We start from the raw sequence: 72,089 nt of genomic DNA, 5'->3' as shown, positions 1-72,089 counted from the left end.
CATCACATAATACTATATTACCTTTTACCAGCTACATCAGGGACATATATATGTTTATTTAAATCAAGCCAAATACTCAAGTATGTGGGAGATTTCTATGACAGTGTCTCTATTTTTTGTTTTGGCCTATATTGATAATTTACTGATGAGCTTCTTTACTGATGTTTATTCAAAGATACTATCGTCCTTCTTTTCATTCTGAAGGAGTTTGGAGACTATTATTTTTTAACAGTGTAGGTGAAAAGAGTGACAAACCTTCTCAAAGAAATGAGGTAATGAAATAGAGACACAGATATAGAGAACAAACATATGGTCACCAAGGGGGGAAAGCAGGGGGTGGGATGAAATGGGAGATCGGGATTGACATATATACACTAATACATATAAAATGGATAACTAATAAGAACCTGCTGTATAGCACAGGGAACTCTAAAAAAGCAAAGCAAAACAAAACAAAACCAAAAAACTCCTGGGGATTAGGGTGTGAATATCTTTAAGGACCATTATTCTGCCTATCACAGGTTCTGACCTTAGGTTCTCAGGCAAAGCAGAGATGCAGACCTAGTTCCAGGTTAAAAAAAAAAAGAAAGAAAGAAAAAAAAAAAAGAAAGAAATGAGGTAATGAAGCCATGAACACACAGAGCCATGGGAGAAATGAGGCGCGTTTTCCTAGGGTCAAAGTTGTGGGGGTGAAATTTAAACATATATTTTTTATGGATTTTTTCAAAGTAAAAATCTAAAACATAAGAAAAATCTACTCACATAGAAAAGGAGCAGGCCAATAGGGTAGGTCGAAATATATAACATGGTTATATATTTATTTATGTATTCAACAAATTTATTGAGTACTTAGCATGTGACAGGCAATGTTCTTAGTGCTGGGAATATAGTGGTAAGGGCCCCAATTTGTGGGGCTGGTACCCTAATAGAAGACATACCAAATGACAAAACTATGAATAAGATCAACACAGACAGTGAAAAGTACAGTCAAGAGAATACAGTAGGATACTAACTGGGTAGAGGTGCTAATTCTCTACAGAATTCTCTACAGAAGTACAGTCAAGAGAATACAGTAGGATACTGACTGGATGGTTGGGAAAGGTTTCACTGATGAAGGGACACTTGTGCTGAGACCTGAATGACAGGAGTTAGTCATTCCAGGCAGAGAAAGACCCCAAAGGAGGACTACACTTCGTCCTTTTGAGTAAGACCGTTCAGCAGTGGGATTGCAGTGGGTGAGACTGGGTGCTGGGTGGTAGGAAATGTCAAAAGGTAGGCAAGAGCCAGATTAGGAAGGAGGCTAAAGAATAGTTAAGAGTCTATCATAATAATTCAGATAAGAACTGACGTAAGATAATGGAAGCTTAGACACAAGTGAAATCAATGGATACAGAGAGAAATGTACTGAGCATGTATTCTCAAGGTAGAGTACGGGGAGTATGGGAAATGGAGGGAGAAGGACAATTGCTGGGTTCTTGTCTTGAATATCTGAGTGAAAGGAGGTGCCATATACTGAGGTTAGGAAGAATGAAAAAAGAAGTTTTGCGGGGCTTCCCTGGTGGCGCAGTGGTTGAGGATCTGCCTGCCAATGCAGGGGACACGGGCTCGAGCCCTGGTCTGGGAAGATCCCACATGCCGCGGAGCAGCTGGGCCCGTGAGCCACAACTACTGAGTCTGCGCGTCTGGAGCCTGTGCTCCGCCAACAAGAGAGGCCTGCGATAATGAGAGGCCCGCGCACCGCGATGAAGAGTGGCCCCCGCTCGCCGCAAATAGAGAAAGCCCTCGCACAGAAACGAAGGCCCAACACAGCCATAAATAAATAAATAAATAAATAAATGTTTAAAAAAAAAAGAAGTTTTCACAGGGAGAAAACCAAGAAAACCAAGAAGTGTGAAATGCCTATTTGTTATTCAAGGAGAGAAGTGTAAAGTCGGCATCTAGATATCTAAATTTATAGCTCAGTGGAAAGGTCAGAGCTGGCAATATAAATTTGCATACAGAGGGTATCTAAAGAATGGGATCAGATGAGACTGGGTAGAAAAAGAGAAGAGCTGAAGTTAAGTCCTAGACCTGAGCCCTGGAGCACTCCAACATTTAAAGGTGAAGAGGAGCTGGAGTCAATGGATGGAACAAGGAGCAAAAAACTGGAGAGCATGCTGTCAGGGAAGACAAGAGGAGGTGTATGAAGAGGATGCAGTGGTCAACTGAGTAAATGCTTTTGCATAGAGGAGTGACTACTGACTTGGCAAAGTGGAAGTGTTTGGTAATCTTGACAAGAGCAGCTTCAGGGGAGTGGGTAACCAAAACCTAGTAAGGGTCAGTAGAGGTAAGCTGAAATGTGAGGAAGATTTGAGAAGCTTTCTGTGAGGTGTGAGAGACATGGCAGAAGGAAATATGAGGTCCAGGGAGGGTTTTATTTGTTTAAAGATAGGAGGTAAAAGAGAATGTTCGTATGCTGATGGAAAGATCCAGTAGTAAGAGAAGGTTGGTGTTGAACATTTGAGGTGGGAAGTGAAGGTATGACAAAGTAATTTTGGAGAGTAAGAGAACAAACATATTTGTGAAGTATGGTAAGATATTTGGGTGGTGACTATTTGACATTTGTGATAATGAACTGAAAATGAAATGAGCACTGGTTGTAGGTTTTTCTCCAGCCCCATTCAGCTGTTAGGTGCCAGCACAGAGTAGGGGGACAGCTGTGTTTAGAACAAGTTGAGACTCCCAGCTGACTGTGACAGAGGGAGAGTAGCTGAAGGAGTTGATGTAATTACAAAGCAGCAATCGCTAATGATAGGCTTTGATAAATTCAATTCCCAGTGCAATACAAGATGAGTGTTTATTAAGTGTTTGATGCATGACACAGGTCTGGAATCAAGCTTTATTTATCACTTTCTAGAAGAACAAGTTACTTATCTTCAGCTTAAGTCAAAGTTTCCTTTGCAGAATAGACATACTAACCTTTATATCCAGAATTCCCTTATAGCTTTTGCAACCTGCCTAAAATAGGACCTGGCATTGAGTAACCACTCAAAATATTTTAGTTTCAGTTCTGCTTCCCAAACACAATTTCTTTTCTCCTCCTCCTTCAGTTATTCAACAACCATTTCTTCAACACTTACTGTGTGCCAGGCATTGCACTTAGTGCTAGAGATAAGACAACACAAGACTAACAGGTTTCATGGTATATAATGGAACACAGATATTATACAAATAACTACACTTGGTAAATAAAGTTCAGTCATGAGAAACACTATAAAGGTTGACCAGTGTTATATTTACATAAAATGGAGATGTTGGAATGGTTATATTTTGAAATTTTTAAACCTTTATAAAAATGTTCAGAGAATCTGTTGTTAGAAGTTTAACATTCTGGGCACTTCCCTAGTGGTGCAGTAGTTAAGAATCCGCCTGCCAATGCAGGGGACAAAGGTTCGATCCCTGGTCTGGGGAGATCCCACATGCCACGGAGCAACGAAGCCCATGCGCCACAACTACTGAGCCTGCACTCTAGAGCCCGTGAGCTACAACTACTGAGCCCGCGTGCCACAACTACTGAAGCCCACGCACCTAGAGCCCGTGCTCCGCAAGAGAAGCCACCACAGTAAGAAGCCCGCGCACCACATCGAAGAGTAGCCCCTCTCGCCGCAACTAGAGAAAGCCCGTGCGCAGCAACGAAGGCCCAACGCAGCCAAAAATAAATAAATTAATTTTTTAAAAAAGTTTAACATTCTGATCTATACTTTTTGAGTATGAAAAATACTAACTCAAAGTAAAAATCTAAAACATAAGAAAAATCTACTCACATAGAAAAGGAGCAGGCCAATAGGGTAGGTCGAAAATGGACCAAACTAAACTAAACTAGGGTCCACTAAATGCTTCAGAGTAACATAAAGGAGTGACTACTGGGTCAGAATGCATTTGAGAGTTAGGTTCAATATTACAATTCCTTAGGAAATAGTTTTTAAGCTTTAAGTTTATGATAGGCATTATGCTGAGTGATGAGAAGAGGAAAGCAGCCCCCTGGCATCTGGGAACTGGCTTGTTACTATCAGCTAGGTCTTGGTATTCTCTTGTTGAACATAAGTTTAATCTCACAGAACATCAATATCAGGCAAGGTCACTCTGTGACCCTGATGAAAGAAGACAAACAGGCAAGACCTCTTCATAATTTTGTCTAAGCACAGATAAAAAGCCAAGTCACAGTGCGAAGCACAAAATACCAAATATCCCCCCTTCCACCTAAAACTAGGTGACTGCTGCTTCTTTACCAATTACAGCTTTAACTTCCCTTCATTCTTCCCACCATCTAAACAAGATGCATTAAGATACCCAATCCTAAAATGATCCCACTTCCTGAGAGGATGCAATCCAGACCAAACTCTTGCTTCCTTGAACTCTTCCAAATCACCAAACACGAGCCCAAATCTTATAAGGCCTTTTCAGCACCCTCTGATTGTAACAGCTCCACCGATACCCCATTGTGTGTGCTCTAGTTTCAACAATTAACCCAATTTTGTTCAACTCCTCATGTGTTCCTGGTAATCTTAGGTTGGGTGGCATTGTCAATAGAATATATGCATTACATTATTTAATCCTCACAGCCATTTCTTGAAACAGGTGCTATTATAAATCTATTTTACAAATAAGAAAACAGAGGCACAAATCTGTTGAGTAATATTTCCAAGGTCAAATAGCCAGAAAGTGGCAGAGCCAGAATTAGAGTCCAGGTTTGACTCCAGAGATTCCTTGATAATGTCCCAGGTAATTATCCAGAATTGTCAGAAGGTTAGTCTCTCTGTTAAACAAAAGTCAGATCTGTTTTTCTACACCTTTATTCCTTCCATCTTACCTATTATTTGCTCTTATTGTTAAAATAGTGAGTTCTTCAGTGAGAGATCTGATCGGGTCCAATCACCTTCTAAAAATCCTTCAATAGCTTCAGGTTAGAGTAAAAATTTCAGCATGGTACACATGCCCTTTCTCCCTTTTCTGGCCTTATCTCTTGATGTTTTCCCATAATTCATTAACTTGAGATAATTACTACATACCAGATAGTCTTTCCCTATTTTCCAGTCATGCAGAACCCATTTTTTAATGCAACTTATTTATATCCCTCTCTGCCTTTGCACCTGTCCATTTTCAACTGATCCTTCAAAATCATCATGACTATCTCCTCTGAGGACTTCACTGACCTTCTCACCCAATACAAAATTTATTGCTTCTTTGTAGCCCCACCGTACCACGTAATTCCCTTGATTACTGGCACGTATTATACCACATTACATGTTTATTCCTCCAGCCTAAACTCTTCAGTAGTAGAGTGATATTATTTCCCTTGATAGCCTTTGCACTTGGCATAATGCCGGGGAATAGGTCCAGCTTAACACATATTCTTTACACTCTTCCCTAACCAAACCAATTTAGAGTATGGCACTATTAAGGAGAACAAGTCAAACGTCTCCAATTTCATTAGTAACATATGTTTAGCTCTGTTACCTGGTACTAAAGAAATCTACATTAATGATTTAGTAATCTGCACATTACCCATGATGGTGGACAACTGGTATTCAGACTATTTTCCTAGATCTACTGTGGACTGGAAGATATTAACTGGATTATTTTTCTCACCCAGGAACAGAAGTTCAACAGGTCTTTACATTACAGCAGTGTCATATCTTGGAACTAAACATATATTTTTTATGGAAGTTTTCATCTGCTATTCCAGGATCAGCAGTTAACATGATTTGGGAACATAGTACAGAAATAAATCTCTTTGATAACTAAAAGGAAAATAAATACTAACAAAAATAAAACCAAAAAGACTCACCATAGAACGGTCACGTTGTGGAAGCAAACTGAAGAGAATAGAAACTAGCTACCACTGTCTTTTGTACCTTCTGAATTTTGAATTGATGCAAAAAAATTGATAAAAGTATTCTTTAAAGCTAAAGTTGTAATTGTTGAAAGTAATGAAAATAAAGTCACATAGTTAGTATAAAATAATTAAGAGGCAACTTATTTACCTACTTAAACGTGATGGACAATCCTATGAAGAAAAGTGTATTAACAGGGCAGCTTTTAAAAGTAGATTTTAAAAGTTGAGCTGGATTCCTTTTTGTTGAAGGAAAAAGGATTACCATCATCTATTTTAAAATTGTAAAGAATAAAATTGGGGTCAAAACATATGCTTAACGTGGCACTAAAATGACAATAAATTTTAAAAATTTGTTTTCCCCTTTTGTTTTTAAGAGGTATCTTTGAAATGCCATTTTGTGAGTAAACAGATTTGCTATAACAGTAAATTCTATCTTGTTTGAAATATATTTGACATTCTCTTTATTTCTACAGTGTTTGTTTTAAAAACTTATTACATCTAGCAGTTTCAAAAAGTTCAAAGTCTTAAACACTCTCTTGTGAAGAAAGCAAGATAATCTTTTTGTAAAAAATAAAAACATAAAAACTCAAATTTTGAAATCTAAGCATTATTTCAAGGCAGAACTCCCACTGACTTTCTATCTCTGGCCAATACTTTGAATTATTTAAAAGCAAACATTATTTTTCTTTTATTCCTTTTGTTTTAAGCTATTTAAATATTACCCCAAAAGCATACTTAAAACAAATTTTAACATACTATTTAAGAATCTAGGTTTCAACATTGCTAACTCCTGTACTTCATCTTCTTAATTAAAAACATTCTCCAGTTGATTTTGAATGGTTTAATAAATTTCATTTGTGACCTTGATACAAATTCATTTCAAGAATGCAATTTTGATGAGTAAATCAGGGTAGTTCAATGGGGAAACAAAGGAGATAACCAAGAAATTGTTCATAGTTACACTTTCATGTTTGAAAATGTGGCATTTAAGAATCATAGATCATTTGAAAAAAAAAAATCATAGCACATTTGAAGCATAGTTATAGGGACTCCATACTGCTAGAAGAAGACAGTGTAAGAAAGGTAACTGTCAAGAGTTCAGTAATCCTGTAGTACCAATATTCTTCACTAATGGCTGCTTCCTTGAGAACTCCAAAACTATGTAATTTCTGAGAGTGCTCCAAACATTCAATAAATGAAAAAACACATTTATAAAAGTAGTAAACATTTTGTGATTTTTAAAGTATATTTTACAGTTTTCCTTTATCAAAAATATATCTAAAGCTAATTTTTTTTTTAAGCTGCTAAAATTTCAAACTGCGCAAGAACAAGTTCTTAAATGAGAGATTCTGGTCGAAGGGCTTTCAGTCATTAAAAAATTTTAGACATTGTAACTTCCTGCAGTTGAACAGTTAACACACTTTAAATTCATGATACACTACTTTACTCTCAGAAAATATCTTCTTCAATCATGGCCTAAAGCCATAATGTCATTATTATTGATGCCAATAAATAAAAATAGGCCTTTCCTGTCGTTTTTTCAGGCACCTGCTTGTCAATTACTCTCAACTGGCAGCCTGCTGGACAGACAGCTCCCTTGAGCACAATTCCTAGTTCCAACATTTCAATTCATTACATAGTTAGCCACCATTTCCTCTGTAACCCTTTCAGATTCTTTGTAATTTCACAGACTTTCCCAAAGCATAAATTTCCCAAAAACATATTTGAAAGAATGGCAACTGGAGTTGAACTCTATCCTATCTAGTGAAAGTTCATCATCAAATATTACATTTTCATATTGTCATTCACTATCAAGAGAGTTGATTTCTATTCATGTGGATGCAGAACTAGAATGGCAAGTCTGTGGAGAACTGGTTTACTACATAGCTGAGCAATGATGCTCAGAGTACCCTTCATTATCCCGAAGAAGCATTTATTACATAAGGGAACGTTACACAGAGCTTACGTGCATAGATCCATAGATAACGTAAAGTACGGCTCACTGAAATTAATGTTACTACACATTACAGTTAGCTTACACTTTAAAATAAAAAGGGAAATTAATGGTAAGGAAACAGAATATAGTTAGCATTACATTATTCACCATTTGCTTGGAAAATGCAATGAGAACAAACATGCACACAAATCGGTATTTGTAGACCTGCCTTTGTAATTTAAAATGTTAATGAAATGTAAATTTTTTCTGTGCAAAATTCATGAATGTTCACCTCTAGGCTGCATTGTGTCCAACCTTGCTGGAGTCCTTTTTAAATTTTATTAGTACCAAAAGTCCCTCATTGTCCATTTCTCTTCTATCTCACCACCACCAAGGAAAATACTTCTGACAATCACAAATAGAACGGTGGCAGTAAAACATAAAATAATTTTAACTTAGAAAACAACACACCCCTTGCATTTTTTTGTAAGGAAATCAAGTTTTTGGGTTCCAAGCTATTCATCATGAAGAGAATGTGTTTAATCTGATGTGAAGTTGGCTACCCAGCAGTCTAGTCAGGCTGTAGAATGTTTAACTCAGGGTCTGGTAGGCTGCCAGCCAGCCATTCTAAATGTTTTCACACGGACCAGCTATAAATAATTAAATGTTTAAGTCACAGTTCTCAGGTTGGACAGTAGATAGAGCTAGAATTTCACCACTTAAGAGAGATAAGCAATTTTGGGTTGTTTCTCTTCAACAATTTGCCTTTAGGTGCTCTAGGCATAGGTGATAGTCTTTCAGTTGCAAAGAATCAATTTTGATAACGCTTTCTGGATTTCAAATGACAGCTTTTAGGATTTTTTTTAAATTGCTAAGTTTGCAAAAAGGAAGATTCTGTTTATATTATTTATTGCAGGAAAGTCTCCCCCCCCCCCCCCATAAGCTCTGTCACTAAGAATCTGTGAGCACAGATAAAAGACAAACTCCTTAGGTCATTATAAGGTTAGAATGGGGAAGAACGATGTCATCATAATTGAGAAAAATCTTTCAAAATATACATGTTCTACTTTCCTCCCAATTCTAATGGGGGTGGTAGGGGGTGGGACGGTACAGACAAGTGTATCTGAAAAAAATAAAAACAAAAAACTCCCCAGTTGATTCCAAGGCACATCCCCATTGGGTACCACTGGGGTTTCTTCCAGCTCTGAGATTCTATCTTTTTAAAAATGGATGTGGTCTATATGGCTAAAGAGCAAGACCCTGTGCTGACAGAATTGGAAAAGAAGACAGTGCTTTCCTACACACATACTTTCTGCAAGGCTCTCCTAGTGCAGATTAATTGTCGATGGGTTTGATAGTATTTAAACACACACCATGTATTTATAGATCATCTAACTCATCTTTGCTCTAAACAGTAGATAGAAGAAATATTGGTCAATCTGGGAAGAATGGTTGACTTCTTACACTTACATTCTTTTACAAAAATACCTTCCAGCAGGTATAGAATGTTACAAACAGAAAACTATGAAGAGCTGGTTTTTCAGAATTCATAAATCTTAGAATGCCTCTGGTAAACTTTACCTATCTTTGGAAAATAGCTTCATTAGTTTTTGTTACATGTTTGATGCTCAGAGTAAAACTATATTGCTTATGCTTTACGTACACAAACAGGTTTGCCTACCTCTTCAGGTCAGTCTTTTCAAGCATAAGTTTGAAGTAATTTAAGTCAGTTTCAATAGATTAAATTCCAACTTGGAAAAAAAAAAAAAGCTCTCAATATATAGTACAGAAATATTTGTGTTACTTGTCTCATTATCTTTTACCTATAATACAATTCTTAAATTTAAGATTATACCATGGAAGAATGGTATCATTAATACAGAAATTGACAAATACCGCCAAAAATACCAGGTTGAAAATATAAATTCATCCCTGTATTTTTCAACTTTAGTCTTTAAGCTGTAGTTAATGTTAAAAGCTTTAAAAAAATTACAGGGGAAAAAAACGCAGAAGTACAGTACACGAAGATTTTGGGATATATGACAAAAATTCTTACCACATTTAGTCTGAAAACTGGTATTTTAACCATGAAGCACAGTAGCTGACAAGTATCTTTTGGAGAAAAAAACCTACTGAGGAGACACTATAAATACAGGAATTAAAGATTTCCTTTCCAGATGTTTTTATAAATTTCTTATTTCCCACTGGTAGCAGAATGCCTCTGCAATTTATGCTTTTTGACCAGATCATACAACATTAAAGGACTGATAATTTAGACTTTTATTTTGCTGAAGTAATTAATAAATTATTTTGACAGAAACAAGTCATTCTTCACCTCTAAATAATGCAGGCTTGTTCTTTTAACACTTGAGATGCTTTCCTTGTGATCAATTCTTAATTTATTCAGACTTGTGTAGCAATTTTTTTCATAGTTTCTAATATATCGACATTTCTAATTTAAAATGTCTAAAAATTCTTCAGGTTATAGCCGTACGGTATTTGTGCTTTGATTAAAAGACCAACAGAACAAAACCATATGGGTTAACACCAGACTGTGTGAACAATGTAAACCACTAAAAGGTATGACTGTGCCACAAAGGTATTCTTTGGCACCTTCAGATACTACACTGTAAGTAAATCACTGATTTACTTGTCAAGTAAAACATGTCAAGTTGGATTCTCCTTCCATTCACCGCAGAACATTTGAGTTTTTTAAAAAGACGGTCTTTGGAGTCTAGAATATGATACAAAGTAAGAAGCATATAACTAAAACCTTAAATTTAATCTAGTTAACATCCTTCTCGCCTACAGACACACCAGCAATACTTGAATATGCTAGTCCTCACAATCATCCATAAGGCTTCCTTTAAAGGATAATTTAAAGTCATAATGCATACGAAGTCTAGCCTCAGCCATGCTCTAGGAAGGACTCAAGAAGCGATTTGGGGGTGAGACAGAATAATCTCTTTGCCACTTCAGAAGAGTTTCTCACTTTTTAAATGGCCCTATATTAGTCAATGAGGTAATCTATGGTATGCCAGCTTGGGCTCCAAAAAGTGGGTGGTCTTTGCAGAGGGAGGTGCTCACTCACTCTACCTATGGCCCGAGCCAGTTCCTGCAGCTGGACCAAAGGCAGCCCACAGACTACACTCAGCACATTTCTTCATTTCTCACTTGAGTGCCCTTCTTTAGTTCCCTTTCAACTGCCCACTTTATATCGGCTTCATTACACCACCGCTCCATTTGTAATGTAAATTGGGAAACTCGGGGAAGTTTTTCTTTTGGCCTTGTCTATGGAAGAATACGGAGAGGTATTCAAAACGTATTAACACAAATCAATGGCACCAATAAAAGCAAAATCTCCTTAGCAACATAATCTTGATTGCAAAAGGAGAACTGAGAGCATTTAGCAGAACAGTGGCCCACATGGAATACGCATTTGTCTGGAAGAATCCAGCACAAAGCCTAAAAGAGAGATTTTGAAAAAATCCAAAATTAACTCACAGGGAACAGTTACTCTTTTTTTCAAAAGTACACAATTGGCTACATTAAATCTATCATGTGCTTTTGGCTCAGCAACATTGTATCACACCACTTTGCAAACTGAAATTACAACACCATGCATGCTTCACATGAGTTACAGGGTGTTTTTTGTTTGTTTTGTTTTTTGGACTTTTTTTCCTTCGTTGATTTCTTTAGTAAAGCAAACAAAAAAGTCTCAAGAAATATTCATCTCACACACAATGTAAAGAAAACTGAATGGCTATCTAACAATATCTAAGACTGTAGGTACAAAAGGTTGGGCTATCTTTTGGGCTTTCTGTGATGGATTCTAAGATAGTAACTAATGCAAGCAGTAATGGCATTTTTGCTTAGGTCTCCACCTGTGAAAAGGGGAACTTCATTTACTTCTCAGAACTCTTGCATTTTTCTTGTCAGGATGAAAAAAAAAATAAGTAGAAGAAAAAAAAACTCAGAAAATATGAAATCAATTCTTTTAAAACTACAATATTGAGATGATTCAAGGAAACATGAAAATAATCCACAAACACAAAATTTCCCTTAGTTTTTAAATGTTTCAAATAGAATCAATTGTCATTTTAACTATAGCAATCCAGGTGATGGAGTTTTAAAAGCATCTCTACTGCCTACTGCAGAAATGTCTTAGTGAATTTCTTAGTTATAATGTCTTAGTTATAATTACTTTATCTTAGAATTGTGTGTGTATATATGCACACACATACACTTTTTTCCATATATATGGAACTGTTTTTTTTAAAGGTTTGCACTGGAACCTGGGTCAATCAAGTAAGATGAAAAAAATAAAAGTCTGTATGACAAACAGTCATTTGATACAATGCAACAGATAAACTTTAGCTAAATGCTAAATGTGTATATTTACAGGAATAGTGATTAGAATTATCTGCTTCCCCCTAAAAACTGAAAAACCAATGCTAAACCTTAATAGCTGTATTGGCTTTAAAAATTTAGGGACAACTTAAATAAGATCTTTGGAGGAAAAAAAAGGTAATATGTAAGTTGTATTTTTTCCTCTTCTTTTCCAACTCTAAAGCAAGTTCATGAACATAATAATATAAAATTTTCTTTAATAACTTTATTGCTCCTAGTTCCTAAACTCATATTCATAATGTCAGATATTTTATTCCCAGATACTTGTAAAGGTTGTGTCTACAGAAGAAATACGTGTATGTATATTCATTCACATGGTCATTTCAACAGACATTATTAAGTTTGGTCAACTTCTTTTAAAGTGATTTGATCTCTAAATTCCAGACTCCCTTTTCCAACTTCACCTAAATTGGCTTAAAATTTTATTTGACATATTATAGTCTTCAGAGACCAAATGCTGTGAATTAGCCCATATTTCAGTTTTGAGCATGTAATCATGTGTTGAAGTCATGTGTTACAACAGACGCACTTAAGAACAATAAAAACTCAACTAGGCAAAGCAAGCAAGCAAAGTAAAGTTAAAAACAAAACAAAACAAAAATCCCCTAGCTCAAATTAGGTCTCCATTTGTTTACTAGGAAAACCATGTCAGTGAAGGCTTAATTTTGCAAGACTAAATATACTGCAACCTACACTGGAACAAAAACTAAGCCACCTTAAATACAGATTTCCTCACAATTATAAAAGCCAACAAATTTTTATCTAACCAAAAGAAAAATCTCATCTTAACAAAAACAGATGATATTCGTTTGACAATGGCTTTAATTTCTCAATAATGAAAGAAAAATATAATACACACCTTTAAAATTCAACTGCATATTTTACCAAAATTGTATTCATTTTTTTTAATGTTACTAGACTTAGCTGAATGTAATTAGAATTACCTGAAAGCATAATTAATAGGGACCTCTTGGGTCTGCATAACTGCTCACCCATCAAAAATTTCTGATGAATTATTGATATTTTATTTGTAAACTATTCCATGCTCATCAAGGACATAGGAACAAATTCCTAAAATCCTTTATTTGGTACTTTTTAAAATTGTTTGTCACACTTAAATTATAAAAAATAAATAGAAGAATACTGTATTCAAGGTAGCCTCCTATCTTCTCAAAGGACATTATATAGCAGAGGAAAACTCTATCTAGAACAATATTTTTCTTTCAAAAAATAATTTCCATTGTAATACATAAAGCTGTGGGCAATTCTTGGCCATTGCATAACTTGCCCCTTTGTAAACCAAACTGTAGGATAACAATGCAGTTATTTCTCTCCAACAGTAGATTTCAGCATATTGCTTTCCAAATCTTGTCTACCTTGCTTTCCACTGCCAGTTTTACAATGCTTAACTCTTCTGAGAGGTCAAAATGTCACTAGCTCTAACAAATGTAAAAAGAAAGAGACTTTAAAGGGATTTGACAACTTCAGTTAAAACAAACTCCTGTTTATGAAGACTTCATGGTAATGCAATGAGATTGTAGTAATTACCTAGTTCAACAAGCTGCTATTGGAAGAAAAGGAAGAGGTGGTGGTCTTTTATTTAGTACAAAAGGTTTCTTGAGGAACTAGAATGTGCTTTTCTTCTAAAACATTTTAAATCGGTATAGCATTTATACTGAGAAGAACTGGAACCAGTTTTACTAAATTAAGAACCAGTAGGAAAAATAATAAGAGAGAAAAATCTGCAGTTTGAGGGTACATCATGGTCCAGTAGAGGAGAGCAGCCAAAACACCAACCTGTTACTTATCTTCTCTTGAAGGCTGGTCGACATTATGGTTCTTTAAAAAAAAAAAAAAAAGGAATAGATAGCTTATCTGCCAAAACTAAGTATTACCTGGTATAGTTAGTTCACTGAAATATTTCTGAGATAAAGAGCTAAGAAAGCAATATACTATCTATTTTTCATGAGGAGAAAAAAGCAGTCAATTCTCAAATTCAGAGCACCATTTTTATGAAGTAAAGGAAATGTTAAAAAACAAACCAAAAGAAAGGTGTAATTTTACTTTAATATTGTAGGTGTAACTATATTTTAAAAGGTCTTATTAGAAACTTTTCTCAAATATTATATTTAATGTTTACCTGACTTTTAAACAAGCAAAGCATTACTATAAGTATATATAGGGAGTACTCACTCTCTTTAATTTTAAAAGCAAAATTTGATAATAACTCAAGTTTCTGCTGATATTGTAAATAACTCAGAAAAGCTACTCAGTCATTACTATTAAACATCTAGCTACTTACTTCTATATAGGACTTAATAACAGCAAAATAAATGATTAAAAAATATGAGGTAGTCATAGTATCCTCCTTTTGTGGAAATGAAAAGCAAAGATGCCAAGTAACTTGATGATCTTGCAGAACATCAGAAATCAATTCAAAATCAGGATCAGCAATCTGAATTTCTGTTTTCATTACTGTCTATTAAGGCTACAAACAACCTCTGCTGTTTTAATTTACCATGGGGAGGTGGCAGGGGTAGGGGCTATTGCTCCCTCTAACAGAAACAAGTACACAAAATTATGACTAATAATGTAAACAATATTTAAGTTTCTCCTAAATTACTATCTAAAAATCTTTGTAAAAGTACAGAACAAGGTAACTCAAGATTTAAAGACAAATCTCCTTCAAATCTCAACTTATATAAAAGGTATGATCCTAAAAACATAAAGTTGGCTATTATATCCATGGAAAATTAAGAGTTGCTTTATTTATTTAAACACAAACTATTATGGGATAACCAATAGTTTGGTTTGGGATTGGTCTTGAGCCTATTCTTTCCACCCTAATACTAACATAAATCAGCTTTCTTCAGAAATAGTGGTTTGAGAAGCCCCAACCATTCTATTACTCCCTTCCTGGGAAGTCCAGACTGATAGGGTCTATTGAAAAGAAAAACACCAATTGTACCACTGCACCAATTGGAAATTTAAGTTAAAAAATTCCCTTTTAAAAATGCAAGTACCACTTTAGCAGAATTCAGTGTGTCAGCCATTCATCACTTAATGTGGCTGACTCACTTTAACTGGCTTTCTAAACACCTAGCTAAGAGTGCCAAAAAATTAACATTCTTACTGGCAGCTTTGGGGAAGGAAGATAGAAAGGCAATTTTGAAGTATATCCACACCTGAGTGAAGACTCTGGACATCAGGAGGGCAGCAAAAGGACCCACAGTACTTCAGTGGGATAGGAGAAGGAAATAGAGTCCAGGACTAGATGCTGGAATTCAGTCAAAGACAGTTTCAAACACAAGGTACTTTTGATTTAGTACTACTGACCAAGAGCTGAGCCAAAGCAAATATTTACAGTGAAACATCAGGGAAGCAGCTAATGGTTATAACTGTGAAGCAAATACCATAAAAGTTGAAACACTCTATATACAAAATATTAAACCAGTGTAGTTTGAACTCATGCAACTATGGATCCAACTGTACATGTTACTATTTAATATCATTTTTTATAACCAAGATTGATATGGAATGCTGTCAAGATTTTATATACGGTTAGCCTGTGTCTATTAACATAAAGAAGCAATCAGAAGCTCTCTACATACAACACTGAAAATACAACCATGGAGAAAGTTGTTACAAAACTAGTTTCTCTAGTAAGAAAAGGATATCATTGTTTACTAGTATTCAAGGTTGAACACTTGTTGATTTTAGGCCAAAATTACATGTTTATATTTTAAGTGGATGAAACCTAGTCATTAAAAAGTCTTAAAAAAGCATCTGATGACCATTTGATATAGGTGAAGTTGTGAGAGATGGGCATATCTACCTTTATTAAAAGCTAAATGTGTCACTTCAGTTTTACTGTAGTCATTGGGTTTTGGAGTATATATTTTAACTCAGGTATATAAAAGTCATGTACTAAAGTATAATAAAGTTTGCAAAGTACATTATTTGATAAAGGAATGTTTCTACGAAGGAATACTGGACTAATTGTAAAATGCCAGTAATATATGAACAAAGATCATAAGTAAAATCTAAACATTAGATTTTCTGCTAATACCTTTCCTTGGCCAGTTTTACAAGTACTATGGTTCATGTCTCACAAACTTTAAGTCAGAAAACAGAAACTAAAGATCATCATTTAAAACACTTTCTTTGGACTAATGTTCACATAACACAGGCATCTCTGACATTCCTAATTTCCAGTAACATGGGCACTTAAATTCATGATTCAAGAAAGGGTAAACCAGAGGGCTTACACTGGGGGGTACTGATGAAAACCCAAGCGTGAAAATCTAACTCCTCACAGCATCACTGGCTTATGGTAATGCCACATATTAAGCATTCACAGCTCTTTTCTATATATTCATTAGAAATATAAGAGTGCCCATTTCTAGGGAATCTTTAAGCAACTGACATGTTGACACTTCTCAATAAAATTAGGAAAGTTTTAAAAAATCCTATACTTAACATTATCAAGTATGAAAACTATCTTACTGTTACAATATTCTTATGGGAATATAATAATGTCAAAATTACAATTTAAAGAAGAATAACAGGAGAAAAAAATTATGCCTAAATAGGTATAGTTCTTCCTATAAAGCTGATGAATATGGTGCTTTACAAATTTACAAAATTTTAGATTTGGAAAACTGTGTTGCATAGTCTACACAGTCATCATATTTTTCTGTTCTTTCGGAATCCTGAGGCAGAATTAGCGTTCTCCATACAATAATCTGTCACAGGGAAACCACAGAGGAATACTAGAGTTTCCGAACAGCATTACCTTTTAATTTGCACTACTTTAAGGTGATAGGACACACCCAAGACACAAGGTAAATAAAGTGAGAAGTGTATGAATCCTTTGTACTTTGAGCTTTTCATAGGAAAAGTGTTTTATAAATTCAAGTTAGTGTTTTGGGAGGCAAAGGAAACAAATAAATCTCAGACCAAAAAAAAAAAAAAAAAAGTCCTGGTTTTTAAGACAGTTCCTAATGTCCAATATAGGATATAAGATACTGGCATTCAACTATCCAAATTTACATAGAATTATAGTACTTTGGAGAAGTATAAATAAATACTTTTTTAAAATACAGGTATATAAATTAATGAAACTGGTATTTAAAAGATTTAATACAAGGAAAAAAAAGTATTATATAGTGGTACCAATTCTTAATACAAATTAAGCATAGTTTATATAATTTCAAAAGTTATTCACATTATTGCTCGATACCACAGTTGTACGGAACAAGTTCTTGACACACACAAAATTTGTATAATTTCAGGTTTATAAAAACAAAAATTTATACATAGGCCATTCAGAAATTTAGAAAGTTTTAAAATGCATGGAGATATGTACAACCAAAAGGAGAAAAAAGTGTATGTCTGTACATATTTGAAAGAAACGAACTGATCTGACTCAAACTTGTATGTCACACTCTCAATCAAAAAAGTATACATAACTGGACTGAAAGCAAACTAGTGGACTAAAACAGTACTAAATATGCCCTTCATTTCTTAGTAATAATCTGTTTTAAATATTAGTGGGGTATTAAACACCAGCTTACTTTATTTAATTCTACAACTTTTGCTTTCTTTCAAAAACTTTTCAGAAACACATATCCATTCTACAGTTGTGTTAGACTGGGACAAATATTTTCCTTAGAAATTTTTTAAAGGAGTATTTCTATACTTTTGTATACAAGATTTGATAAACAATAAAAAATAACCCAAATAAGGCCATTATTAATATCATCTTGATCAAAAATATACAGATTGTAATGCTACTATATTTTGTGATCCTGAGCTCTAGTAACCATTAGATGCATGCATACCATTCAGGGATTTGTCTATTCTAATGAAAATAATTTAATCCTGCCTTACTACTTTTGAAGACAGAAATACCTTCAAAACTTTTTGATACGTCTTCATAATGTTACAGATATTTCTGCTGTAAACAGAGCATTAGGAATTGTATGAGAAAGAATATGTTAGGGTTCAAAAAGCTATGAAAGAAAATTTACTATTTTAAAATAATGACAATAAATTTAAAAAGCAAGAAAAATAATACAAAGAGGGTGCTTGCTAGAATAGATAAGTAGAGCCTTACAAAGGTCTTTTTCTATATTAAGGAATTAATAAATAAAGGACTGTGTGTACCTTGGTGGTAAAATAAAAAAGGCTGGCCACTTTTTATGCTAAGTTCAAATGTATTTTTTTGATAATACAAAAAAGTAATCCTTGAAAATCAGAATATATAACATAAAAGAGCACAATAACTTAAGTATTAAACATCTGTATGAAATAACTGTTGCGAAGTCTGACAAAAATGCACACTTAGAACATGCGGTTATTTAAAAAAACAAAAACGGAAAAAAACACCACACGATTCTGTAGAACCAATGTTATGTCACCACCAGGAGAGCACCAAGCAAGGCACCATTGGAAAGACAACATACTTGGAAAGTCTCTATAAATAAAGTAAATGCTAATCTGGTCGAAAAATCGGTGTCTTTGGTAAAAATTCTATGAGGATGACCTGTAGAAGGAGAAAAAAAAGTTTTAAAAAAAATTTTATCTTAAAAAAACTTCAGTTATATTCCATCACTTAAAATGATTTTGCTAGTGCCTCTGACAGACAGGAGAATGCATGCATGAATGAAGAGAAAAGGAAGCTAGCATTTACTGAGAACTAACTACATACCAAGTGTTTCATACTATATGGATCTATTTAATCCTAACAATTTTCTGTGAGGCAAGTATTGTCACACTCATTTTATAGATGAGAAAACTGATGATCCGAGAAGTGTAACACCACGGATTGTGGAGTCAGTATTTGAACAAAGGACTGTCTTAATTCCAAAGCCTTGCCCTTTCTACTGCCCTATGGTGGCTGTAGCTGACCCAATACTCACTTCCTCAGGCTTCCTCCCTTTTACCTAGAGTTGGTCTCATTTTACTGTACCAGGATATGTGATCTCTAGAAAAAGAGTTGGTCCTCTTTCTCTTAATTTTTTTAAAAGTCTTTTCTTTTTAGGTTAGCAAAATTAAAGGTTAAAATTTGTTCCAAAAGACTTTTTACAAGAAAACTAAAGGAAAATCAAGAAATACTAAACACAGTAACACAGAAAGACACAAGTTAACCACAGCTGATTTTTATTCTAAACTTGGAACTGTCTTAAATTACAATCAATTCTTCCTCTTGTTCCAACTCTATATGGAATAGATGCTAAACAAAAAATTATTTGATTTGAACAGTTTCCAAGTTTGACGAACTCCTCATTCTTTTTCAGAAACTGTGTCTTGATATGACCTCCACGTTTGGATACTCTTCTACATTTAGCCATCTGGGCCAGAAACCTTCATTTTCACTCTTCAGTTCTGGCTTTTGATCTGTCTCAATAAAGAAGGTATTTCCATACGTGGCTCCAAATATTCCTCTCCTAGTTGACTTATCCTTTGGTGCCCCCTGGGCCACTCTCCTGACCTGTTATTTGCCTACAAAATATTTATTAGCTTCCTATCCAGCTTCTTTATTTGAGCTAGATTCCTCTGTTTCTCAGTTTCCTCATCTATAAAATAAAGGGATTGGAGAGATGACAAGATTCTTTGTAGCTCTAAAATCTGATGATTAAATTACATTTTACAGTATATACTACATAATGAATAATAAAAGCTATCTTTGACTATACTTGAATTATTACTAGTTTTTAAAGAATATATCTTACAAACTTTTCCCTTCAGAAGCCACACATAAAAATTAACCACTTGTCTCATTTCTTCTAGATCATACTGCTCTGCCATATCTGAATTAAAAAAAGTTGGTATCAAGTTGGTATTTTTCATAGATTTACTCCAAAATTCAAAATATAATCGAGGAGAATTACTTCCCTTTAACTAACAAATGAAATTTCTGTAAGTTAAATAAAATTTGAGGTCAAATAGATATACATGGTAGATTATTCACTATCTTAACTTTTCAAAACTATTTTTAGGGGGTTTTTAAAATTATGTTTTTCCCCCATTCAACTATCACAAACATATACATATACATACACATATACACACACACACACTCTCTCTCTCCAAGAAAACTTAGAAAAATACATTTTTTAAGCAATTCCTATTTTTTTTAAACTACTCTTTTACTAGAAGTGTTTATCTAAAAATTTATGATAATTAAAGGAAACTATTTTACAGAGCACATAAGTTCAGAATGTTTTGGAAGGTTAAATGAAATTATTTTATTTTAATTAATAATAGAACATCGTAAAAATAAACATGAACATAATATGCATATTTTATGAATGAATGACATTCTTATAGTTCTATCTGGAAATAATAGTATTGGGAATAACTTATGTTTTGCTTTCCAAAGTAAATGTAGAAATGTGCAAAATAAATAAATAAATAAAAAGCTCCATTTTAAGCTTAGTGTTTGGGTTTATAAATATAGCAAATATTTTTTTCACAAAATCCTTTAAATCTCTTACATATCCATCCCTCCTCACAAAATACATAAACTCTCTCACCATCTACGATGAAAATATAAGACTAGCATTTCCATAAGTCAATCTCAAAACAAGTTATTTGAGTGTGCTTTTATTATTATAAAGAAGTATCAAGTGCCTTTTTATCATCATAAATTAACATGCTTAATATAATAGATAATGATAAAATCTACATTATTTGGTTCACTGAATAGAGCCGTTCTATGAAAGAAGAGACATTTTAAAGATATCTTTTATGTTCAAGGCTAGAAATGGGATTTGATTGTGTGCTAATGAAAGAAAGAGAAAATGCTACAGAGAAAAAAATTTTATGATAATTTCCAACTATTTCCAGTATCTAAGCACTGTTTTCATCAATCTTTTATACATACACACACACACACACACACAAAACCTATGATGTCTATACTGTTTCAAAGAATAGATAAAATTTGTCAGAAATGATGTATCAGGTACTTAACTCTTCCTCAGATCTTTTTATTTTTGTTTATTACCTTTCCATATTTAAAATAAAACACCCAAGCTCGAGGGAGAATAAATAAAGATTCATAATTTTCTATAGTATGCTGAACTTTTCAAAAGGAGAAAAACTGTTCAAGTAAATCAAGCAGTCCGTAAATTAAATCCCATTCTAAGCTCTAAAATTCATTGTATATACATGCCCATTAGATATCTTTTAAAGAATAAACACAGGATAAGCAACATCTCATCTCTTGTTTACTTTTAAGATAATTTTTACAAAATAATATTCCAATAACACTTTAAAAGACTCTTTAAAGGCCACTGAGGTATGGGCAGTTAAAATCTATAAAGGCTAAAGTTTTCTTAAGCTCCAGCGGCTTGACTGAAAGGTTTTCTTCCATACTTGGAAACCTGATTAGCATTATATAAAAAAGCCATATCTGACTTGCTGCGTAACCAAAGTTGTGGTTATTCTTTATACAGCATCTAAAATTTCACACTCCATCAACACATGTTCAGCCTATTTTATCTTGGCAATTAATTTATTATTTTTCAGAACACAGTGAAGCCTTGTTTTCAAGTCATTCATAACTTTATAAATCAGTCTTGCACATGAAACCATGCATCTGTGAACCGTAGAAAATCCTTGCGCTCAGGAGATTAAGCTCCTGACACCTTTGCTGATTAATAATCATGGAAAGAATAAGATCAGAAGCAAAATAAATGATCATTTAATAGAGAAACTCACAAAACAGCCCTTTAACTTACATATTCCATCATGTTATTCGTTTCACATTTCCTTTTGCTCAGTCTCCAGTGCAAGCACAGCTAGACAAGAAGGAGAGTAAAAGAAGAAAAATGAGCTCTATTTTATTGCAGCACACAGACTAACCCATTTGTCCACCTTTCATATTTTTAGTTCAACAAAAGCATCTGTTTCCATACTGTGCAATTCAGACCCCAACGGTACGAAGCTGCTCCCTGTGGTACTCACCTTGTGGTATAACCTATTGTTTTCCCATTCTAATAACTTCTCAATCGATCTTCGTGTCTGGAAGACAAATGAGAAAAAAGTTTACTCTTGACTGGTTTTAGAAAAACTTTGTTTTGCAGCTGCTTTTTGTGTGAAAAGGAAAGAGGTATAAGACAGTGACTGAGTATAGGGTGGCCTATAACACTATCAATATTCAAGCACTAAATTGTAGCCTGAACAGAAATAGTACTCTATTTTGATAAAGATATGGTTTTGTTTTTTGGCATTGTATTTTTTAACTGTTTCGAACTTACCTTGCCTCTGATTAAAACTATCAAAGTCTAAACAGCTAATGTTATCTACCAAATGATACAAATTTAAATCCCCATTTCTTTCAAAAATATCGTTGTAATACTTAAGTAGTAAAACAAGAATACCTTAATATATATATTTTAAAACAAAGGTTATTTACACATTAGTTATCAAAATGAAAAGGGCCTTTATAGTAAATTTAAAAAGGAAATAATTAAAAGTTAATAAAAAAATCAATCTGCTAACAAATTAAACTAATTTTTACCTCATACTTAAAAATAATGTCCAAATTTAAAAGCTAGTTTATTATTCCACAGATAAAGATTTTCAAACAGAGGCAAAACTGCATTTAAACCAATCATTTTTGTTGGTTTTCAAACAAAATTGGTTTTATTTGAAAATCAAACTCTTTATTCAATACTACTGTTAAAGGAATCAACTAAGAAATTTATATTTAAGATCACTTGATTTTTGCAATATATACTATGCAGCATGAAATGTTTCTTGCTTGGGAGGAATAAAGGGGAGGATAATTCATGGTGCCAGGTGTTAGGATGAGACTGACACGCTGCAGGTGCAAACAGGACAGTGTTGCCACAAGAAGCAACTGCAACTTGCTGCAGCTGCAGCTTCCTTGCAAGGAAAGGAAAAAAGCATACAGCTCCATTAATGTGGCACAACTAAATAAGTACTAATCATCAAATATGAAAATCTTCATGTCAAACAAGGATGAGCTAGGTGAAAAACTGTTAGGATCAAGCTGGTTTTGAATACCTGAATGTTACATAATAAAATGTTTAATATTTATTTAAAGTACCTACTATAATCTAGTTACCATATTACCTCTTAGCATGTTAAACATGCTAAAGACACACCACAGTCAGAGGTGCCAATTATAATTCATAACTACTACTTACTGCCTTACATTTTCTAAGCTTATGTCATAAAAATCAGAAAATCAACTAACTCCCTGGATAATAATATGCCAATGACTAATTTATTACATTACTTTTTTTGAACAGTTTTTTGGCAAGAATTTTAAAGGAAAAAAGTGCCCTTGTTAACAATGATCAGCAAACCTCACTTGTTTCTTTGTAAAGATAGCCTTTTAGAGGCAGCTCTCCTTTTAAATGAAAATAGGGCAGCAGTTATGGTCACACTTTTTGTTAATTTAGTTGCCAGTCAGCCCCAAATCAAAAGAAAATAAGGCTGCAGAGTGTAATTAACATTCAGTTCAGTCGTTTTGTCCCTTGTCTAGCCCCCAAGCTTTGTTAAAATTGCCATCTGAATGCTGAAGGCTGTAGGGAAATCGATTTGATTCTAATCGCACCATGAAAAGAACATGATCTAACTGCTTTCAGCCCTCCGTAAATCTGTACTAGGTCTTTAGCACAATGCAACTTCCAATTTAAAAAGCACTGAATGTCTCGTCAATGACTTTGTGAAGAAAAAAGAACAAGGAGCAGACATAAAAATTCCAATAGTTGTTTAAGCATTAAAGTTCATTTGCATCACAGCGAACCTGAAAAGGGCTGACCTCTCAAACCGCCTCTCAGGTCTATGAAGTTGTAGCCTTGACAAGCTCACATTGACAGAGCTCATTGACTCTGAAAGGCTACTCTATCAATGGTGAAAAATGGCAATAGGTTCTACTCTGAGCAGGCATCTGCCTGCCCACCCGCTGCTAAACCAATGGCAAAACCGATTCAAAACCTGAATCTACCTTGTAATCTTCCTTTCTAGGGACCTTTTAATAATAGATTAAGATTACTATACAATTTGAGGTTTTACTTTTTACTGATGGTTTAAAAAGGGGGCAGGCGGTGTGAAAGAAGTAGGGTAGGGAGAACAAGCTTTCCAAGTCTCTTGTTTCATATTAATGTATAAAAATTAAAAGTTTAACATTACATTCTGCAAATATTCATTACTCACAGAAAAAAGTGTAGTTACCACAATCATCGTTTCATCACAACTTTAAACCCATACTATATTATAACAAGAACAAATCTCATTATGAATGGATCTCATGGTGTATATGATACATACACACACACAAATTTAGAAACTTAAATATTTACTTTAAATAAATCAACTACCAGCATTTGAATAAAAGATAATTATAAAGTATGAGCCTTAAATTCCAAAATATTTATGTAGGAATTCTGAATTTATCCTTTGCCTCTAATTGGAAGTTTAATGACAAGGTTTGATATAATAATTATATCTTACAATATTTAAGAATTCTAAACCAAACAAATGGTGGTATGTCATATTCTAAGTAAGCATCTAAATATAAAATATTTTTACACACTTGACAGTCTGGAGTAATAGCTGTGAATTAGCACCATCTAATCTTGCTATAAGACTTCTTTCCTGCTTGACAGGTGAAAAAAAAAAAGCACATGCACGTGCAGCTTAATTAATCATTGCACTTGACATCTCAATGATTTACAGTGAGGAGCAGGTGAGAACATACAAAACCAGAAAGGAACCCTTCATCTGAGTGGAACATTTCTAGCACACTAAGGTGACAAGTATATAGATTGTAACAGTCATTAAAAAAAAAAAAAGAAAGAAAAGAAAGAAAGAAAGAAAAGAAACTGCCACAAATTATTTGTTAGTAACAACAAAAGCTCAAATTAAATGGGGGAAAAAAAAAAGCTTTAACTACTGAGAATGTTTAATACTTTGCAATTATTTTAGTTAACAAAATCAAAATATATTTTCACAATTAAATACAATACCAATTTGGCAGATATTGAAAAAATATATGACACTTCAGCATTTATAAAAGCTATTTAAAGCCTTTAAACATGAAAAGAAAGTACCTTATTATTGCAGTAATCTAGAAATAAAAGTTAAGAGTTTATGTCCACAGGGTTGTCAGATAGCTATTTCTAATGAAATATAAGATTTAACATTGCCAAACTCTGTAATTACTACTGGACAAACAAACTTAACCATATAAAAATCTGTCCTTGATTTTTAAAAGTTTGTATCGATCACCAAATTCAACGTAAATTAACACAAACTAATATGCATCAGAAAAAAAAACAATAGTATAGGGTCTGCCAACATGAAGTACCAAAAAAAAAAAAAATCATCTTTCCGTATTCTAGGCCAGTGGATCTAAAAATAAGTCATCTTAATTTTCTTAAAAGAATTTGGTGCTTGTGAAAAGCACCAGATTGACAGTCATGGGAACTAAAAATCTTCTATTTAACTGAAAGAACAGGGGAAAGGGCAGTGCAGGCTTCAGTGCAAGCTTCCCTACAGTGGGCCTTAATCCTTTTCAGAGCTCACACCCTGGGGGCGAGAGGACAGGTTAGTGGTTCTTAACCAATGAATCCTCAGTCCTTCTGCATAAGATGATCAATACGAAATCTAATTTTATCATGGATTCTTATCCTTAATTAAAAGGACCAAGATCACCAACTCATACCATGTAATCAAAACAAGTTTTTTATGAGAATAACATCATGTCAACTAACCTGGTTGGGAAAAGGACTGCTCCAAGCATCTGGACTCCTACCCATCTCCCTCATCACAGAGCTCTCGCTTTAACTTTTTCTTTTACACATTTCCTCATTTCAGCACCTTGCTAATTATAATTATATTTTTCTCACTGGTGAACTAGTTCTAATATAGCTGTTCAGCAATGTTAAAGTAAAAAATAATAGAGGTTTAAAAACATCATTTCAATTATAAATAGATTTATTTATTAAATAGACTCAACTTGAGTAGTAAGTAGTAATAACAGAAGGATAGAAATTTTGGCTTCTACTCCTTTGGTTCCTTTAAATTTTTGGTAGAATTGTGGAAATAAGTCAAAACATGCAAACTGCAAAAGAGGTAAAATAGCCTGGATAATTCACATAAAAGGCTAATTAAATAATGATTAATCAACAATTAATATTAGGTATGATATAGCCCTATCAATTTCCAAAGAAGCATCTAGAGTAAGCTTACAATAGAAAAATACATATGAAACACCTAGATATAGTTAAGTTACTGCAATTGAAAATTAGGATTTCCTGAAAATTCAAATTTCACTTATTATTAGAAGAAACATTTTTGTAATTTTTTTCTAATATCATACTTTCTAAGGAATATGTTATTATTCCCTATAAACAAATTATGTGCCACTAGATATAAATAAGTCTTTCAGGACAGCAAGAAATCATTTAGAAAATCTTCAATGTATTACTTCCCTACTTTGTTACCACTATTACTTAACACTATACTCACTACCAACGATTCATTTACTCACAATCAGTTGTTTGAAAAAATGGTTTTTCAAAGAAGTAGTTTTCTAGAACTTGCTAATAAAATCAATAGAAATCTCATAGATTTTAAAGTACTTAAAACCAAAGGAAAAATGTTTAATGTGGAAGCTGTAACAAAATTTCTCTCAATTTTTCTCAAAGAAATGGCATTCTTATCAGTCTTTAGAACAGAAGATGCTAAGATATGTTAACAAAATGTATAAATAGGGTAGCTCACTAACAACTATTTGTAAAAGTTCAACTATTTAAAATTAACTTATTTGAATAGGATTTATTCATAACATCACAGAAGGTGAAAGTGCAATTTCAAATGTTCAATGTCTTATTTAAAACAAGTTTTAGTTTTAAACTCCTAAGTTTATAATGCATTAATTAAGCTTTAGCTAGAATAATGCTTTGAATGTATTCATAATTTTTTAAACTTTTAAGTATTTTCAAATAAGAACTATACTTATCTTTTGACATCTGTGCAAATTCAAATCATTAAAATAAGTGAAACAAAAATGTTCTTAGTTATAAGTCATTAGAAAGAAACCATACAAAATTTTAAATAATTATTTTAACTTAAGAGAAAATTACCTGATTCACCTCTGTCCTGGATTAATATAAATCTTATACTGCAGTTATGTGCAGAAAATTAAATGGCATATCTCAGTATTATGATACATGAAAAATCTATATTCACCAAAAGACAAACTAGAATATGATTAGATTCCTCAAAAGGATTTTTAAACAAATTCCCTTCCTGTACTTAAAGGCCGCTTTTAAAATTTTTATGTGAATATTAACTTTTAAGTAACCTAGATAAACTAACTATCCACTAAAGTATATTCAGAACAATCCTTTTCATACTGTTTGTTAAAAGTACTATTTTTAGATGAAGATAAACTAAACAATTGCAAATATTTTGTGTATCAAAAATGCCCTTTTAACTTAGTACTGAGCAGTGACTTACAGGTACTAATCTTAAACAAGGTATGCTTAAATACAATTTAATCAAGAGTATATGACTAGGGCTTCCCTGGTGGCGCAGTGGTTAAGAATCCACCTGCCAATGCAGGGGACACGGGCTCAAGCCCTAGTCCGGGAAGATCCCACATGCCTCGGAGCAACTAAGCCCGTGCGCCACAACTACCGAGCCTGCGCTCTAGAGCCCGTGAGCCACAACTACTGAAGCCCGAGAGCCTAGAGCCTGTGTTCCGGCACAAGAGAAGCCACCACAGTGAGAAGCCCTCACACCCCAACAAAGAGTAGCCCCCGCTCGCTCCAACTAGAGAAAGCCCGCGCGCAGCAAGAAGACCCAACACAGCCAAAAATAAATAAATGAATAAATTTATATTTAAAAAAAAAAAAAGAGCGTATGACTAGGCTTGTGGTTCTTAACTTTTTAAGGTTACTCTGACTACTTTGTGAATGATGAAAAAGGCATTTATGCACCAATATGTAAAATGTTGCACACAATTTTAAGGGGTTATCCACAAACCTCTGATAACTTTTCAGAAAATACTGATAACATCTCAAAAAACTAAAACTGAGTTTCAATTGACAGCAGAAAATTAGAAAAATTATTCATAAGACAAATGAATTTCACTAAGCTAATATAGTCAAACGCATTACTATCAGGGATTTTAAAAATCTATATAACTACACAAGGAAGAATCACTCACTGGCTGGAACCAACAGGTGGGGTAAAAAAAAATTACTGCTGATTAATTATAATGGACAACTGGAGAAACAGAAACAAAAAGGAGTAAGGAATAGTATTTGTTGATCCTCACTTTGGATGTGACCCCATGCTATGTGTCTTCCCTTTGTTGCCTTATTTAATCTTCACGATAAACCTAGAAGGCAGCTTGTATAACTTTTATTTTACATATGAAAACTGTGTCTTAGTGGGGTTAAGAAACTTAAAGCTACACTAGGAAATGGTGGAGCTGCAATTTGAAACCGGGATTGTATGGCTTTAAACATCATGCTCTCTCCATTAGTCAATGAACTGTGAATTTGTAAAGAATTTGTAACTTGTTGAATAACATGTCTATGACACACAAGGTATCTTAAGCCACTAACTAGGTTATCAGCCTTGAACAGCCAACTTAAGCTAAAACTAAATTTTCTCCAGCTCTAAGGTCTAGGAAGTACTCATTCTACTTTATTCTTAAGTCTCAATAAGATTTATCCAAAATGTTTTTTGTTTTTGTTTATATCTTGCTTTGTGCAACAAAACATGAATTGAGGTATATTATTATTTTATAGATTAAGTACACAGGCTTACAGAAGTTAAATAGTTTGCCCAAGGTCACACAACCAGTAAGGGTAATGACAGGATTCAAACTCAGATCTCTAAACTTTAAACCCAACATTCTTTTTACTTGGGCTCAGCAAGCATTAACTATTTTTACTTGCATCTGAATTAAGAGACATCAATTTATAAATCCTCCCATTCAAGGCACAAACAAAATGAATACAATGTCCTTAAAATACGATTTCTTCAATTCCAAATATGAAGAAATTTCAAACAAAATGTTAAAAAACAAGATAGTGATAATCACACCATTCTTTCCTTCCCAACATGCAAAGAAAAGCATAATCTTTATGTAAAGTCAAGGTAACTAGAGACATATTTCTGTGTAGGATGTCAAACTCAAGCCAACACTCCCATCACAAACAGAAATGGATAAATTGAAGAAGGAAAAAAACCCATTATTTTTAAAACATCAGAAAATTCTGGAAGCAACAAGGACTAGATGAAATAAAATCCAGAGAAGGAAAGAGCCCTTTCTAAATCATTTGATGATTATGTACTGGCCATTTTCTTTCTTTGTTGATTAGAGAGGTCAGCTGAGGATTAGGCTTGGCACCAGTGGGACTCTACTAGGGAAAAGGGAAATCAACAGGGCTTTTGTAGGTTGTACAGCCTGGCCCAATGGACTGAAAATTAGATGTACCCTAAAATGCAAAGCCAGTTTTCCCTAGAGACACTGCTGAATTCTGGGGCAGCATGGAAGGATGGGGGACCAAGACAAAAAGGCAGAGAAAAATTACTCATAGTCTCCTAGTATTTAGGAGACAAAATTCTGCTAGACGGAGGAGGATCTGCAGCAAACTCATGATTGGTCTCCCCCTCAAAACACCTGAACCTGCATAAGATGGAAAGCTAAACTCAAAATATCCAAAGGATACAACCTTCTGAGGAGAGGAGACAAAGACCTGCCAGGCCTCAATCAAAAGTCTGGAAGGGCCATACCCAAGAAACAGAAAACCAGAGATGGACTGAATCTACTAAACTTGCAACCCAGCCCAACCCACCTCAATCTCTGATTAGATCAAAGTGATCCTTCTCCTCAAGCTATCTGCCTAACACAGGACAGATAGGACCCTTGATTTTGGAAGATTTTTTCTGGAGTTTCTACTTCATTCTGTTTATAACATCTAGCATAAAATTAAAAACTGTAAGAGCCAGGAAAAAATGACCAATAATCAAAAGAAAAAACCCACAGAAACAGATCCACAGATAATCCAAGTATTGGTATTAGTCGACAGGAATTTAAATTAACTATGATTAGTACGTTCAATTAAATAGAGGGAAAAGATGGACAAAATGGGTGAAAAGATGAAGAATTTCAAAAGAGGACTAGCCTCTATAAAAACATCAAATGGACCTTCTAGAACTGAAAAATACACTATCTGAAATTAAGAACTCATGGCACGGGGTAACAGCAGACTGGACACTGAAGAAGATGAGCAAATCTTTCCATAAACCACCACACCAATACTATGTTCTGAATGTTCAGAGGGAACTGAATGTCAGCCAGCTCTAGGCAAAACACATTTTAAAGGAGTCTAACACATCTTTAAAGTCCCAGTGCCATCTCTGCACATTTAAGACTCAAAGTTTACACTTCTTTCTTGCATATCCTCTTTCATAATGAGAATTTAATTTAGTAACATGTTTTTACTCCAGCTAAAAACAAATCGTCAGTGCCATTCACACTAACGGCAGTAATTTATTTAGTTTATGTAAGAATCAGTTTCCTAAGTTTCAAGCCTAAAGTATTCTTTAAAATGAAACAGCAATAAATATATTCTTCTGGTCCTAAGAAATTTTTTACATGAGATCCTTTTTCCACAGCAATTGAAGTAAGGTTTGAAAGAGGTTAAACCTATTTCTTTATCCTTATAATGTGGGAGATACTGAAGAAGAGGCAAGAAACTGCAAACTGAACACCTAAGGTTAGATGGGTGTTAGAATACCAGACTCTACCTTCAGTGCGAGTCCCTGTCCCTCCTACTTTGCATTAACTCCTTACATGACATTCTCAGTCTCTCTAAGAGTAAGTACACAAGTTTTAAGGAAGGGTGTAATATTATAAAAAAAAAAAAAACTTTACCAGAAATAATGTGTACTTATTTATTAGGGAGTGAGAACCTGATAATTTTTCAAAGACAGGGATGTTGATTTTTGTTTTTATAACAGTAAAATAGAAGCAAAAGGAATATATCAACTCTTAGTTATCCAACTGGAACTTTGTATAAAATCTGATTAAAGTATACTGTTTTTCTGCATCTTTACCTCCTTTATGGCCTCCTTCCTTTACTGTTAGTTTGTATTTTCAAGAAATACAAATTTGTTTAAATATTAGGGAAAAAATAATTGGAAAGCTAAGTCTGCTGAAAAACTAAAGTACTGCAAAAGCTAATATAAAATGCTTGAACACTGTTACCACTTATAAATCAACTGGATAAACTTACAACACTCAATGGGCCTGAATCTCCTATCTTGTGAAATAATGATCTTTTAAGTTTCTTCCAAACCTCTAAACTCCCCCTGCTTCCATGTATAAAATTAAATTATGATAAGTAATAAAAAATAGCTTGATTTTGTATCCTTATCAAAGAGTGAAAAAAAAGCATATCTGAGGCTTTAAGCCTGGGTTCAAATTATGGCCTAGCTTTGTAGACTGTGGGATCTCAAATAGATTACTTAACTTCTGAGCCTCAGTTTTCTCATCCTTAAAATAAGAATAATATGAATGCCTACTCTTGGAATTTGGGGAAGATTGAATGACACAGTACAAGTAAATTGATTAACTCAATGACCCTGGCATAAAGTGAACACTCAAGATTAGAAGAGAACATGAGGGTTTTGCAATATATATGTGTATCAGATCATCATGTTGTACACTTTAAACTTACGCAATATTATGTGTCAATTACATCTCAGTAAAGCTGGGGGTGGGGGAAGAATGCATGGGGTAGATCTTATGTTAAATGTTCTCGTCACACCTACACACACAAAAAAAGAGGAAGGAAAGGAGTGAATTATTAGAGGTGATGGTTGGGTTTATGGCATCGCTATAATGTTGGTTTCACAGACGTACACTTATCTTGAACATATGAAAGCCCTTATAAATATGTTATATTTATAGAAATAAAGCAATTGGATAGCATTCGTTAAAAAAAAGTTAGCACTGGTTTTCCTATACTTTCAATTAATAATAATGACTGTCATAAGAATACATTTAATTCATCATCTCTTGCTTACCAGAAACTTTTCAAGATCGCCCTTCACTAAAATTTCATTACGATGTTTTCAAGTTTGTTTTGCTTTCATTACCTGAAACATGTTAGAAGCATTTTTCTTTATCTAATTCTTCATCCAAATGTTCACAGACATTCTCATCTTATGATTCATAGTTACTGAATACAAATGCTCAAATCTCAAACACAGAGTAAATTAGAGTTCTAAAAGTTTTGGGTAACTTTTAATACTGTTAGTATAACTGAGTAAGTATACTTCAAATTCCTCTCATATACAAATATTTGCAGCTCTTTGGTTATAATTGTCCTAGGTTCACTTTCCCTTGAATTTTTTTAAGTCTTACAAGGCTGCATTCTCACTCAAAACCCTCTATATATATTCCTTTTGCTTCTACCTCTTCCATTTGGATTTTCCACCCCTTCTATACCCCAACCAAAGTAACTCACAATTATTGGATAACTAAACTTGAGGTTGAGAGAAAAGATATCTAGAAGTAAATCTAAGCATACTACAACTTAAAGTAAAAGAAATACTGTTAGATTAGATACAGGCCTATACAGGCCGTTTGTTTTTTTTTTTTAATCAAAGTTTCAAAACTAAATAGCAATTATCCAAAAAAACTCAGAGAAGCCAAAAAAGTAAAAGAAAAACTAAAAAAAAAGAAAGAAAGAAAATATTTTACTAAAATGTTAATTCTTTAGATTTGAAATAAAAATCAATATTGAGAACTTCTTTACTTAGAGCTTAGAAATAGCGATGTTTTGTAGACCTACACAGCTCAATTTCAAAGGATTATAGATTTTTAGGGCTGGAAAGTACCTAGAGAGATCAGTCAGCCTCTCTTCTTCTGAGATTAAAAGAAAAAGAAGGTGGGGGGTGGGTGGTGAAAGTCCAGGCTCAGAGAGGTTTTAAGCGACTCTCTCAAAGTCACTCAGCTTCAAACACTGATTTACTATTGTTTATACTTTATCACACTGCTCCTGGAAAAAAAAAAAAAAATGTTATTTACTCTAAAAGACAAGATGCTTTTATTTACTTAGGAATCTTATTTTGAATAGTGAGGACTATATCTTCTGAAATGTTACGTTCTTACTACTCAAGAATTTCAAAAGCCAAAAGGTATATTCATTCAGCAAATACTTATTGAACATAAAGTAGATGAGAGGCACTGTGAGAGGCACTGGGGATATAGTAGTTAGCAAGACAGACACTGGGAAGAATAATAATAAAATGATATTAATAGCAACTGCCATTAACTAAGCACACACTATAGCCAAAATACTATACTAAGTACTCTACATGCACTTGCTCTAATTTTTAAAACAACACTACAAAGAAGAGATTAACGCCATCTTACAGAGGTAAAAACTGAGGTTTAGAGAGAGTGAACTGATTAGTCATTCTGAGTAAGTACCACTTTCCAAACCAGTTCCTCTAGCACCAAAGTGCAGGTCCCAGCTACCACATGTTGCAGCCTATTTCCCTATTCCTAAAGAAATGATTCCCTGATATAGGACGACATACAAATAAAAGTATAAAGGGAATGGACAGATACACTATTTACAACAAATCCATATAGAGAGCACTTTCAGAAAGTCACACAATTTTGGTCATCATATGTAAGAGAGAGATTAAAGCACTAAAAAAAGGAGGTAAGACAACTCATAAGATTAAGAAATTGGTGTATAAACATTCTAAAACTTAAAGAGTTCTTCAGTCAGAAAGGGTAATGGCTGAGAGCATATATAAACAAAGTCTATAAAACCACTAAATGTGGGATATTTTATATATATATGCAAAATCTTAGAAGACTGAAACTAATAGTTACTTTAGGATGGAAAACAAACTAAAACAAAAAATACTGTAACACAATGTACAGTAAAATTATGAAACTTGTTTCCTCAATAAATGAGCCAGGCTGAAAGCAAAACAAGTCATAAAGAGTTCACTTACTTAGACATCAATTTTCAAAACTATAATATTACAATTAAGGCACAATCAAAAAGCAAAGTATAATCACAAGTATCAACAAAAATTAGCTTTTGCAAAGTAAAGGTCATAAAATCTATTTAATGAAGCTGAAGCATTTTATTTGCTTGTAAGCTCCTCAAGCTCTTACAAAGAACACCAAAAGGCTGAGGTTTTCTGTTTTATTGTCTTCCAAGCACTTATCACTGTTTGTAATTACCTCATTGCTTTTTGTCTATTTTTTAAGTCTACAAGAAGAAACATATAACCTCTAAACGGTACCTAAACAGCATCTTAAACAGTACCAAGCCCACAGTGCAGCTTTAGAAATATTAATTGAATTAATGAATAAGTAACTTCCAGAGAATGGCATACTAGCAACATAAAGAAGTGGTAGCTAAAACCAGCAATTTCATAAGACACATATGCTTATATTCTAAGAGTAGCAACTTTATTCAATAAGTCATTTTAAACATTTTCTATTAAAACAAATATATGTTATGTAATAGAATGTAAAATTCAGATGAGTGTCTGAGATGTAACACAAGACTTCAAACATATTTTGTGATTGCAGGTGGCTACTTCATATTTCTAGACCCTAAGGACATATATTTATTGTCTTTTGTTATTAGAGCTACTTCATGAAAAAATGACAAGTACTTACAAACTTAAACTACCTCCGCACTCATCTAGCCAATTCTCCAAAATAGACTACATGCTCTTTGAGTATAGCGTTAATATAAATCTTTCAATCCGCAGCACAGTAGTTATTTGTCAAAACACTTCTATAAAAAGAGGACATTCAGACTTTCATTTTCAGCGACAATGCAGCAATAGGCACCAGATTTACCCTCTGGCCTGAAACCACCAAAACAAACAAACAAACAAACAAAAAACCAAAATACCCCTCAAAGCATATGAAACTGTTTTCAAGACAATGGACGACAACGAAAGACCAGAATTCCTGGGAGACCAGAGACAAATGAGAAAGGCCCTATGATTTCCCATGATTACTGATGTCAGAGAGCTTCCAGGCCACAGTGAATGGAGGGAGAGCCCAGACAAAGCCTGGCAACTCCGAGTTAAGGAGACTGAGCTGAGAATCTGAGGAAACCAAGGCAGCTAGAAGCCACAGAACAGAGTACCAGAGAGGAAAGTGCTGCAAAGAACTCCAAAGATCTACGGATATTCCCTACTGAGTATTAAGGTGAGTGTTGAGCAGCACATGTAGGTAAGGAAACTACCAAAGGTAGAGCAAAGAACTACTAGAAAGGATTAGAGGAAGAGTATCCAAAACTGACAAAGATCCAGCACAAAGCCTCTTTCCATGAGCCAGACTAGAGAACATCACAATTAACAAGCTACTGAGTAAAGTAACCAGGAAGGTCTTGCCTCACTAGTGCTCAGCCCTAGACTAAACACTGCTCTGGTTCCTCGAGAAGTTAAGCACAAATTGTGATATATATGCATAATGGGATATTATTCAACCATAAAAAAGAATGGAGAATTGATACACATTACAACACAGAGGAACCTTGACGAATGCTCCTAAAATTTAAGGAAGAAATAATGCATATTCTGCACAAACTCATCCAGAAAACTGAAGAGGAGGGAACACTTTCCAACTCATTTTGCGAGGCTATCACTACCCCAATGCCAAAATCAGACACTACGAGAAAAGACTACAGAAAAATATCCCTCATGAACACAGATATAAGACTTCAAAACAAACTTATAGTCTATCAAATCCAACAAAAATATTAAAAGATAAACAGACATGACCAAGTGAGGTTCATTCCAGGAATGCAAGGTTGGTTTAACATCCAAAAATCCAATCAATTCCACATATTTCTAAACTAAAAACGAAAAACCATATAACCACTCTAAAGAAGCAGAAAAGGTATCTGACAAAATCCAACATCTATTCCTGATAAAAACTCTCCACAAACTAGTAGAATAAAACTTACTCAGATGATAAAGGACATCTACAAAACCCTGTAATTAATATGATATGGAATGATGAAAGTGAGAATGCATTCCCCCTAATATCAGGAGCAAGACAAGGACATATGTTCTCACTGCTTCCAATCAGTGTTCTTCTGGAGATTCTAGTCAGTGCAGTTAGAAATAAATAAACAAATTAAATCCAAAGCAAGGAGAAGAAATAATAAAAATAAGAGCAAAAAATCAGTGAAATTGAAAACAGAAAAATAGAGAAAATCAGGCCTAAAGGAGTCTACTCTCATCACTCCTATTCAACATTTTACTGGAAATCCTACTCAGTGAAAAAAGAGAAAAAGAAATAAAAGGTATACAGATTAGAAATCAAGAAATAAAACAACATGGTTATCTATGTAGAAAATCCCACAGAATGTACAAAAACATTCCCGGAATATAATAAGATCACAGGACACAATGTCAATATACAAAAATCTATTGTATTTTTTATGTACTAGCAATGAACAACTGGAAATCAAAAATTTTTTAAATACCATTAATAGCACCAAAACCAAAGAAATAAATACGTATAAAGCTAACAAAATATGTGCATGATCTGTATGCTATGCAAAAAATTACAAAATACTGATGAAAAAGAAATCAAAGAAGACCTAAATAAATAGAGAGGTATGCCACATTAATGGTTTAGAAGACTTGTTGTTAAGATGTCAATTTTCTCCATATTGATCTATAATTTCAATCCATCAAAATCCCAGCATATTTTTTTAGACATGACAATCTGACTCTAAAATATATATGAAAAATGAAAGAAATCAGAATAGCCAAAACAATCCTGAAAAAGAAGAATGAAGTTTGGAAGACTTGCCCTACCTGATTTCCACACTTACTATGAAGCTATAAGGTACTAAACTATATATATATATATATATATATATATATATACACACACACACACACACACACACACACACACATATATATGTATATATATGTATATATATATACACACACACTAGATACTATATATACATATATAGAGATGTATCTTGTTTATAGTACTTTATAGTTTTATAGTAGGTACTACAGCACTATAGCATATATATACACTATATACTATAGAGCTATAAAGTATTATAAATAAGACCACATGGTATTGAAATCAAGATGGACACACAGAAGTCAACAGAACAGAGTCCAGAAATAGATCCACATAAATATGGTTGATTGACTTTTGACAATGTACCAATACAGTGGCAATTTAATGGAAAAAGGATAGTCTTTTCAACAAATCATCCTGGAAAACTTGAAGTCATATGCAAAAAATGAACTTTGATCTATATCTCACACCTATACAAATACTGACTCAAAATGGGTGATATATCTAAAAGTAAAATGCAGAAGAGATCATAGGAGAAAAATGTTGTGACCCTAATTTAGGCAAAGAATTCTTAGATATGACACCAAATGCACAATCAATTTTTAAAAAATTAACAAATTGGACTTAAGCAAAATAAAAAGCTTTTGCTCTGTCAAAGACAATAAGAGAATGAAAAGACAATTACAGACTGCAAAAATATATTTGCAAGTTATATATCTGACAAGGGATGTCCTTCAATTGGTGAATGGATAACAAATTGTGATACATCCATACAACAGAATGCTACTCAGCAATAAAAAAGAATAAACTATTGATACATGAAACAAAATAGATGACTCTAAAATGCACTACCTGAATGAAAGAAGCCAGATTCAAGTGGCTATATACACTGTATACTTCCATTCATACAACATTCTAGAAAAGGCAGAACCATAGTGATAGAGAACAGATCAGTGTTGCCAGGGTTTAAGAACTGAAGAGGGTGTGACTGCAGTGGGACAGAAAAAGGAAGTCTTTTGAAGTGAAAGAACTGTAATGTATCTTGATTGTGGCAGTAGTTACACAACTCTATGCATTTGTCAAAAATCATAGAACTGTACATCAAAAAGAGAAAATTTTATTGTATATTAAATAATTTTCAAAAATAGGCTAAGGTAATTTTTTTAAAAGGAAAAGGCAGACTTCCCTGGTGGCACAGTGGTTGAGAATCCGCCTGCCAGTGCAGGGCAGGGGACACGGGTTCAAGCCCTGCTCCAGGAAGATCCCACATGCCGCGGAGCAACTAAGCCCGTGTGCCACAACTACTGAGCCTACGCTCTAGAGCCCGCGAGACACAACTACTGAGCCCGCACACCTAGAGCCCATGTCCTGCAACAAGAGAAGCCACTGCAATGAGAAGCCCGTGCACCACAACGAAGAGTAGTCCCCGCTCCCCGCAACTAGAGAAAGCAACTAGAGAAAGCCTGAGCGCGGCAATGAAGACCCAACGCAGCCAAAAAATAAATAAATTTAAAAATAATTAATTAAAAGGAAAAGGCAATTTGGAAGATCTAAAAATAATAATAATAATAGGACAGATTAAAAACCAGGTCTCTGGAACATGGCCAGGTCATAAAAAGGATCACTCATTTGGGGTTGGGTTTCAAAGGCAAGGCAGAAATCTAGTTATTCAAACTGTTAAGTAATGTTAGGAAGGTGAAAACGCTAAGCTGCATATGGAGTATGCCTTTGGTCCTGATTTGCCTTAGAGTGAGACAATTCTAACCGTATAAGACGATTCCACATCACAAACGAGGACAAAGCAGAGGTTCAGAGGGGTTCAGAGGCTGGCAATCAGGCTGGATTTTAGCTTTTAATTATACTAGTACCTCTAAATCAAGGGTTCTTAACATGGAATACCTAGATAGAATTCCAGCAGTCTGTGAAAGTGGACAGAACAAATATTCATCTTTAATTTCACTAACCTCTAACTGAAATGTTACATATGTTACATATGTTACATATGAACTGTTACAAATATTACATATGAAATGTTACATTTCCTTAGGCTATGAATGCATGCAACTAACTGTGGTAGTTTAAATAGGACCTATATATTTATCACTCATAGAAATCACAGATTTTTCCTATCACATCATACTACCATGAGTCCCCTGCTATCTTATTTTGCATGCATTAATAAATATTTATAAATCACACATTTGAGGGGTTTTAGTATTTTGATAACTATGTAATTGGTTTCCTGAATAATCCAATGTATTTGATTTTATACATTTAAGATACATTAAACCTTTCCAAATACAAATAAAACATTATTCTAAGAAAGGGTTCATAGGCTTCCCCAGACTATCAAAGGGGTCTATGATAAATAAAAGGTTAAAAATCCCTGCTCCAAATCATCCTGCCCCCATCTTACAAAGCACCCCTTTTTTCAGGGCCTCTAATACTCTTCATACATGCATGAAGGGTCCCTCTCTCCAATTATAAAATAGTTTAAACCCTCGACAGGGAAATGCACAGTTTTTTAAGCAGTAGTCAAATTTATTATGCCCACTGGACAAAAGAGTCCATATAAAATTATATCATATAAATACAAGAAAGACCTTATACGTAATAATACACAGTTGAATGAAATGTACTTTCTGAAACTACAGACTGAAATAACCTAAAAAAGTCAATCTAGCTTATGTCTCAAATAAGAAGGAATTTAATGAAAGCATCTGAAATATGATCTTCTTACTAAGAATTCATGGAGAAGGGTAGGAAGTTTACTCTTGTTTTCTAAATCCTACACTGTGTGCACATTGCAATATCTTGTTTACTCATTTAAAAAGTAAAAAACAGAATCTCAAAACCTCAAAAAAATAAAAATAACTAGGTCACAAAGGTTTCTACAGTAATAAAACTCTCTGATTCCTTGGGTTAAATAACAGCAAACGGCCAACCAAGTAAGATATAGCAGCCACTTAAACAATGGAAATGCCCAAACAGTAAGAGGGAGTGAGAGGCTCTAAACTATAAGAGCTACAAATTCAACTGTGGATGCAGGGACAACCATATTTTTTTTCCTTTTAATCTATCGTAGGAAGATGATCTGGTGAGAACTATGGGGGGAAAAAAAAGAAATATTCTTGGAATATAAAAAAGTAAATATTACAAATATTACAGTAAATATTACAATAGTAATTTTATTACGAAGGCAATATCTACTTCCTATTAATAAAATGCACTAGTTAAATATGTTTCCAGTAGAAATATACACCTTATTATGTAAAACAAAAAAGGACAAATAAAATTTGCTTTTCCGTATTTCCTATCATTTGATGACAAATGAAATGTAGCCACACAAAACTATACATTCAATTTCAATGTAATGGTATTTCATTTTTATACATTTAATTACCACAATTTTTTAAAGCTTTTTAACAAAAATATAACACATTCAATCTATACTAATTTGCCTCAACTCTACCAACATCTTGGAAATTTTTTATTATAAGCAGTCAAAATTATTACACTTTAGATCATTTTTTCAGATTACAGGATTACTATGTACTCATCACAGGAAACTTGTAAAATAACAAAAAAAATTTCTTTAAATAAAAAAAGAAAACAGAATTCCCCATAATTTCACCAAATAAAAATAAGCACTATTACCATTTTATTTCTTCTATGGGTACTATCTTACATATCAGTAATAATGCTATTAATCAATATATATTAGACTCTTACTCTGAGCTCTTCAACTAAAAGCTTTACAAACACTATTTTATTTTATCCTTACAACAGTCCTATTCAAGTAGGGAGGTAAATATTGTCATTTTACAAATATGTCAACTACAGTTTAAAGAGGTTAGGAAGGGACTTTCCTGGTGGCGCAGTGGTTAAGAATCTGCCTGCCAATGCAGGGAACATGGGTTCGAGCCCTGGTCCGGGAAGATCCCGCATGCCACAGAGCAACTAAGCCAGTGCGCCACAACTACTGAGCCTGCGCTCTACAGTCCACGAGCCACAACTACTGAAGCCCGCGTGCCTAGACCCCGTGCTCTGCAACAAGAGAAAGCCACCACAATGAGAAGCCCGAGCTTCGCAACAAAGAGTAGCCCCCGCTCACCACAAGTAGAGAAAGCCTGCGCACAGCAACAAAGACCCAATGCAGCAATAAATAAACAAACAAACAAATAAATAAATAGGTTAGGAAACATGCCTAGAAGGTCAGAGATAAGTGGCAGACCTGAACCCAAATTTTCAATTACCACCATCAATGTATACATAGAGAACGCTATATTCTACTCTAACGTAATGTCCTATGTCATAAAAATTATGAGTCTAATTTTTAGATTGCTATTTAATATAACAGCATGTGGACATAACTTAATCACTCCTCTATTGGATCAAATTATTTTTGTATAGTATTCAGAATAGTGTGACGCATTCAATACAAAAAATAAAAACTAGGTAAATGCAAGATTTGGCTTGTCAACTTCTATATTTAAATTAAAATATAAAATTCAACTTACTCTTTTACTGAGGCAAATAACTGGCCACATACTGCAACCTAGTGTGCAGCAGCAACAAAGGCAGCCACAAAGTAGCCAACGTACATTAACAGGAAGGTTCTTCTTAAGACAACTGTTAACTCTGTTGATGCTGGCTTTAAATTCTTCAGGAGCTACCTAAAGAAAAGTTTTAAGAAATAACAACACTGCAATATTAATGTCAATAAACATGTCTCATTAGCATAAATTTTTCTAATTTGTTAGGAAAAGACTTTAGTTTTGAGGCATATAAATAATACCTAAATAATTGACACTCACTTTTCCAGTTAATGAAGAAGGGAATTCTGATTCAAATTTGTTGCTCAGTCCAAATCTATTTTTTAAAAAAAGAAAAATATGTTATTACATGTCATTGTTGCAACAAATACACCTTTAACTTAATCAAAGGTCAAGTAAATAGAGTGCAACTTTATACACAGAATAACAATGGAAGTTTGAGACACACTGTCATCAGCAATTTACGAAATGTAACAAGCAATTTTAGCAGCTGAATCAAAACTTTTATACAAGAGGCTGAGAATATAGAAAGACATGACTTCTTTGGAGCTATCTTTGTGAGCCAAATAGTAATGTGGAAAACAACACAACTGTCCAATTTTGTCAAAATTACTAAGATTCTTCCAATTAAGTAACAGAAAGCTAAAATCTCTGCTATTAATTACTCTTTAGGTCAAGAGCATTTTGTTAACTCTCAAAAAAGTGATAACATGTCTAAGAATGCAAATTACATTTTCTGAGATCAGCATATCTACACTGCTATTACAGCTACAGAATGTTAAAAACACCTGGAACAAAACGGCTACTTCAACTTTCAAATACCAAGACATTTGCTACACACACCCCCAAAGAAATGAAACCAAGGTAGTGCATTTTAACATCTTTAAGCTTTTAAGTGTCTTGAAAGATCATGAGGATTGACTGGGCACTTGACTATTTCTTTGCATAAGTTAGTGGGAAAGAATAAAACATTCATAGACAACATTGGTAATAGCAGACTGCACCCTGGAAATAAAATTGAGATGCTTACATATGATGACTTTTACTGGACCCTGGAGCCAAATTTTTTTTCCGGTTTTATTGAGATATACTTGACATTTAACATTGCATTAATTTAAGGTGTACAACCTAATGATCTGATACATGCATGCACTGTGAAATGATTACCACAGTAAGTTTAGTTCACATCCATCACCTCACGGTTACATTTTTTTTTCCTGTGAAGAAAACGCTTAAAATTCACTCTCTTAGCAACGCTTGAATACACAATACTGCATCTTTGGTAGCTGGCACTGGTAAGAGGGATCCCCTAAGATATTCTGTATGAAACAGCTGGCCAGGTCAAGGGGTTCTAACTCAACCAACAGTGGAGCTAGAAAGAGAAATCAAATAAGGTAGGCTGTGTGAAGTCAATAAGGAGTGGTGGAGACCAGCCAAGTGGAGGTATACAATTTGTGTGTGTGTGAATGTAATGAGTCAGATCCAGCTGATTACTGTCACACTAGAATGCAGGCCCACCTTTGACAGGTTGTATTTTTCTTCTTCTAAGAGGAGCTGGAAAACCAGATTTCTCTGCAAAATTTCCCACCTTTATAATATTGTGCAAGTCAATCACAACACTTCTGTGGGTCAGGTTGTCGTTTGCATCATGATCTAGACTTCCTTACAACATGTAGATGGTGGCATCTGAGACCATTTTGTCATCATCTTAAAGTACTTTCAAAAATTACTTAATAGCAGCATTGAAATAACATCAATATGTCTTCATAAACAATGGATACTACTTATGAAAAAAGTTTTGACACTAAACGTAAATTGGCAAACCATTACTGTTTAATATAATTCTGGCATTGGTGATATTCTCTTTATAAGACTCTGAGCGAAACCTGTTTTTTCTGTAGGGGCCTCAGAGCAATGTGGTTCTACTTGAAAATGCCCCTACAGATAACTCACCTACAACTGTAAAGGCCCTAGCATGAGGAAGAGGTATGCAGTGCTTGCTGACAGTTCTATGAGGTCTCTAGATAATGGACTCCCTTTTCATCTATTTCCCTTAGAGGAGATACCATTCAACAAATGTTTATAGAATACTGGACCTTCTAGATTATACATTTCCATCTCTTGTGTTATCTACCTTGGTCTGAAGATCTTCTCCTTCAAGCAATAGGTTTCATTTCAACCATGTTTATTATTGCAATTAACCATCTCCTTCCAACTGGTCCTCAAATTTTTTTAGAAAAGCAACAACCAGATACCTCCAAGTCTCCTAAAGATAAGTATCTTCCCCTTCCATCTTCAGTCATTAAATATTTGGAACAGATTATTTTATCAAATACCTATAGTTTGCCAGTAATATGCTAATTTAGAGGGAGCAATCCAGTATGAGTATAAACCTTAATTTCCTTTCTTTTCCAAGCCTGGACACTTCCTTATAATAAGGCTGAGTGTTGATGCTTTGCCCAGGGAGCGCTACCAACTAATTGCCCTGCTGTTCCTGCAAGTCAGGGCTCCTTTTAAGTCAGGCTAGTAGTTATTCTTCTGAGTAAGAACTAGCAGTTCCAAGGACATTCTTTAGGCACTCTCCTCTGCAGTCATAATTTTGTTGTGTCTTAACAACAGACAGTAATCCTTTCTCTTTCTTCATCTCACCCCCAAAAGAATGACATGGTTCACAATAGATGGGAGTGCTTAGCTTTGCCACCAGCCTTCCCTTCTTCCCTTTCTTTCTTCCTTCCTTCCTTCCTTTATTTATGGCTGCGTTGGGTCTCCGTTGCTGTGCGGGGGCTTTCTTTAGTTGCAGCGAGCAGGGGCTACTCTTTGTTGCATTGCGAGGGCTTCTCATTGCGGTGGCTTCTCTTGTTGCGGAGCACGGGCTCTAGGTGTGCGGGCTTCAGTAGTTGTGGCTCGCGGGCTCTAGAGCACAGCCTCAGTAGTTGTGGTGCACGGGCTCAGCTGCTCCACGGCATGTGGGATCTTCCCGGACCAGGGCTTGAACCTGTGTCCCCTGCATTGGCAGGTGGATTCTTAACGACTGGGCCACCAGGGAAGCCCCATTTCCCCTCACTTTTGTTTCCCACCTGCTGAACAAGAATACCTGTAAAGAGGGGCAAGAAGATGCTGCTGTTGAAGGCCTTGGAGTCGCCCCAGCCCACAGGAGTGAACCCCAACTGCAATCTGCTTTCGCTTTAAAAATGTTTAAAGACATTTAATATTCAAATCAAGTACTTCATGATTACAGGCAGATTGAGCCATGATACCCAGGCACCCTTTCCTCATTTCCATTTGGAATATAGTACTCTACTATATTCAAACATTTGGGTGAACAAGGGGTGTTCAAACATTTGGTGTCAGGACTTCTTTGGTCTCTTAAATCCTTGAGGACCTCAGTGAGCTTAAGCTTATGTGATTTAGATTTATCACTATTTCTGATTATACATTAGAACTGAGACATCTAAAACATTTAAAATTTTTATTCATTAATGAGCCCAAAATGCTCATTTTTATGCTAACAAAAATAATGTTTTTATGAGAAATATTTTTCAAAACAAAAAATTTTAGTGAGATTTTCACATATGTCTTTAATGTCAGACAATGGAAGACAGCTGAATTCTCACATCTCTTTCTGCATTCAATCTGTAGTGATATGCTCTTTTGGTTAATGTTTATAAAGAAAATTGAGTTTCACCAGATATGTAGTTGGAAAATTGTGTATATTCTTTGATACTATAACAAAACTTGATAAGTGCTACCTTATTAAGGATTTCTTGTAAGGAGGAAACAAGCTTTATCAATGAACTTTTAATACTCAGTTCAATTAAAATCCACAGTATGTCTTGCATTTTAAATGGATTTTTTTTTCCTTACCCATACCTGATTTTATAACTTCATATATTTGTCCCTTGGAAAATATTGGTAGATTGAGTTATGCAGATTTCCAAATGTTGACACACTTCATCGTGATATCAGAATCATCACATTCATTAATATGACCACTGATCTCATCATAAGTATTGAGAAGCTGTCAAGCTCACAGAGGCAGATGTAAGTTTTCCCAAATTCCAATTTTCATCTGAAAGCTGGAATTATTGACAACAAATGCTATCAGTTGTTTTACTTGAAGTGATAGTCTTGCTTTACTTAAAAAAAAAAAAAATAAGAGGCTGAACGATAACTAACCAGCACTATATAAACAAAAGAAAAAAAATGGTTAATTTGAGCTACCACCTATACCTTAAAACTAACTTCAAAGCATATTATTTTAATATATAGAATGGATAAACAACAAGGTCCTACTGTATAGCACAGGGAATTATATTCAATATCCTGTGATAAACCATAATGGAAAAAAATATGAAAAAGAATGTATATATATGTATAACTGAATCTCTTTGCTGTATAGCAGAAGTTAACAAAACATTGTAAATCAACTATACTTCAATAAAATAAATTTTTAAAAAAATAGATGACTTTTTTTCCTAGCTTTGAATGTTACTAATGGAGATAGGCAATGGCTGTGGATTTTAACAGGCGTCCTTGGTATGCATAAGCAATAAAAGCAGGAGAAGGAAAAATACAGGGAAAAGTTGGAAAGGGGAAGTAGAAGGAAAGAGGGAGAGAAGAAATGAAGAAGAAAGTGAGGGTTAGCAAAGTGCTACCAACAACTGTCTTATTTACCATTCAATACCTATTAACTGTCAGTCCATTAGATGCTTGAAAGAAAACGTAGACATGTGCTACATCTACATCTATTCCTATGACCTGAAAGACCTTGTCCTTAATCACTCTTAAAATACTCATGGCTTTAGAATTGATAAACGATTTAAACTATTTTCAAAGAATGACATATATGACAAGAAGATAAAACACATTAAACAACCTATTTTACTCTTACCTATTACAAGTTTACTAGTCTACTAGTACTTGGAGAAAGACAGAAATTCATTCAAATCAAACTATTGAGCACCTTCTATGTAACATTTCATGATCACAAAGTCCTACAACAGGCTTATATAGCTTTAAAAAACTTTTCTTAAAAAAAAAAAAACTTTTTTTAAGAAAGAAAGCATGGGACTTCCCTAGTGGTGCAGTGGTTAAGACTCCGCGCTCCCAATACAGGGAGCACGGGTTCAATCCCTAGTCAGGGAACTAGGAACTAGGATCCTGCATGCCGCACAGTGCAGAGAAAAAAAAAAAAAGGAAGCAAGCATGTACGAGGCCAATTTGTACTTTTTTTTTTTTTTTTTTTTTTTTTTGCGGGATCTTAGTTTGCCAACCGGGGACTGAACCTGGGCCCTCAGCAGTGAAAGCACAGAGTGCTAACCACTGGACCGCCAGGGAATTCCCCCAATTTTTACTTTTATATAAATTGAGGTAATTTTCAAAGCTCTTATACCTGGTAAAGCTCTGCAAAGGGACTGCAACTTTACACCTAAATCTAAATGGAATCTTGAAATAGGCTTGTTTTACTCATATCCCACTTACTTCCATTTCACTGTCACCTCGTTCCTAAATCTGTAGCCAAAATTCAAAAAGTAAACTAATCTGTTACCCTGCACTCTCATCTTCATCTAATTCAGAACCTCCCTTTCCTGATAGATCCTTCCCCTTCCAAACCTCTTTTAATCTTTAACTTTGGAACCCCTGATCTATTGATCTGCTACCTGGATACCTATTTACATCTTCTCTTTAAAAAAAATTTTTTTTTCTTCACTTTAACCAAAAATCCTGTTGAAATGACACTTTCCTTAGAAATTCTCAACTATAGCTCATTCCCTGGAGTTCATCTTCCAGACTCCATCTTCCATGTCCTCATAATACTTGACTATATTCTCTCTTGCATAGTCCTTATCGTATCTCATTATAATTATGTCATAAGCCTAACTCCCTACACTGATAGTCAATGAGTTGGTTACAGGTAGGTACAGTATCTTAATAATCTTTATATCCTAAATGTCTGGTCCAATGCCTGATAAATATCCATGAAATGTTTGCTAAATAATTTCCAAGCAAGAAGAAATGTCTACATTCCACTACCTCCTCATTGCAAACTTCCACACCACTGCTCTCTCTTCCTCTGATGCACATGATTTCCACATTGTTCCAAGCCCAACAATCATTTTCAGCCTTGCAGGTCACTCCCTCTGTGTTGGGGGTCCCCAAGGTCACCCTCAGGTTTGATGATAAACTAGGAGGACTCACAGGAGTCAGCATACAGTCCTGTGAGTATAAATCTATACTCACAGCTAGATTTACTACATCAAAAGGATACAAAGCAAAATCAGCAAAGGGATAAGGCATATGGGGTGAAATCCAGAGGAAACCAGAAGCGTGCAAGAGTCTCTTCTCAGTGAAGAACACAGGATGTGCTCAATTCCTCCAGCAACTAGTTTTCACAACATGTGTATAATGTTGTCTACCAGGAAAGCTCATTAGAGAGTCAGTGCCAAAGCTTTTACCATGGACTAGTCACGTAGGCCCCCTCTACTTAGCATGTACCAAAATTCCAGACTCCCAGAAGGAAAGCAGGTGTTCAGTATACACCATACTGTTTGTACAAACAGTTTAGGCACAGTGAGCCATTCTTATCAATTCTGGGCATACTGGGAACGTTTCCAAAGTCCAAGTTCTCAGACAACCAACCAAAAGCCGACACAGTAAGCAAGGCTTTTTAAGGATAGCAGTCTCAAGTCTGCTGCGCTCTTTTTTGCACAACTTCACACTCTCTAATGACACAGACATTCACATCACAGTTTTTTCTTTCTACAAGAACTCTTGTCTTCATCCCAAATAATTCAATACTCAGCACCAAAACCTAACCGATTAACTGACCTCATCTATTCTGAGGAAATTCACCTCTATTTATTCAGCAACCCAAGCCATCATTTGGAACTGTATCACCTTTGAAATTCTAACTGTAAATTTCTCCTCTTACCACTACCATCAATCATTTCATTTCTCCCACCCTTATCAAATTTGTTTTTTTGTCTCTGGTTGTAACCTACTCCTTACCACTCCTCCTTGCTTTTCTACTCCAAATCTGCTCCCTATGACTCCACTTCCTCCTTTATCTGCCAGAACTACACAATCATTTAACCATACTCCAACAAAACCCTTTATTTTCTGCACCTCTAGAGTGTCTCCTGTCAATCCAATTCAATTGAAATGTTTACTTTCTTCACTTCAATTCCCACTGCCTGAAGCTACAATAGAAAAAAATCACACAAATTATTTCTAATTTCAGTTAGATTAATGCTATAGCAATCTTTATTCATTCCTAATCAACTCCCTTTTCCATACTTCACAATTGCTCCTCTAGGTGCTCAGCCTTATCCTCCCAACCCACTTTTTTGCAGATAACCATGGTTCCTTAACTCCAACCAGAGGAAACAAGATCAAGAACATAAACTGCTTTGCCTTCTCTCCCTTTCATTTTTAGATTTACCTATGTCTTCAGTATCTTTACCATCTTTCTCAATGGAGGCAAACTAATCATTTGCTCCTGGTTGCATCTCCTTCAGTCTCCTCTGCAATCCACTCGTTTCTCCCTCTCTCTGGCTCCTTACACATAGCTTACAATCCTGCATAAGTCTACCCAGCCTGAGAATCTGAACCCCTATTTTCTTCTCCCTCAAGGTATGATGGCATCCATCTCTTCTCCTTCCTCATCCAGTGTCTTGAAAGAGTCTTGCACGTTCACCTCTTTATCTCACCTCCCATTCATTATTCAAACCACTACCACCCAGGGTTTAATTCACATTTCTTTACAGATGAGACTGCTCTCAACAGAACAGCTGAAAACACTCTGTTCAGCGAGTCCCACTTCATATAGCATGCTTCCTCCTAGCAAAGAGCTTAAGCACCAGAGGGGCAAATCTTTTACTTGTTATTGGCTACAGCAAATACCTCCTTTGCTGTGCCAACCAAACAATACTGTCAGATAAAGTTTTAACAAAAACATCCTTTTTTATTAAATGGATAAGAAAAGCCACACACTTCATGTTTGTTAATATAACTACAAAATATCATCTTTAATGGTTTTGATGTGACATAAGTTACTTAGTTTTGATACTACCTTAGTTCCCGTTCGGGGGGGTGGTGGTGCTGGTTTTTTTTAAGTTTGGCGGGAGGTGGGGTTTGTTAGCAATGAAAATGAGATATATGTTTCAGTTTAACTTGACAGCATTATAAATTACTCCTTTTATCCATTATGTTCCTTCAAGTTTAAAGTTTTTAAATATAATAATAATAATTTAGTTTATTCTAAGTCAAAGTACAGTTGGCCCTGGACAGTAATGGAAAGGCCAAATTTCTTAAAATAATAATTTGATAGGCTGGAAAGAAGAGTAATGGGTAGGAAGCTGAACTCCCTTCAAACCTAATAAGCTAACATTCTATTAATCCAAAAAACTGGAAGTAGCACTTAATAATTTTAAAAGATATAATACAAGACGGGTGGCATCTTAGTTATCTACAAAGACTAATAAATGAAATAGAAATAAAAAACACTTTATGTTAGCAAGAAGGTCTTAAGATGGAAAATACCATGTACTGTCGGTGGAACTATAAATTATTACAATCATTCCAGAAATCAATTTGGCATTAAAAATATTTATACCTTTGGCACAGTAATTTCTCCTTTAGGGATCCTGCCTAAAAAATAATCTGAAATGTGAATAAAAATATATGCATAAACAAGTTCCCTGAAACTTTATTCACAATAGAGAAGAATAAAATAAAATAATGGGAATGTTAAGTAAATTACAGTATCTCAGCATAATAGAATATTAGACAACTATTAAAAATGAAGTTTGCAAACTAATAACATGGAAAGTACATATACTGTTAAAAAGAAAATACAAAAACATACATGTAACATATGATCTAGAATGTAAAGGAAAAAAACCTACAAAATGAAAGACCCTTCAAGTGCACAATTTGATAGTATGTAAAAAGAGTCTTAAAAAAAATTCATACCTTTTGACTTAATAATTCTACTTCTAGAAATGTATTAGAAGAAAATAATTACAGTGGCACAGATATGTTCACGAATAATCAAGTATTCTGCAGTGTTATTTTGGTGAGGGAGTATTAAAGACATTTTGTTTCATTTGTTGTTTCTTAAAATAGGATCTGTTTTTCAGCAGAGGTACAGTAATTGCTAAGCAAACACATTTTATAATATACAATAACATCAGTATAATTTTTTTTCTACTTAAATCTTTTATTTGGCATTAACTAGGTATGTTATCATAAGTAAACAAGTTTGAGGTTCACTAATCAATAGCTTTCCTGAATGCATTTCAACCTTTTCTATAGTTCTAGTCTACATAATCCCCAGACCTTTTTTTTTAACTTCGATTTTTAATTCTTCTGTGTTCCTTGTATCTCCTCATATTAATGTCTCTTAGAATTCAATAATGCATTGTTATTTTGAATTAAAATATGTTTTGAACTCATGGTAAATTTTGTCTTTTAAATACAGAAGTACAAGAATCTGATTTCTTCAGCTTTGTTTTGTGCTATGTTTATTTTCCTTGTTTCTGAGTTGCAGTGCTATTTTTAACAGTGAAGGTTTTAAAACAATAGAAAGACTACAACTGTATGAAATTAATTATGATATACCAATTTGAAAGATACTACACAGCTCAAAACCATGTACACTAGAGTGTAGCCTGTTACTCTGCGTGCCTGACTAGGAGCTCCCTAAGCTCTGGTGAATTAGACCACAAACAGGCATCTGCTTTAAGAACAGCTAATTCCTGGGCTGGCTAGCAGCATATGGGATGGCAGGGCCTACCCAACTTGGACAACATTAACTAACTCAATCTGATCCTCTTTCTTGAGGTATCTGAATAAGAGACAATAGCTGGTAACATGAAGCTTAAGCGGAAGCAGAGATATAGTAAAGTCATGAATAAGTAGAGGTTAAAAAGAATTTAAAAAAAAAAAGAATAAGCTGAAGCCAACAGTAAGCAGAAACTATGAGACAGAGGGGAGAAGCAGTCTGCCAGTTCACGACTGCAACAGCAGAAGCTAGAACTGAAAGAAGGTAAGTCGCTGTGACAGACCACTAGACCAAAGGACACATGCTGCTGAGAAAAATGACAGAATAACTTCATCACCAGAGCTGCACTCAATTATCCAAAATAATAATATTCCAGTCTCCTTGAAGTCTGGCTATACAATGGCAAAGTTTCCTGTCTTCTTTAGTCTCCATGCATTCTTACAAAAAACGTGCACTGCTTAAGGCCCCCTGGGTGGTTCTGTTCTTTGAAATCTAATAGAGCCTAATGTTTCAGACTATGTAAGAACCTGTAATAATATTGGCAAATGTTCCCAATATGTTAAACGAAAAATGCAGAGTACAAAATACTTTATAAGTATGGTCTCAATTTTTAATAAAAATATTTATATATACACAGAAAAACAGAAAAAGTTTATCCATCAAAATATTAATAGTGGCTAACCCTAGGCAAAAATATTATGGGTGATATTTCACTTTCATAATTTCATGTTTTCCAAATTTTCAATAATTACATATATTAGTATTTTAAACTAAACAAAATATTTTAATAAGGACTAGGAATAAACACACCAAAATATTAAATGACCTTTTCCTCTTGGTGATTATAGATGGTTTATTTTCTGCTTCACTGGGAAGTACTACTTTCCAATTTTTAATAATCTTTATGTTTTTCATTATAATTAGAAAAAGCACTAAACCTGAAGAAAAAGTAGATGATTAAAGGAGTTTTGTTTTTACTTTTAACTCAGCCTAAGGAAATATATGTGCAATTGACATGTCTAGATTTCAAGATAATTCTACTAGTTTTAAAGTGTATTTTAGAGTATATTTTAAGGATTTTTAAAGTATATTTAAATATATATTAAGTATACTGTAAAGAATTTTAAAATTAAATAGAAAAAAATAATTCCTAATTCCACAACAGAATCTCAGAATCTGAGAGCTAGAAAGGACCACAACTATCATTTCGTCCAAACATTTAATTTTACAGATGAAGAAACTGATGCATAAAAGACAAACAGCTTGGGTCTCACAGCTAATTAATATGTAGGATCTAGGCTAGAGCCTTATTCTCCTGAACCCAAGCCCGGGGCAATTTCTACTCTAGGACAATGCCTCTAATAACTTTCTCCGTAAGCATAGAAAATGTTTATCTCCTTGAACTAGAAACTCTAAATTGAGAAAATATTTGAGAATTGGAGGGAAAAAACTTTTCCCATCAACCAGAAATTATAAAACTAACACATAACAAATGTTAAAATTCTCATATGGATCTAGGGGAAAAAATCTGTTTTTGAGATTTTCACATTTGTACCTAAAATCCCAAAATGTATAGGATTTTGTTATAAGTGTTTCTGTTGATGAATAATATAGAGAATGCTTAAGTTTGTTGCTCTGGTTCAAGAAAATAAAAGCAATTAAGCAAACAATACCCTGGAGCCAGACTGCCTTGATAGAAATCTTGATACTGCCTTTTCTAGATGTGTCACTTTGAGCAAGTTTACCTTTTCTGAGCCTCAGTTTCCCTATTTATATACCAGGGATAATAATCACCCCTAACTCATTAAATGAGTTCATATACATAAAGCACCAACAGTGCACAGCATAAACTCTGTATGTTTAACTGCTTTTATTATTATAAAACAATGTAAATGTATGCTTAGTTTTTATCACGGTTATCATCCTTCTAATAAAGTTGACAATATTATCATTTAATGTCCACTATAGGTAATGCTAAATTAGAGAATGTCCAGATCTCAATGACTTCACAAATATCCTCTTCAAATAGCTTAGCAAATAGAATAGCCAATGATAAAACTGGCTACTGTTAACTGTCAAAGATATTCCAACTTTCTGCCAACCTCTTCAAGGTCAGGGGTAATGTGGAGGAAACAGGGTACATAGAGAGGTACTGGGTTCAGGAAAGCCAGGCAAAATTAAACAGTTGTAGCCATCATGCGCAAGCATGAGGCCAGGAATCCAGGCAGGTGAGACAAAGTTTGAAAAGCACAAAGAAGTTACTGTGGTGAAAATATAAGAGCAACACAATGGAGAGACAGAATGCCTGAATTCTAACCCTGGTTCAGGTATCAACTAGGTATATTATCTCAACAAAGCAAATCTACCTTCTGGTTTTATTTGCCTCGGGTAAGACAACATGCTTCTCAGGGTCATTTATGGCCCAAAAGTCAAATGCAGTCTCAAAGTTTTTAAGAAAAAAAAAAAAAGCAATATTTTCTGGGTTCACATTTTATAGGTGAACAGCTGCTGTAAAAAAGGAAGAAAGTTTTAAAACTTTATTCTTGTCAAAAAAGTTTGAGAGTTTTCCTCTTTGCAAGAGAAGGTTGTCTAAAGTTTGTACTCTACCAAGCCTGACTCACCTCACGTTCTGACAGAGGAAGCACTATGAAAAAAGAGAAAGCACAGAGTAAGGGGAAGTAGAGGAGTTTTAATTTTAAGTAGAAAGTAGGGTAGGATGCATTAAGATAATTGTGAAAGATTTGAAAGTGAAGGAGTTAGCCATTTGGGTATCTGGGGGGGATATTCCAGAAGGTGGAACCAGCCAGTGCAAAGCCCTAACCAGAAGTGTGCCTAGAATAACTCAGGGAATGGAAAGGAGCCTTGTGTGCCTAGACTGGGGTAAACAAATGAAAGAATGGTAGAAGTCAGAGAAATGGGCCAGATCAGGTAGGGTCTTATAGGCCATTAAAGGGAACTTTAATTCTGAAGACGGGGAGCTTCAGGGAGTCCTGATACAGAAAAGAGATGTGATCTGACTTATGTTTTAAAAGAATCACTGTGGCAGATGTACCAAAGAGACTGTAAAGGTTGAGAGGCAAAGGTGGGAGCAGGGGGAAGAAAAGTATTGAGTACAAGGCAGAAGAGAGAAAATGATAACTCACACCAGCAGTACAGATGGTAAAAAGTGGTCAGATTTTGGATATATTCTGAAGACAGAGCCAAGAGATTGATTTCTTGACAGATTAGAGGCAGTGAAAGAGAAACAGGGACATCAAGAATGTGTCAAAGATTTTTTAGTCTAAGCAAATAGGATGCCAGGTCTGCCATCAACTGAAAATGGGAATGCTGCACTTGAAGCTGATTTGGGAGGAAGATTATAAATTCAGTTTTGGATATTTTGGACTCTGAGACACTTGACCTGTACAAATCTATAGACTAAGAGAATTTTATCTTCCTGTCGATATGACAACACATATGAACTAGAAATTTCAGATTCAACCTGAACACATGGGTTATGCAAATGGGAAGTGAAGACAACGCTTATTTCCTAATGCTGAACTCTGAGCTCAATGGAATCAGCTTTTTCGCTATTTTGGGAGATGAAGTCATAACCATAGAAGAAATTAACAGATTTCAATGCATAAAAATCACGCTTTAAATTCATCTGTCTGCCTTAATACACATCTGAATATCAATGTGGCTCATGGAAGGATAGAACTGAAAGTGTACTATATTTACCCAGAAGATACAGAACCCCTGGAGTTGGAGACACATATATGTCTCATAATATAACTCTAAAAATTTTAACTGTGTGACTAAATTCTATACATTTGGGTTCAACCAGCTCTGTGAAAGTATAATCTCATTCATAAACTAGTGAAATCAAAAATTTATTTAAATCATGTATTACAATCACTCTATCATAACCTCATAATTATACACAGTTCTATAATATTCTAGCATTAGAATTTTACTAATTTTCAATTATTAAGATTATATTTTCAAGTATTAAGAGACGATTACATATGTTAAGCAATAAAGTTATGTAAATGTATACTGATTAAACTTCATGGTATTAACGTCTGATGATATAGAGATTCAACTAATCCAACTCAACTACTTTACATTATCTGTACCAGACCAAGGAAAAAAGACTTTATATATCTAATTTATATATATTCTAGAATATTCTTCATATTTATATAAATACTATGAGCAATACAATGATAAATTATGTTCATTTAAGAAATAATATATAGTTGAATTGGTTTATAGTACAGACTACCAACATATCTATTTCAAGTAACATTTATAACTGAATAGTTTAGAAAGGGCAGAGAAAGAAGGCTGGATACACAGGAACTCCTTCACCGCACTAATCAAGGACTCCATTGTAATTATCAATACAACGCAAGATCAAAGAGAATAAAACAAGGTGCTCTTGCAGGAAGCATACAGACAGACAAGACAGATAGACAAATAGAGATACACACAAACATTCACTTCTTATCAATCAAAACAACAAAGGTAAGTTAACACAAAGTCCAACCAACTCTACCCTAAGTAAACTTCACTTACTAGATGTAGGATGGAAAAGAGCTCAAGAAGAAGAAAATCATTTTTCCAGATCTTTGAGAAAATTTCAATCCTTATGTAGACAATTCAGTTTTAAGTGTAAAAATGTAAAAAGCACAGTGTTTTCCTCTAATCTAATGAACAGATCATTGTCAAACATCACACATCTTGTAGCTAAAGGGTACAAAGGTCCTCACTTCAAAATCCACGATCTTGTGGGAAAGGCCCTCTCCACTTCTGGCGCATGCTGTTCTCTTGGCATACTAGCTGCCCTGTGGCAGCAGAACAGGAAATGTAGGTATGTCATCAAGACAGTCTCCAGTCAACAGTAAGGGCAGCCACAGTTCTTTGACCTCACCCTCCACAAAGCTAAAACAAAAACCAAAAACAAAACAAAAAATACCACAATTGGGGAATGAGATGGTAAAAGTGGCCAATTCGAGTTCTGCCATACCTCATAGGAAAGTTGCTAAATTTGATGGTTTACAGCCAGAACTGAAATACCTCCTTTATCTAAAGTCCATCACCCTAGACCAGGCCACTATCATCTCATCTTTACTGTTCCAAGAGCTCCTACCTACTCTTCCCAGTTTCACTCTAATCTCTCTGCAATCCTTTCTGGCCCCTACCTGAGCTCGCCAATCTCATTTTAAGGCACTATCTCCTTTGTTTCCTACATTCTAGCCACAATACAGTAGTATCCTTTCAGTTCCTCAGGCAAGCCAAACTTATTTTGCTGTTCTCCAGACCTGCAAGGCTCTTCACAGGACTCTTTCACCCTTCCTAAATGTTTCCTTCTCAGAAGCGTTCTCCCTGATCACATTATTTTCTATCAGAGACTCTAATGGTCTCCTTCACAGCAATTTTCTCAGACATAATTTGTCTATTAGTTGTAAGCTCCAGGAGGGCAGAGGAACTATGCATGTTTCATTCGTAACTATATACCCAGAGCCTCACATGATACTTAGCATAAAATTTAATAAATACTTGTTAAATTACTTATCAGGAAACCTCAATGAGACAGTTGATAATGAAGGAGTAGTCGAAAATACTCTGAGCAAACAAGTATCTTAAAACCCAAGTATTAAAATTCAAGCATCTAAATCTAGCACTCAGAACCAACTTCTCTTACTTTACACATAGCTCTAATAAGGTTGGTTGTCTCATTTCCAACCTACAACTGATCAATCAGAAAGAAAAGAAGAACATAAACAGAAAGCAAAATCTCTCACATATGAAATTCAAAAGAAAGTGCCATTTAGAGAAGATCCTCAAACCCCAAAATACCTCAACAGCCTCGAAGAACATCACTGTGTACCAATCTGTTAATATCTTCTTTTGATTAAATGTTTCCCCTACTCAGTCAGATAATTCTGATTTATGCTCAGGATCTTGCTTTAAAGCAGGAAAGCATATGTCACATTTTAGACTGATTTCCAAGAAAACGGTAAAGATTAACCAAAAAATATGCATGAAGGGATAAATATCAAAATATATGGTAATCATTTGCTGAATGCCTACTATGGGTCCAGGTAATCAGATAAATTATTGCTGACTGTCACACCTAATCTCTGAGGTAGATATCCCTTTTGCAGATGAGAAAACTAAAGTTCAGAAAGGTTAATGGTTACAGTTAGGAAGTTTCTCAGAACTGAAATCAATCTGCCTGACATCCAAGACCACACTCTTTCCACAGTACCATCTATTGTTTTCCAAATGCATCTGATATAAGAATCACCCAAGGTCTTATTAAAAATAAAAATTCCTAGTCTTCCCCTAAAGATTCTGATTGGGGATGTCTTAGGTAAGAACCTGAAATGTATATTTTTTAAAATGTCCTTAGTGATTCTGATAATCAGGCAAGTTTAAAAAATATTGTACTGGGATTAAGCTAGACTGCATGAACATGGAAACACTGGTATAAGATCTGATTTTACAAGTGGATTCTGAAACAAATTATGAAAAGTCACCAACAAATCTTACACAGAAGATACTGGAGTAAGGATACCTAACAGCATCTGTTGCTGTTATATTTTAAAGCTTAATTTTATTGAGAATGAAATCTTAAGTAGCTTTACAACAGATTTGAAAGCTAAGCCAGACATAGATACTAGAGAGACTTAAAAGATTCCCTTCTGAGTATACAGTTAGTCTAATATCCTAGGTGTTTAACCTGCTAGGAATATAAACTCAAGTTGGAATTCAAGAGCAGCTCTCATATAACATTATTATTTAGAGTAATGTTATTCAGAATAATAATATTTAGTATTTGATTACTTACCATCATAAATAATTTCATATCATTTATGTCCCACCATTTAGTTCCTATATTCCACTTAGCTAGACACATAAAATCTTAAGTACTAGTTAATTTCACATCTGTTGGCAGGCAGAAATCCCACATTGAACTGTTTGGACTGGAATATCATGTGAATTTCAAATTCAAATACAGTAAAATTTTGAAACTTCAGTTTACTACCCTATTTCTCATTTCTTCAAGAAAGTCTACCCATTGAAAATTTTTGGCAGTTAATCCAGTTAAAACATTTAGCATTTTTTTCTTAATATTATCAGAGATACATTCAATGCTATGTTCTAAATCAAACTAATTTCCTCTCAAACTATAAGGAGTAAGAAAATTCTCTGGGAAAAAAATATCTACTTTAAGTTGACAATTTCCTCACATTCACCAAACTTTGTTTTTTAAGAAAAGACATCAGCCTGCCCTGCGAATCATGTGGAGCAAATAGAAGCCCAGACTTAGGCATCAACCCCTATTCTTCTCTGCCTTTGCTATCCTGGCTTCTCAATTCCCTGGCATTCTTATTTTATTGTTATTTTAAAATGATAGGTACATGACATGGGAATTAATTTCCTTTTATTCCTATTTACATTGCTCTTATTTTCTTTCTCTCCTCTTAGGCAATCAATTAAACATAGTTAACATGCATCTTTTCATTTGTACGTGTTTTTACAAAAATGAATATGTTTGTGCATGGATTTTTAATAAACGAATATATACATTAAAAAAAAAAAAAGATAAGCCAGGGAATTTCCTGGCAGTCCAGTGGTTAAGACTCTGTGCTTTCACTGCCGAGGGCACGGGTTCAATCCCTGGTCAGGGAACTAAGCTCCTGCAAGCCGCACAGCACAGCCAATAAATAAATAAATAAAATAAGACAAGCCACTTATAAATGTGATTTCGTAAGAGTTCTATTGTAAAATATTGTTTGCCTTCATTAGTAGGTACAGAAAAAAGAAGAAAACAGTTATTACTTTGACAATTCTAACAAGATCCAAGGATGTATGCAATCACCTCATTTATTTAGAGAACATTTCAGGACCTATAACATCCCAAACACTATATTAAGCAATGGAGAAATAAAAACCAAGAAGCTTAATTCCTGCCCTCAAAGAACTATCCAGCTTTGTGCAGAAATATCAATAAGATCTTCAAAAATCTCCAAACAAAAAATTTAATCTTTAAAAATGGAATAATTATGTTGGGTGGAAGAAAGGAGGTGGGAGTTATAAGTTTAAAAAAAACTGTTAAACTAAAGTGACTCTGTTATTCGGGCAAATCATGTTCAGGTCTCTTGTTGCTAACCACAGCATCTAGTAGCAGTCTTGGTCCAATACATTTCAAGACAATTTTTTTTTAACTCTACCATCTGAAAGGTCAATATACACTGAAGTGTTCCTGTGATGTCTCCTATGCAAAGATCCTATTGTATCCCAAAGTGTTCCCATATTTTTTCAAGTCACATTTCTAAATCTTTCAATTTTCCACAGCTTACCTGAGATGAAGACAAAGAGAGTGATGTCCCACAGCCATTGATAAAAACTGGTAAAGGATGAGGAATTATTTGTGGACATGACAGGAAGATTATACCTCAGAAGAAAGTACCCGAAGACACAATAATTTAGTGAAATTAGAAACAAACCTCAGTAAAATAAGTTGGCTCTATGACAGGGCTTATGTTAGAAGTCAAAGATTATACATGACCTATGAAAGCTCCAAGTTTGATTCTGATATGGGAGGGCATGAAATGAGACAGGAACTAATGTCAGTTATAATGATAGTTTAGATAGGAAATACTGGCCTAAAACTAGTTTTAAATTCTAATTTTTATACTAACACATCGCTATCATCATTGTGAAAAATCAAACTCTTCAACAAATGATCATTATATTTTACACAAATTCACTCTAAGGGGCAAAGAACGCCATAATTTAAAAATATTAACCAATTTGGCCAATACCACCTAATAAGTTAATCACTTTTTTCCCCTCATCTTCATTACATAATGAGAAATACACACACACACACACACACACAAACACACACACACAAACACACACACACACAGGAAATCTACTTTTAATTGAAGTGGGAGTTCAAGCCTTTTAAATTACATGTACATAAACATTATGTAATAACAGGAACTTATGATTTCCCTCTCTTTCTTCAAATGCCACTTTCCTCAAAACATGCTTCTGCACAAGATTTCTTCCTGTTGGAGCTGCCACCTTGTTTCATATTGCTACATGCAAATCCAAAAATGAAGGAAATTATTATACTCATCTAGAAGAATATCAAGAAAGAATACTGATCTTAATGGAGGTACACAGTTTAAGCCTGATTTGGGGTCAACATGAAAATATTTTATTAGAAACTACATTAAAGCAGGCTTCGTTTAGGCAAATTATACATTTTAAATACTTACGTTCCCAAAATCTGATTATGCCACAAAACTAACCAAGACCTGCCTGTGTAGTAGAAAATGGAAGGTGACTTAATTTCTCACGTCACTATAATGACGTGCCAAATTACGTCATATGAGAATATAGTGATGTCTAAAATGAGAGTAATATTATAATACGATGTAGTAAATCATAGGGGGAAAAAAGAGTAGAAATATTCAACTATAAGGGTCTACTCAAAAGTGAAATCTGTGAAAAACACATATGGATGGATCTAATCTTTTCAGATTGATCTGGATTACAGATGATTCTATACATTACACTATAATTGACTTTCAAGGGAAAAGGGCTCTGAACAGTTCCTTAGTTTAAATAAAGGGGTAGGGGGTAGGGCAGCTGCAGTGATAAGCTTAACCAGTCTTATTATAACTATTTTAATAGCTCTTCCCATTTATACTTAAGATTTTTTTTTTTTGATGTGGACCATTTTTCAAGTTTTTATTGAATTTGTTACAATATTGCTTCTATTTTATGTTTTGGTTTTTTGGCCGCGAGGCATATGGGATCTTAGCTCCCCAACCAGGGATCGAACCCACACCCCCTGCATTGGAAGGCGAAGTCTTAACCACTGGACCGCCAGAGAAGTCCCCCCGTTTATACTTAAAGGCAAGAAAAACTGAATATGCTCAACATGTATAGCAACCCATAAACACCAATTTCAAAAACCTTTATAGGTGTTAACTGGGCTCCTATTGGCATAGTATGCCTGTGAATTACGTATGACAGAGTCATGTAAGAAAAGTTTTGCATAACTGTTACCATATTTATATATGGCACCACAAAACAGGATTAGGTTTTCAATGCAGAAAGATTCTTACTAATCCTCACTGAAATATTTCACACAATAATTTAACCTCATACAAACTGTCTAGAAATGGAAAATCAAGACTAAAGTGAATCACTATTAGGTTTGAAAATGGCAGTTCGGATTTCTTAGTACTGTGCTTTACAGCTATGTTTCTCAAAGTGGAACACTGTGTGTGTGAATGATAATTAATAGAGCCTAATATCTACTGAGCACAGTACCATACAATGTGATGAATTCTTTGCATGTATTTTCTCAATTAATCCTTAATAATTTTAACAGTGAGGGACTATCCCCATCTTAAATGAAGAGTCGTAGATAAATAATTTACCCAAAAAGTGGCAGAGGATAGATCTGAACCCAGAGCCTAGAACCAAAATAAAAGGAAAGAAAGGTAAGTTGCTGAGGGAGATCGCAGAAAAATTAACTCCCCTCGTAGAAAGGCATACTGTTTACTGGTGGCATATAGTTCCTCTTACACTCTGGAAGAGTGGTTTTCAATCCTGGGTACATATTTGAATCACCTGTGGAACTTTTTAAACAAACTATGCAAGCCTGGGACACTCACCCAGATAACTGGCTTTCAACTGGGGCAAAGACAAGGCTTTTTTTTTTTTTAAAGCTCCCCAGGTGATTCTAATGGGCAACTAACATTGAGAACCACTAATAATTCTCTCCACTCTGTTAACCTCTCTAAGCAGCCAACTAAAATCAAATTTACTAATCACCTATTTGGTTCTGAGCACTTCGCCTATTATATTTTTCATCATGCCCAAGAAAGTACTTAGCTTTTCTTTTCCTTAAACAGAGGAAACATTATAACTATAGTTGCACCTTTTTAAATAAAATTTTGCCAGCTTTTTTTTGACAAGAGGAATGTAAGGGGCAGGGTGGGCAGACAACATGATAAAGTTTGAAAACTCTTCTTTAAGCACTCCTTAGGTTTAAAAGAATGTAAAAAGGTCCTAATAGTCAAACAAAACTTAAATGGCAGGCTCTGAAGACTTAAAACTTTCTGTGACATATGTTAAAAAAAAGATTTAATATCCCACTATATTTGGTTATATTTCTTAATTCTGCTGGTGATAACAGTTAAAATACTAAGTAACTGTTATTGTGGTGATAAATTCCATTGTCTTCTCATGGCACTGTGACAGCACTTATGCAGCGTTTTCACCCTGATTAAGTCACCTGAATATAAACAGGTGCTAAAGAAATCAAAGCATTACATAAGCACATCCAAACAGCAATATGGCTGGTCACATCATGTACTGAGAAATGCAAGGGTTTTGCTGACGATCTTATATGAGAAGTCTTACTGTTTCACTAAAAGTTATTCACTGCACGACCCACTCACCCTAAACCAAAAATATAATAAAAAGTGTTCCAGGCAGTCTCAGACTTGCTGGCCCTTTTATTTTACTAAAAAGGTGAAGTGGGGAGATATCTGACAAGCATGAAGTTTGACCTAGGATTTGAACAGAGATCTAAAATGAAAAACAGTATAAATACTTCAAGTGGTACAAAACTCTGGACTTCTCAGAGAAACATTACAAAACTTCCTGCTTCCGGACAGCTCATTATTTGGTTCAAGTTTTCACATTCCTTTATTAGTCATGACTTTTCAGAAAGCTCTCCTTCCTTATTGTTTGAATAATATTGCGCTTTTAAAATGTTGCCAACTGGACTTACAGGAACCCTTATCAAATGAAGAAGCCATCCCAGAGTTCATGCCCAAAGGAGGGACTTAGATTACTGAGAACCCTCAGTAACCTGAGCGGTGTGTGCCCATCACATAGATTTTTTTTTTTAATTATGTGTAAGCATACATCGTTCTGCATCTTAAATACATATGTTCATCTATACTTTCTTTTATCATATACAATTACAGGAACTTGCACTAGTTCCGCAGAAACTGACTCTGCAAGAAACTGGGAAGACCTGTGGGTGTGTGAAATACACAAGGACACGAAACCACTCACTACCGATCGTCACTGGGGTCTCAACCGGCCCAGATCTGGCCTCTGAGCCATATGTCACTAGGCTCAAAGGCACAGACGAGGAGACAGAACCACAGGGTAACCGAATGAGAAAACAGGGAGAGACACCTCAGAAATGCGTATTTCCACCCCAAAGCTGAAGGGGTGGCCGGAAGGGCAGACCCTGAAGAATAACCTTCCTTCTGGGATCCGTCAAGGCGCCCAGGCCCGAAGGGCCTACTAAGAGGGGTGTGGGGGGAGGGAGGGCAGCGTCCGTCCCCACTTCAGAGACCGAAACCAATGAAAATAAAGCAAGTTTTCACTTCCTGGTCGCCTACTCCTCCCGCAGGCCTCCGACACCAGACGCACACCGGGGCGAGAGGGCCCCCGCGGAGTAAGGGGCCCGCCCCAGCCCTGCACCTCCCGTCCTCGCCCTCGCCCTCCTCCGGGCCTTACACGGTGACGTGACCGGAGCCGCGGACCACCACCGGGTCCGGCGAGTACTTGAGCAGCTGCTCCTCCAAGGCCCGCTCCTCGTCCTCCTCCTCCTCATAGATCTCGTCGAAATCCGCCATCCTGAGCCTCCGAGGCCCCCTGCCCGAAGGGGCCTGTCCAGGGGCTGAGGCCGGGATACGGGCTGGCAAGGCGGCGGAGGCTGAGGGGAGTCGCTGCCGCGGGCTCCGAGGCCGCGGAGTTCACTCTGGGCTGTCTCGGCGTCGGCTACAGAGGAGACGGGGTCCCGGCCGTCGCCGCCGCCATTACCGTCAGCAATAACAACAACACAATGTCAACATCCGCCCAAGAGCCGACACCTCCACCAGCACTGCCGCCGCCGCCGCAGCAGCAACTCAGGCAACCACAGCAACAGCCTGCGCCTCCCGCAGCGGGAGCACCGGGCTACGGCATCGCGAGACTTCCCAGGACGGCGGGCGGGCGGGCGAGCGGACGCGCGGGCGCGCGAGCACGCGGGCTGGATGGCGGGAGCGCGCACGTGAGGCCTCGCTCGCTCCCCCAGGTCGCTTTCGTTCCTCCACTTCCACCCGCCGACGGCTCCTCGGACGCGCGCTCCCGCAGGCGCGGCACCGCCCCTCAGCAAAGGGGTCGCGGACCCACAGGGGGGAGTGTCTCTGGGAGCTGGTGGCGTTGACCCCGACTCAAAGAACAGATCTCTGAGTGTCCAGTGGCGCACTTAGTTCCCCAGAGTAATGTCTAACCGAAACAACAAAAAATAAAAACCCTGGTTGGAATAGAGAATTTATTGTGCATGTGGTTGCCAGTTTACCTAATAATCGAATCTCACTTTTCGTCAGTTTTTTTAGTCTGTGATGAGAACCAGAGTCTGTACTTTTCCAATTTGAGGAACCCAACAGACACACTGCAAATATTTTTTGTCCACTATAATACAGGATTTTTCAAAACATGTCCAAAATCAAACATCTTGTCCCGTTATCCCCTTAAATATAGTCCAGTAGATGAAGCCAATTCTGCTGATTTTTTTTTTCCTACAAGAAAACTCCTTTTAGTCATGCCATGAAACAAAACTGACAAATTCTCTGGATTCCAGATTAGAAGAAGCAGTTTCCTTCCCCAACTTCTTCACCAGCCATAACCTCTTTTCTCCCTTAAGAACTTAGGGAATCCGTTAAGTTCTTAAGCTCCTCCCAGGAAAGGAAAAGTAAAGGAAGGAGAGGGGAGGTACAGTTTAATGGATTCCCCTTACCAGTCTAGACTACCAGTAAAGGCTTAAGGTTCACATTGGGCACTTGGCTTCATAGTCAAGAACCTGCCCAGGCAAATAGTTCAGGGGCAGGAGTGGGCTCCTGAGAGAGTCCAGGATAGGGAACATACACTGTGCGGGCAGGAAAGGGTAGTCATACCCAGTGCTGGTGAGAATATTCTCCAAGTACAGTGTTCACTCCTACCAGTTTAGGTGGGTGGTTGTTAAAGTTGAGAAAGTGCAAGGGAGGGCAATTAGGACAGTGAGTGAGAAATGCCAAAGAACCTCCTACTGGTAATGGTTGAAGAAAATGAGCGTAGTTAGCCAAGAAAAGATGAAGGAAAAACATAGTAGATAGTATCAGACTTGCTATGTATCTCTCCTGAGTACACTTATTCATTCGACAAACATTTACTGAGCTCCAACCATGTGGCAGGCACTGTGGGGGGTGTGTGTGTGTGTGTAATCAGGTACAGTTCCTGCTTTCCAGTAGCTTATTTATCACGAAGGCAAGCAATCATCATCCTGTCGAGTGCTCCCAGAGGAGTATCAGAGGGTGGTAATAGAGCACACAGGAGGCAGCTTGGTCTGGTGATTAACTGCCTGCCTGACTGCCTGTCTTTGAATCTCAGCTCTGCTACTTACAATGTGACCCTGGACAAGTCATTTAACTTCTCTGTTCCTCATGTGTAAGATGAGGATAATAATAGTACTACCTCACTGGGCTGCTCTGCAGATTAAACAGATTACTACATGCGAAATACATAGACAAAAGCCTGGCACACAATAAATATTGGGCGGCAATAGAAGATCTCTAAGGCCCCATCCAACTAATCAGCTCTATGAGGATCAGCACAATTTTTTGCATTATGTAATGCTTTACTGTTTATGAAGCACAGACATATCATTTAATATTCCCCAAGAACTCTGCGAGGTAATCTAGGATGTAATTTATTCCTTAGTTTCAGAGATGCTATGTGACTGCCCTACAGCCAAATGGCTATCTAAGAGTCAAACTCAGGGCTTCAATTCAGTGCACTGGGTAGGCCAAGCTCCTGAATTTCTTTCTTGGCAGGAACTAGGAGGCCAAGTGGCTGCACTCAGTTAAAGGAATGGCTGCAAATGGGAGGGTGAGAAAAGGGAACCAGAGGAAGAAAGGTCAGTATGTTCCAGACATGGCCCACACCCTGTGTGCTGTGACTGAGAATTCACCTTTCTGTAGAAATAATGGCAAAGATAAGGGGTTGGTGCCCCGAAGTTTCTAAATCATCACATAGCTGACAACTTCCCAAGGGCAGGGGAAGTCACCCACAGCCCTTTAAATCTCCAGCACTTGCCATAGCTCCTGTTTCAGAGAAGGAGCTCAATAAATGCTTTCTGAATTGAGATATATTGTTACTGGTGCTATTTCCAGAACATCATGAGTTAATTAGGCTTCTGAGGACTATGAGAATCTCACCCTTACCTTAACACTGGTTCTGTGTGGGAGAAATGTTCTTATTCTAAGATCTATTCAACAGAGAGAACTTTGTGACTCCCACTGCCTCAGTGTAAGGCGGGGGCTACCTTATTTTTGCTCCTCCTATTTTACGCTTCTTTTTCCTGTTCTGAAAAACCTGTCAGAGCCAGCAAAAGGGTGTAGGACCTGGGAACAAGGCCGAGAGGGTGAGGGAAGATGAGTCAAACATTTCCCTGATGATGGTTGACATCATAATCCCAAACTCCATTTCCAGCCCTCCAGGGTCCAGCTTCCTGTCACACTCATTTTCCAGTCTCTTCCTGGGGAAAAATCTCCCTCCTCAGTATCTTTTCCCTCAGCATTCAGGTGCTCTCCTGCGCTCTGCAGTATGGACTCCCCTCCATTTGAGCTCCCCCTTACATTCCTGCTTCACACACTTTCACATTTACCCTCACACCAAAAGGCTCAAAACCAAACAGGAAGATGCCTCAGAGGCCTCATGAGGCAGCAAATCTACAGTTGTTTTTAAGGCAAATATCCCTAGATTTGAAAACTTCCAAGTTCTGTCATTACCTAGCTGAGTGGCCTTGGGTAGTTTCAACTTTCTAAGCTTCCTTTTCTTCATCCTGAAATGGGACCTATGTCATAGGGTTATCAAGGGTCAAATGAGATAATGCATGTGCTATGAGCTGAATCGTGTCTCCCCAAAATTTATATACAAAAGCCCTAACCCCCAAGGGGACGGTATTTGGAGATAGGGCCTTTGGGAGGTAATTAGGTTTAGATGAGATCATGAGGCTGGGGTCCTCAGGACAGGATTAGTGTCCTTATAAGAAGTCACCAGATGCTTTGTGACCACCTAGAGGGGTGGGATAGGGAGGGTGGGAGGGAGGGAGATGCAAGAGGGAAGAGATATGGGAACATACGTATATGTATAACTGATTCACTTTGTTAAAAGCAGAAACTAACACACCATTGTAAAGCAATTATACTTCAATAAAGATGTTTAAAAAAAAAAAAGAAGTCACCAGAGAGCTTTCTCTCCCCACCACCCTTGCCTTGGTGTGAGGACACAGAAGGAAGACTTCCACCTGCAAGCCAGGAAGCTGGTTCTCACCAGAAACCAAATTGGCGAGCCCTTTGATCTTTCTGCAGACTTCCAGTGTCTCCAGAACTTGTGAGAAATAAATTTCTGTTGTTTAAGCCACCCAGTCTAGGGTATTTTGTTACAGCAGCCTGAGCTAAGACAGCATGTAAACCCTCCTTTGTTCACTCATTCATTCATTAAACAAATATGCACTGAATTACTCCCGTGTGCCATACTCTGCACCAGGAACCAGGGTTTAGCAATAAGGTAGTGAATGAAACACAGTCCCTGCCTTCATGAAGCATAAAGTCCATGGGGGAAGGGTGACAGACAACTATAAAAATAATTAACTATCAGAATTGTGATCAATCCTGTGGAGAAATACAGGGGACCGTGAGAGCTAATGGACCTAACTTACCCTGAGAAATCAGGAATTCTTCTCTGGGGAAATGACATTTAAGATAATGAGCTAAGCAAAAGTATGAGGGTGGGGAAATAGAAAAGAGGAGAAAGTTCTAAGGCAGTGAAAATGGCATGTTTGTCTTAGTTTGGACTGCTGTCACAGAATACCATAGACTAGGTGGCTTATGAACAACAGAAATTTATTTATCCGCCCTCATGACCTAATCGTCTACCAAAGGCCCCACCTCCTGATACCATCACACTGGGGGGTAAGATTTCAACATAGGAATTTGAGGAGAACACAAACATTCAGTCTATAGCAATACTTAAAGACTCTGAGGCAGAAAAGCACATGGCCCAAATCAGGTAAAAACCAAAGTGTGGTTGAACCATAGCAAGGAAGGCAGAGCCAAAATTCAATGGGATAAAAGAGGTTGAGAGAAACTTGAAGGCCTTGGTAAAGAGCCAGAATTTCATCCTAAAAGTAAGGAAGATACACTGATGATGTGAAGCCAAGCCATGACATTATCAGATGTGCATTTTAAAATCCCCAAATGGTAGACCAGTAGTCCAACCTACCCAGCATGTATACCCTACTTCTTCTGAAAACAGCACTCATCTTCCCCTCCCCAGACAATTTGTGGTAAATCATATCTCCCCTACTCTCAGTACAGATGATTGGGTTAAGCTGAGCATATCCCCAATTCCAAGAGTGTGCATATGACCTAGGGTGGCAAGTCAGAGAGCATGGGATACCTTGGGGCAGAGTGATTAGTTTGAACAGATACATGATTCAGACAGAACCAATGAGATTCAATACCAGAACTTTTAACATAACTATTGGGAAGAGGGGGAATCTCTTTTTCTATGAATCTACTAGGAACCATGTTGCTCTTACAGTAGTAGAAACTGTCTAAGAATGATGCCAACACTGGGGGAAGCAGAACCAAGGGATGAAGCAAACATGACTTTTCCTGATGACCATGTCCTGAGTCCCCTGAGTTCAGCTACACCTAAAAATTTCCCTGGTTTGTAGGAGAGAATAATGGATTTAGTGGACACCCAGTGGAGATGCCCAGTAGAACACAGATAGATAGACAGGGATATTAGACAGACAGATAGATAGATGTGTGGGTAGATGAATGAAGAGATACATAAGAAAGGGAGAAGAGAGAATGAGGAGAGGGAGAGGCTCAAAAGATAAGTCTCGGCAGGAAATAAAAACATTTGGGATCCATCAACTCATAGATGGTAAAGGTAGCCATAGAAGTGCCCTAGATGGCTCAAAAGCCAAGAGGTGCGGTCCCCGGGAGAGAGTGAGAAAATAAGAGGATGTAGGGTGAAGGAATTACAGTGAGTACAGATGGAGACAGAAGGACTGACAAAGGAAATTGAGAGAAACTAGCCAAAGTGGTGAGAGGCAAACTCAGAGAGTGTGGTGTTACAAGTAAAGGGAGAGAAAAAAGTAAAAGAAGGAGGTAGTAGCTGTTCATGTGAGATGCTGCAGAGATAGCGTAAGAAACCAGTGTCCACTGTATTAAGGAGAACAGCAAATCCTGAGGAAGGACTCAATTTCTACAACCAGTAATTTGATAGAGCCAACACAGAACCTCTTGATTAAATATAACCATTAAAAAAAAACAGTAATAAAGGGGAGCGTAACTCCCCACTCCTTAAGTGTGGACCATACATAGAGACTTCCTTCCAAAGCAAAGGGGGGAAGACTAACTTTACAGTGGTGACACCTGACAAACACTGCTGCAGCCAGCTAATCAAAGTCAACATCACGTTGACCATAAATTATGTTGATAGTATGTACCTTTGTTATGATATGATGAAAATGGCACTTAACCTTTCTGATCTTCCTCCCCAAAACCCATAAGCCCATTCTAATCATAAGAAAAACATTAGACAGATTCCAGTAGTGATGCATCCTACAAAATACCTTAACAGTACTCCTGAAGACTGCCTAGGTCATCAAAAACAAGGAAACTCTGAGAAACTGTCACAGCCAAGAGGAGCCTAAGGAGACATAACAACTAAAGGTAATGTGGCATCCTGGATGGGATTCTGGAACAGAAAAAGGAACTTAGGTAAAAACTAAGAAAATCTGAATAAACTATGGACTTTCATTAATAATAATGTGTCGATGTTGGTTCATTAATTTTAGCAAACATACTGTAACATGTTAATAACAGAAAACTTGCATGCAGTAGTGTAGGGAACATTCTGTATTATCTTCTCAATTTTCCTTAAAGTCTAAAATGGCTCTTAAAAAATAAAGCCTAAGTTTTAAAAATTAGTAATATAGTAAATACTGAATTCAAAAGAGAGACGGATAAAGCTTTTTAGTGCCAGAAGCAAAGATGAAGCCTAAAGCTTGAGTGATAGACTCATAGACTACATCATGGGGCTGGGAAGGGAAGGGTTAGGGGGAATTACTGGACCAGAAGTAGATCCCAGCAGCTAAAGGCAGGAGTTTCAATATGCTGTGATAGGAGACCTGGCCCTGGGCAGGTTCAAGGCGGGACCATGGCATCTAACCAGGAAGGGCTGCAAGACACAAACCAGAAAAACTCTGACCATGGGCCAAGGAAGCAACATGGAAAATTTTTCTCGTGGAATTCTGGGTTGAGGAGATAAAGATCTCTGGTGAAAAATCAAAGCCCCAGGCCTACACCTGGCTTAACTGCCATATCCAAATTTATGCCAAACTTGTAATAGAGGAATGGCTGACCTAAGAAATTAGTTGAGGGAGGAATCATATCTAGCATAAGATTTTCAAAAAAAGCAAATGGGTTGGGATCTAGAATACAGTGCCTGGAACCTGGTAATCTCACAGAAGATGTTAGCTATTTTTCTTCTTATTACTCTGTCTCTGTTACTATCTAAGAAGAGTGATAAGGACAATAATACTAATGTATGATTTTGTATGTTCTTGAGCCTAATTTCTTAATATTTGGATAGGGTAGATGTGGTATTAGGGAACATGGCCTTAGGAGCAGAAATATTTGGTGCCAGCAATGAGTACCATCTTCCTAGGTGAGAGGAAGAATTTTAAATTGCATCAGGAGCATTTTAAATTGTCTGGAGAAATTCAAATTTCTTGGTCCTCTGGGAAAACAAATAAAATGTCTTACTTAGTCTTTACTCATAGGTATAATTCCAAAAAAGAAGTTAATCTTTTCAATCCACACTGATCATTAGCATTTTTTAAAAAATTTATGTATTTTATTTATTTATTTTTGGCTGCGTTGGGTCTTTGTTGTTGTGCGCGGGCTTTCTCTAGTTGCGTCGAGCAGGGGCTACTCTTCATTGTGGTGCGCGGGCTTCTCATTGCAGTGGCTTCTTTTGCTGCGGAGCACGAGCTCTAGGCACGCAGGCTTCAGTAGTTGTGGCACGTGGGCTCAGTAGTTGTGGCGCACGGGCTCCGCAGCATGTGGGATCTTCCTGGACCAGGACTTGAACCCGTGTCCCCTGCATTGGCAGGCGGATTCTTAACCACTGAGCCATCAGGAAAGCCCCCCCCCCCACTGATCATTTTTTAAATCTTTTTTAACATAAAATTGACACTATGTGTCCCAATCTTAGAGTTTGTGGTGCTCAAAGTATTACTAGTGAAAAATAGCACTGCTGCTCCAGTGCCCTAGGATTAAGGAAAGGTCGTGTGCAATACAAGTGTGTGAAAGGCCTTTGGGGAGCACCAGTTATCCTCTTCTGCTTCCACAGTCACCTGAACAACTGTGGTCACTGAGGAAGAGGGAAAGAAGGTGATCTAAACTAGAGTGGGAGCTTCTTGAGGGCAGATGTTATTCTATTTGGGAAAAGAAACAAATGCTTATATAGTATATATAGTATTC

At 35.8% G+C, this 72,089-nt stretch overlaps 1 protein-coding gene across 1 annotated transcript; it reads right to left on the bottom strand.

The window, feature by feature from the left end:
• Nucleotides 1–16,721: 16,721 nt before the first annotated feature.
• On the bottom strand, nucleotides 16,722–64,509 carry CHIC2 (cysteine rich hydrophobic domain 2). Its single transcript, XM_007168418.2, has 6 exons — nucleotides 64,021–64,509; nucleotides 41,937–41,991; nucleotides 41,640–41,795; nucleotides 22,197–22,253; nucleotides 21,971–22,030; nucleotides 16,722–18,768 (listed from the first exon to the last, which is right to left on the bottom strand). Exons 1-6 carry the CDS (start codon nucleotides 64,137–64,139, stop codon nucleotides 18,718–18,720), a joined length of 498 nt encoding a protein of 165 aa, XP_007168480.1. The 5' UTR covers nucleotides 64,140–64,509; the 3' UTR covers nucleotides 16,722–18,717.
• Nucleotides 64,510–72,089: the final 7,580 nt, after the last annotated feature.

Source organism: Balaenoptera acutorostrata, chromosome 5 (genome assembly GCF_949987535.1).
Source record: "Balaenoptera acutorostrata chromosome 5, mBalAcu1.1, whole genome shotgun sequence".
In the NCBI taxonomy this organism is placed as follows: Eukaryota; Metazoa; Chordata; class Mammalia; order Artiodactyla; family Balaenopteridae; genus Balaenoptera; species Balaenoptera acutorostrata.
Note: the sequence above shows the minus strand (reverse complement) of the source record. Positions and strands in the feature narration are given on the sequence as shown.

What these genes read in the sequence shown, in the direction of transcription:
- CHIC2 (XM_007168418.2), bottom strand. Translation starts at nt 64,139, where the DNA reads ATGGCGGATTTCGACGAGATCTATGAGGAGGAGGAGGACGAGGAGCGG. An exon ending in CTTCTTCATTAACTGGAAAA is followed by an intron (nt 41,796 to 41,936) that starts GTGAGTGTCAAT and finishes ACTTTTCTTTAG; the next exon opens with GTAGCTCCTGAAGAATTTAA. An exon ending in TTATTTGCCTCAGTAAAAGA is followed by an intron (nt 22,254 to 41,639) that starts GTAAGTTGAATT and finishes TTTGTCTTCCAG; the next exon opens with ACACGAAGATCGATTGAGAA.